Source organism: Anopheles coustani, chromosome X (genome assembly GCF_943734705.1).
Source record: "Anopheles coustani chromosome X, idAnoCousDA_361_x.2, whole genome shotgun sequence".
Taxonomy (NCBI): domain Eukaryota; kingdom Metazoa; phylum Arthropoda; class Insecta; order Diptera; family Culicidae; genus Anopheles; species Anopheles coustani.
In genome coordinates this window covers 1,279,413-1,350,782 of record NC_071290.1, presented here as the reverse complement: position 1 = coordinate 1,350,782, position 71,370 = coordinate 1,279,413, and the positions used below count along the sequence as shown (strand labels likewise).

General features: G+C 48.8%; 1 long non-coding RNA gene and 1 pseudogene across 1 annotated transcript; one reads left to right on the top strand and one right to left on the bottom strand.

Annotated features, from left to right (window-relative positions):
- Positions 1 to 40,423: 40,423 nt before the first annotated feature.
- On the bottom strand, positions 40,424 to 41,809 carry LOC131268783 (ionotropic receptor 25a-like; annotated as a pseudogene).
- Positions 41,810 to 42,370: 561 nt separating this feature from the next.
- On the top strand, positions 42,371 to 43,894 carry LOC131269787 (uncharacterized). The gene is made up of 2 exons (XR_009179017.1): positions 42,371 to 42,599; positions 42,688 to 43,894. It is a non-coding gene; the product is annotated as an uncharacterized LOC131269787 (long non-coding RNA).
- Positions 43,895 to 71,370: the final 27,476 nt, after the last annotated feature.

The following is a 71,370-nucleotide window of genomic DNA, read 5'->3' as shown; positions in this document are numbered from 1 at the left end:
AACACTTGAGTACACCAAAGTGCGGAACGATTGTGATGTCGCGCAGTAAAGTGTCATTTTCCGGAAATAGTTTTGCAATCAGATAAGGAAGATAGTTAATAAGAACATTATACAATCTAACTATAACTATCAAAAGCTGCTAACATAAGATCTATAAAATGGATCTAGAAATGTGAAATAGGAACAACAGAGGCATTTTGACAAGTTTGTTTTGACAAGGCAACGTGCGAACCCTTCTGGTAAATAGGTCAAAGATGATACTTTTTCATCCTTTTGAAGGTAAAATGCTTAAACAATCCTTTTCCCTCCAGTATAGTTTCACAAACTTTACAAACATTACATTATCAATCAAATGTTACTAAGGAGGTTTTCTTTCCTGTTTGTACTTTTCCTATTCACGACACTCCTGTTTGTTGTTGTTTTCCATCATTTATCCCACCATAAGCTTCGAGTTCGAGTTGAAGTTGTTTTTGGAAATTCAATGCACTAATGCAGGGGTCGGCATACTTTCCCTAAAAAGGGCCAGATGTATAAAGGGAACCTTCAACGACGATTTAATGTTTTCAACGTAGTAATAGACCCTTTTGAATTTACTTTCTTCTTTCTACAGTTACATAAAAAAAAATGTTCGCTTACTTCGAGAAGTTTTCAACATTTCGAACTTTGCCGACCCCTGAACTAATGGATTCTTTGCGATTTTATTCGCGATAAAGTTTCGCATAATCTATTTTCACCGCACAATGCGATTGGAGAAAAAATGTGTACCCGTGTGTGGGCGAAAAAGTTTACCACCCCTGGTGAATGGTTTGGAAAAGCTCCCGTTAACCCCGCCCGATTGGTTACCCACTAATCCCGTCGCCGGAAAATCCCTTGGGTCAGCACCGGCTTACACTCTTTCGGTCGGTTTATATGCGACCGTCAATAAAATAGCCTGCGTGTCGCTCGCCGCGGGTTGTCTGCGTCTTGCGGATCAAAAGTGTTTCGTTTATTTCCCACACTCGATGCCTGCCACGCATTCTCCCCTTCACCCTTGCACGCCCTCGCCGCCTTCGAGCGAGTGTGCATATCGCGGAAGACGATCTAAACTCGTGACGTGTGGAATGTTCCCCCCGAGTTGGCGCCGTAATGGAGTTGTGCAAGCCGGGCCGGAAGCCCCCAAAGTGCGCAAGATGGGGGTGAAGATTCACACCCATGCCCCGGCAACAACATCGGCCCCCGGAAAAGCGGGTGAGCCGGTCCCATTTAGCCCTTTTATGGGGCAGAAGGTATCGAACGGAGCCGATGCTGGAACACCTAGCGCAGCGGAATCGCTTTCCCAACCCCGATAGCCCGACTTCTTCGGCACCGGGAGGGAGGGGGGGTGGTGAGAAAATGAACGTTTACAAAATGGAGAGTAATAACAATAACTATAAATCCTTTTTTCCGCTTCTTTGCAGGAAAGCATTCGAGGACTCGGGCTCGGAAGTCTTTGTTGCGGTAACGATGGCTTTCGCTCCGTCGACCGCTGGGTTTCTGGGCACATGCACCCGACTTTTCCCCTCCTTCCCGCAACCCTCCCCACACCGCTCGGTGCAGCGATTATAAATCCCGGATTCCCGATGTCTTCCGCGCCGTGTGTCACGTCTGGCTGCGGCTTTCGGTTGTTGTTTGCTTCCCTTCGCGGCGACGGGGTTTGCGGGAAAAAGGTGTGCCATTTTCCGGGCTTTCGTAAGCGCTCACTTCACTTTATCCCGGGGCACAACCCAGAAACTGCTGTCGCACACTTTTCCGTTGATGATGATGTCAGCATGCGATCGCACAGCCACGTTTCGGGGCTTCGGGACTCGACGACAGGGAAACCGCCGTTGAGAGATCATTATTCTTCCCGCTGCCGGGAGCCATCCCTTCCACACACACACACACACACACACACACCCACATACGGCGGCACGTTTGACCAGCCTGGAAAAACGGCCGGGAAATCAACAGCCATGATTAGGGCGACACTTTGTTACACCTCATTTCTTATGCATGCCTTTTCGCTTTTTGGAGGAAGCGGCGTTAAATCAGAAGCAACGTAAACTTTTCGAACACCTTCTACGATTGGAAGTGGACAAATTTCGCTCTTTTGTGCGCGTTTCCCTTTTACATTTTAAATTCTTGAATTATTAAAAGTGCGTCGAGGCTGACTTAACTAAATCTAAAGGTCTCTGAACACACAATGTTGTTTTAACTTATTTTCCAAATTAATTAGTTGTCCAAGTGGCTTTTTTGACTAACTTGACATACTTAAAACAACCCCTGTTAGCGTTTATTTTTGTATGCTTTACTGTACAATAATATTTTTAAGTTCTAGTGATAATAAGACACTTGGGCAGTTTTTGTTTTGAGTCAATTTCTCCCAACATAAACAACAACAGCAAAACAACAACAAGGCCCAATTTGTTCACCTAATTTCAAACACTCGCCTTCCTCCACAGCCTTTTCTTATACCTCCCCCCGCCCCCCTCCCCTCACCCACCTCCTCCAGCGTTGCAATATCATCCGCTCGAAAATGATGGCGTTGGCTTTTGTTTGCTCATACAAACTCTGGCTTTTCTGCTGACTTCCGTGTCAATAGTTTGCGCAGCGTACCGATGGATTGATTTTCTCCCCCCTCCCCCGAAGGAAGGAGAGGGAGGGGGGAAAGGAGTGGAAGGAAGGGATGGAAAAAGTGCTTGCTCGGGTGGAAGGCCTTTTAATCACGCCACGATGGGTTCGATTCGGTGAAACAAACAGGCCTCGGCCGGAGACCGAGAGGTTTGCCTTCTGGAAGTCACCATCCGGTGTTCCTTGAAACACACACACACACACAAACAACCCGCTCCTTCCCCTATTACTCCTCGTTTTCCTCCCTTGGAATGATATTGTAAAGTATTTTACTGAAAACAGGCGCAAGGATGCGGGAACCCAGCGTCCACCGATGGCATGTGGCAAAGAGGGAAGGGGCATTGAAACACACACACACACACACACACACACACACACACACACACACACACACACACACACACACACATCAGGCACATGGACGCGGGCAGTTTGATTGATGTCGTTTCATTTCGAAAGGGGAATGACAAAAAAAAAGGAAAGAAAGCGGAGCGGAACGCTTGTCCCACTAACCTCCGTTTGTTCTCGGTTGCGTTCCGGGGGGCTTCCGGAGCCGTCAACATCCGGCCCCGGTATGCTGCCATTACCTGACCACCAAACCCCCCCCCCCCTTCCCCCAGCACCCCCACTTGCCTGTAGTAGTTTTCGGAGTTTTCGTGTCGCAAAACAAGCGGGTCTCGAATGAAGAGAGCGAGACATTTGTCCAGTTATCTGGGGTGCATCGACATGCCCGAAATCATCACCATCAACAGCAGCAGCAGCAGCAGCAGCAGCAGCAGCAGCAGCAGCAGCAGCAGGTGCAGAAAGAACAGCGACGGCTTCGTCTTCAGCCAGCATAAAACTGTCCGGTGCTCATCGATCCTTTCGGTGTTTGGTTCGCTCGACGCCGAAAGTCCTGCTGCGTTCGACCGGAACGGGATCCCACAGGAGACCAGAGAATTCTTTCCGTAACCTTTTTCTTGCCACCCTCTCCCCCCCATACCGGTTTGTGTTGCTTTTTTTTCCTTCCTCTTCTGCCTGACCAAGCCACGTTTGCGGACCGGAATCTTCGGCCGTTTGGCAAAACCATTCTCGAACCGGCATCTCCCGGCGATAAGGATCTCGGCTTTCACGTAACCCCCCAACCCTCCCCCAGGAGGAAGGAAGAATACCCGCATTCTGAACTGGACCCCCCCCCCCCCCCCCTTTCGGGCCACTTCGCCCGGGTGGTGATGAATTGCGCCGTGCGTCACCTTTTCCCGGCGATGGAAGAATAGTTTTTGCCCGAAACGTTGATAAACGTTTCCCGACGCACCTTTTGGATGATCTATTTAAATTCATCCCATATATCGACACAGTCTCCGCTATGTGGGGCAGTTTTTGTCCGACTCCCCAGACCGGAGAGCGGGTTGCTATGGCGAAACTATCGCCGGCATGAAGTGTTTTAGCTCGCAGCGTTCAGGTTGCAGCCGGAAAAGCCCAGCACTGCAAACATGTTGAGAGAGGCTGATTTTCATACCGGTTTTCGATTGGAAACCAGTTAAAGAAGATGTCTTCGAAGACGAGGCCTGATAATACTTCACCTTTCCCTAGAGGAAAAGGTTTATCTAAAACCCAACTTCGTAAAGTGTGTCCGTTAAGGTTTTGCTACGCGGATTGTTTGAAACTGAATCTCTGTTTGACAACAGTCAGCTTTAATCAAAGTCAGTATGCTAATGAAAGCAGAAGGTATAATTTTCAATTACAGTACACTTAGTACAGCTTTTTCTTTGTTTTTTAATTCTTTTTTACAAAGGATGCTATTTGATATCTACAAAGATGGTAGAAGAGATGTAAAGAAGAGAAGAAATTTAATGCTACAAAGTGTCTACCGGCATGGACTGCCGTTGTATAGCTTCGAGCGCATACATTGCACCCGACGTTTCTAATACAAAGTTTGGTAAAGTTCAAAGGTAACGCGTATCTTTAAGATCCAAGAACCAAGTGCCAAACAAGATTTACTACATCTAGCTAAGCACACACACAACGTTGTGACCCACACCCAATTAGATGTTTTGCATCGGAGGAGGTTTCGTGATTTAAGAAGCGGAAGCCAGCTTTAGTCGATGTTTGTTTTTTTCTGTTCCGGTTCCAGGCAAAGTATGTTGCTTGCTTTTAAATTTAAAGCATACTAAAAACACAAAATGTCTACGATAAGCAACAAATATTTTAACTTTTTGTTTTGGGGTTCTGCTTTCCCGTTTCCTCCAGCACCCCCCCCCCCCGTCCCTCCTCGTTTCTATCCCTTTCGGCGAAGCATAAATATTAATATAAATGTCATCCGGTGAGTGCCATGCGGTGGAAGCAAGGAATGTTTGATAACCAAAAAAGTATGTTCTGGCGTTTTTTTTCCCTTCGTTTGGCTCCCCTTTTCCTCCCCTTTTCCAGCCGGTGGTAGTGTGATGAGAAGATGAGGGAGTGTGCCTTCTTGTGTGTGTATATTTACCACCGCACCCCTCGCTTCCCACGGCTCAGCCTTTTTATTCGGGCGCGAGTGCGAAGAAGCAAATACTGCCTTTTGGTTCTGACAATATTTATGTGCCACTGCAATTGAAATCCTCTCATGGTTGGAACCACTTTACTTCGCCCAAGGCAAGGATGCTTGTGAAAGAACCAGGGCGAAAAGCAAAGGCGAATGGAAGAAAGAGGCTAAGAGAGCGAGAGAGAAAAAAAGATACGTTTTATGATACACACAAGCGCAACTCGGGGAACTCCATTTGCAGCCGAGTGTAGGCAAGGGCCCGGGTAGTGGCAGGGGGTGTTGTAGGGGGCCGGGGGAAAACTTCACCATCGCCAAGGCACGCCAGAAAGAAAGTTTGGCCCCTAAGTAGCTCATGCTAAGCAAGTACCTCGCCCCAGTACTCCGTGCACGAGCGGCCAAGCGTGCAGATCATAATTGTAAATTTGATAACGAAGCGAACACTGCTCGTTTGTTTGTTCGCCGCCAGGGAACGCCAAAGCGGAGGCGAAAGGCAGCCGGCAGGGGGGTGGGGCGGAGGAGGCAGAAAAGAAAAGCTTAAGTTTGAATCCGCCGAAGAAATGTGGAAGGAAAAAAAACAGCATTAAAGGAAGGGAAGAAACAACCCCACCCCGGAGAAAGTCCTAGTTTCGAGAACGCGAGCCGCAAATGGGAAAGCTCATTCTCCCGAAACGAAAGCAAAGCACACCAAAGCAAGCGAGGCCGAAAAATAAAAGCATACCTGTAATCCCCGTACGAGCGCTAGCGTCAATCTTAGGCAGCCAAACTAAACCTGCACGACGCTCGGTGCCGACCGGGAATCCAACGTACGCCCGGTCCAGTGGTGCCTTCGCGAACCCACTTCTGTCTGTTTGCTGCACCGTTTTTTTTGTTCCTTTTGCAAACAGAAAAGAAAAGCGATCGGAAAATGGCCCATCCCCCGACTGAACGACTCATTCAGCTGGTTGGGGGCTTCCCGGCAGGCAGGTTCATCTTCTGCTTGCCATTTTCACGCGACTTTGTGCCTTGCCAGATTGCACATTTGCGACTGAAAAGTTTTACTTCCGCTCGCGCAGCCCTTTCACTCTCTGTGGGTGATGTTTTTAAAACACAACTTAAATTAAATAATCCTCCCGGTAATCTTACATCTTTGAAAAACTACCAACTGCACGACTTCATAACTTTTGGGCTTAAGAACGAAAAACAAAACAAACAGTTAGCTTAGAAGCACGAATGCAATTTAAAGCGGAAAACATGAGTAGCGAGGATGAGAAAAAAGGAAACCGGTTCATTAACGCTCTATTCTTAAAACGGCCCCAAACTGGTTTTCCTCTCACACCCACTCTGATTAAAATTCTATTGGTGTTTTAGTATGTTGGTGGAGGCGCCTAGTAGTTGACTGTTTGTGGAGGCGCCTAGTAGCTGACTGTTTATGGAGGCGCCTAGTGGCTGACTGTACGCTGCAAAAATTCCATTTTATAGCTGCAAAAGATACTAATTTGTAAGCAGCTGGTCAAAATCAATCGCAATAGTGAACAATGCCATGCAGTTAAATATTCCTATATGGTCCTTTTACAAACGTTTGCATGATAAATATGAATCAATCATACTTAACGTTGGTTTAAAATGCATAAACAATTGCAATGTGTTATTAGGATTCTATCGTTTAGTCATATAAAATGTAGTCAAGGAAAACTAAACTACGGCCTGAGGTTTATACTTTAACGAAAACGGGTACACGTTCCTTTGTAATTTTATGGATGTATCTACTTGCCTTGAAAAATCCTTTTGTTTTTTTGAACCGTTCAATTACAAAACACACACACACACACACATGTGCGTCCATACGCGACGTAGACGGTGGAAAACTGCATCGATTCAAATAGCGATCGACCCGCTCCAGCAAGGAATTCATTTCCCGTACTCGCAAATCTTATCGTGCCGATTGTTTTCGATCGCCCACTTCCCCTTCCTCACTCCTGCCCCTGCGTCCGCCGCTTCGTACGCTGGCACTGCCGGATATCCTTCCCCAGAGGGGGACCACGTTCCGGGGGAATCCCCTTTTGACTGGCGAAGATTTATGTCACCGGGCCATCGATCGGCAGAGAAAAGGGATGGAAGCGGGAAGGGGAGGAGGGGCGAAGCAACTGGAGTGGATATCTCCACCGTCCTAACGAGGAGAAAACAAACTCCCATCGATCCGGCGCTCGGCTCCGCACTGCAACGAGCCGAAAAACGGGCCTCCAGGCTTACTACCTCCCTGGAGCTGGCGATTACCTCGATTTTCCCGATTGCCGCATTAGCGCCGAAAATCGCCCTGCGTTTTGTGTGGGTGTATGTGTATGTGTGTTTGTGTGTGTGTGTGTGTGTGTGTGTGTGTGTGCATGAGGAGAAAGCGGTTGAGTGAGCGAGGGGAACACGAGCCGCCGCCAGCCATCGAATTTCCCGCATGGATTTCAATCGTTTTTCGGCCGGCTTTTCTTTTATCAAGCTGTGTGTGTGGCGGGGGTTTTTCCCCTTTGGTCGCCGCAGGCATGTCCGGACGGGAAAGCAGCAGACGAGCGCGCCGGAACGCGAAAAGGATGGACCTGGCCCTCTTTCCCGAGCCAAAAAGTTACGCCGAAGATGTAAAGTGCCCCGATCTGATTTTCTTTCCTTCGAAGCCCATTCATCCCATGGCACTTTCTGGGCCAGAGGGGGGGGGGGGAAATGCCACCGTCATCATGATAGCCGCTGGGGAGGGGGGGGGGGGGGGGGGAGAGAGAGTCCGGAAAACCCCCCTCTGCCAGGGCAACTTTTTTCCTGCGCCAAGGAAGATATTCATGACCATGTCGAAGCGGGAACACATGTGCGTGCGATTGTTCGATGGGAAAGCCCGCGGGAAGGGATTGATACACGGTGGTGTGCGCCGGGTTGATAGATTGACGATGGGAGGAAAATGATAAGCCCCTTGCTCCCTCCCCCCTTACCCACGTGTTTAGAAGGAAGGTTACAGCAAAAAGGCAACTCCTTACGCGGCTCGCACACTCGAGCGAGGATTCATTGCTTCGCAACCAACGATGGTACAAACAAAAGTCGCCCGTTCGCCTTTCGGAGGTTTCTCGACTCGCTGGAGCCGTGGGGGGGTGGGTGGGGCGACCTCGCCGCGCGGGGGTTCCGCCATGGCTTGAGCGAGAAATTGCCAGATTTAAAGCATATATCTACGGGAATCTGGTGTTTCTTGGTTTTCGGCTCTCTCCCGCTCGCTTCACAGAGCCCGAACTACGGATATATGACACGGAACAATGGGTTAAGGGGAGGCAAATTATCGGGACAAAATGTTTCGTCAAGCATATCGTGCCTTTTCTTTGCAATGATTTAATTTTTCCAACGCTACAGAGAAATAATTTCCCTTTAATTTCATACAATGCAAGATTTTTCTACAATGAAATAATATTTGACACTTCCACCAAAAAATGACAGTCATTGCAATATTTCGATGCTTAACCATCATCAGTTGGATCATTGCAATATTGCAATGGAATATGCTTAGAAATAAAATTACTATCATTTTTCGCTGAAGTGTCATATTTTATTTCGTTCTTTTAGCAGGTAAAGGAAAATATCTCATTGAAATTACGTTACATAATGGAGGCGCCTGGTGGTTGGTGATAAACTTTACAGGACCTTTCCAATGCCCGCTCACTTGTAGCAAAGCTTCTCTTAAATAGTCTCTGAAACAAAACACTAGTTGAAGACACTTATAGAAAATGGTTTTAATTATTACAATGTTTTAGTACACATTCCCAAAACTAAATACTTGTCCCATTCTTAAGTAACTATGATCAAATGCCCTTCAACGTCTCTATCAACGCTGGCAATTGTATCCCTTTTGTGAGAAAAAGGCACCAATCTACCGAGTTAATGAAAAACCGGGTCCGCGCGCTTTACCCAAAAACGCTTTCGTCCCGACATTGTTCCGCTGTGCATTTTGGAACGTGGACGGGAAACAAACACAAAACAAAAGGGGAAAAAAAGAAACACGCGAAAATCCACCAAGCAAATATCGTCAATGGGATCAATAAAAGTTATCCTTTTCATGCCACGCCATGTAAATTGCGCACTCGCCTCCGAAGCACGTCGTCCCGTACACGTGCTGGAGGACCACATCAGAAGAGGTGGGTGGGGAAGGATGGAGAGTGAAAGTTTGTACTCCCCTTTTGCTTCGTTCGTCTTGGTCGGAGGGGGTGGGGAGGGGTGGTTGGTTTCCACGATTGGCAATTTATCGTGACAGCTCGAAAGGCGAACGGGGAGGACAATATTTACCTAACGCGGGCCACAGCTCGTGGTTGGGGAGGGGAGAGGAGGAGGAGGGGATTGGGCGCCAGCGGAGCCATTCACAAACCGGCGCCATTTCATCTTGATCATAAACTCCAGCTTTCTTCCTCTCCCTCTCTCTTTCTCCCACCGTTAAAATGATGATCCCGGAGCACGCGGCGAAACCGTTTGACTTTGGCGTGAAGTTGGCCGCAGTGTTTCGTGACGGACGGTTGTTGGCTTCCCACCATTCCACCTCTCCTCCCCCTCCCCCACTGCTTTGGTTTTAAACATCCCCGCATCCCTCCCCAGAAGTTGCTCTGCATCGAAATGCGAACAGGGATGGCATTCGACATCGATAGCTTTTCGCTAAGATTCCGAATACGCGTTGCATCGGGGAGATTCGGGAATGTAACGAGAGTGCTTCAGTTTAATGAACACGAGCTGTAGGAAATCGCTTCCCTTCTGGAACGATCGAAAAAACGTCGAACCACCACCCCGGGAAGGTCATTTTTCTCTCCTGCTTTCCATTTGAAGTCGCGCTTTCCACTTTGTGGCAATTAAGACGAAGGTAGTAGTGTTGCAGTTTAATCCCATTTCGTTCAACGTTAACCGAAGACTAGAACTGTTTTGCACGTTACAAACCTTAACGTAAACATTTCATTTCAACATATTTTAGCTCGTGTTTTTAGAAAACATTTACGATTAGGTGTTTTGAAATCTCTCCTTCTTGGGAAAAGTTTACAATCGTATTACTGATTGCAAATCGCTTTGTGTTACTTATTTCCAGGTTGAAACTTATAACGATTTCATTAAATTTAGTTGTAATAATCAGCCATTAGAGACCCTCCAAAACCGCTCCAGACTCAAGATACACTTGGACAAGGATGTAAAGAGAGTTTCTTAGGGAAAGATTCGGAGCCTCGAAGTCGGTGTGTGTGGTGGGAAAAGCAAGAAAACGGCGAAACGCACGTGAACAAGCGTGGAAACCGTAGCAGAGCCGCTCGTTATAGCATTTCCACCAACTAAATTTACACTCAGTGCATCCGGTTTCCGCCATTACTGCGAAGGCAACAAATTGGGACCGGGCGTGGTTTCCGGTCACGGTGTGAAGCGTGGGTAGATGGGGGGCGGGGAGGAGGGCCCTTACGGAATCTACGTCGACGGAAGCTCGATTGCAGACATTATTTTCTTTTCATTAAATTGAAAGTAAGTTTCCGTTCCGTGCCGTGAGACGACGGTCCGTTGGAGGAAGGCAGGTTGGGGGCTCGCTGTGTTCGGAAAATTCGCATCCAGACGCCCCGGTCGGACGACGATGAGCGCCATCGTCGTCCGGGAAAGGTTGTTCATAATTAATCTTCCGAGCGAGCGCACCGGGATGGATGGATTGGCTATTCGTCCAGGCTGTCAGTGAGGCTGCAGGCTGCGCGACTGAGTGAGTCTGCGAGTGAGCGATGCCTGTTGCCCTGCACCGTGCCAGGGAGGCTTAGTGCTGTTTTGCTTTTTTCCCCCCCTTCATAGCTAGTGTGTAGTGTGTTCATAGCAGCGAGCTGGAGCGTCAGCTATTGTATCCGCACTTCAGGGGCCGTTCCACTTGGAACTCCCGCAGGAAACACTCCAGGACGCGATAGTGAGTGGGCCGGGGGGGGAGGGGAGGAGAGAAAGAAAACCCACGGCACGTGGAAAACGTGAAGTGCCCGGGCCGAAGACGTTCCCGTTTCGACGTCGGCGTCACGGCTGAGCGTATCACCGTTTTGCTTGCACAGCCCTCGCCGATCGCCGCAAGAAGCGGAATGGCAAACATACACATCAACAAGCACATGGGAAACGAAGAAGAAACAGTTGCTTAGAAGCGAGCGGAAAGGAGGAAGAAAAAACGCCCACCAACGCCGCCGAGTGGTGGGGTTTGTGGTGGATTCGATTGTTTCTTCACCACGGCATTGGCACGGTTATGGGAGGGTAGGCGAGTCAGGGGCACAATGAGCCACCGCTCTTCAATAGAGACATTATCTGTTTGTGGTAAATAAAAACATGTAACCTTGTTACCTTTAGGTTGACATTTCTATGCCGAATATGAATTAGCAAAGATTTAAACATTACGATCATTTTGATGTTTTCATTTTGCTAGATTTTTAAACCACATTTATTCGAGTTTTCTGCATATTAAAACATCAAAGAATCATAATCAAACAATTTATTTAAACAGTTTAATATGTGCATCTGTTTATGCTAAAGACAACATGTAACCTTAGTACCTTTAGGTTGACATTTCGATGACGAAAATGAGTTGGCAAAGGTTTGAAAACTACGATGATAGTTATGTTTAATTTTGATGGGATTTTTAATCACATTTCTTAGAGTTTTCTGCATATTACTCAACTCAAAAAGTTACAACTCAACAATGCAATTGAATTGAACAGTGTAATATGTAACCTTATTACCTTTATGTTGACATTTCAGTGCCGAAAATGAGTTGGCAAAGGTTTAAACATTACGATGATTTGGATGTTTTCATTTTGCAAGATTTTTAAATGTATGAAAACGTCAAACGATGATAATTGAACAACGCCATTTATGTCATATTTGACACGTGAAGGATTTGTGTTTTGTAAACAACATCAGTGGTCATAATAATGTTTGGGAGAATACTTCTAAGGGATGCAATAATGAGGCTTTTACTTTTCCCAAAGAGACGTGCGTAGTTGCAAAATATTAAGGTTTAGGTTAGAGCAGAGTTCAAGAGTTGTTTATCTTTGACTAAATAAGTTAAATATCAGGGCACTATTTGGTTTCGTGAGGAGTTCAACTAAAGTTTAATCCTTCCTGTGACGCTTGCAACTGGTTTTTCTCCACCGATTCACAGTGCCCCACAGTTCCGTAACTTTCTTCACGCCTCTTCGCGGTTGCCCGCGCCCTTGCCATGCACTAATCACCACGGGTTGTACCCGCACCAGGAAATGGAGAACCTGGAGTGAAAGGTAAACATAGTTTAGCTGCCGGGCGGCGGCTCACCGACCGCGCCATAGTTTAGTAACTAAACTAAACGTGGTAAGCACGAGTGTAAAGCACTCGAGCGCTTGTTGAGCGGATGCTGGAGAGGTGTAGGGGTTCTTTTTCGGGTCTTCATCTTGCGCGTTCGGGGTTGCGTTTGTTTTTTTTTCTCCGCCCGCCCGCTCCGCTGTACTTCAGGTTTACTTTTGGATTCAACCCGACCAGTTCCGGTGGTTTGTTTGATGTTCGCTCACGGCCGGGGGTGGGTGGGGCACCCTTCAGCCCCCGGGATCGCTAAGCAATCATGGGGCCCGGGACGGAATAAAAAACGGTGGAATTTAGCTGAAGTGCTTCCCGGGCCCGGATACCGGAACCGCCGGCTGCAGGCATTTCCGGGCATCACTTACACAAATTGTCATCTCGCTGCTGACGCACGTGGGAGTGTAGGGCAAACAGTCGTGTCGCCGAGCGTAAGGCGTGGGTGCCATCGACGTCTTGTGCGAGCGCTCGAGCGAAAGGGGTGGACTGGGTTTTTCCTCCGGGGGGTTTGATTTAATCCGCGAATTTTATCCAACGTGTTGCAATGTATCCTTAAATACACAGCGTTTTTTTTCACAGCATCGTTGGAAAGGTCTTCGGAGAAGGGAAAATTGCGGTGGGAGGAGGGCTCCGTTGTAGCCATTCAATTATTTGCGCGGAGCGGTAGTTAATGCCAATACACGATAATAGGGTGGAAATCAGAATAGATTGATTTGCATGAAGCGCAACTAATTGAATCCGGGATTTTCCGATTTGCAGAAATAGATTTTAACCCTGGCCCCCTCCCCTGCTTGCGGTAATAGTTAATTGGTGGCGCACAAATACCACCCGTGACTTCAACCTTCCTCTCAGTCCCGCTTCCTCCGTTTAGATCGACTCTGCGATAGTTCACCGTGCTTTAGTGGTCGATAATTTATCCCACTAATGCGCTTTCCGAAACCACTCAAAATGAACCGACGCGGGCCTCATTTTTCCTCGAACGGAAAACGCGGACTGGACTGGATTGGACTGTGGGGAGTGAAACACCACACCACACACAACACAACAAAAAAAAAGAAAGACCAAAGCCCAATGCGATCGAAACAGTCGTTAAACACAATCGAAGCCGAGCATAATTACAGGTTTCCCTAGTGGTTTGCGAGACTTTTACTTTTTGCCCTCGCACACTTTTCCGGGGGGGGGGGGGGGGGGGGTGGTTCGAGTTATTACTACTCCGGATTGATATCAGGCGACTCGATTCGCAAATATTCGCATGCACCGGATGATTTATCGATACGAGTGAACATTAATTAAACCCTGAAACTGTTCACTTTTGAAATCCAAAATGAGCCTTTTCACTGCAAAATCACTTGTTGCCAGGTATTTCGTTGATTCCTAGATTTGAAAGATACAAGTTTTACTTAATTTAAAACTAATTAATTTAATCCTCGTGTATGTGTCAGCAAAGCCCACCGTGACATAGGCTTGTTGCGCCCATTGTACGTCGTAGATGTGTGTGGAATAATAACTTTGTTTAAACCCACGCTAAACAAAGGTACAGTAACAACCAAATCTCGATCAGAAAACGGCATTCGTTGTGGTGTGAAGGGCGTGTTTTAGAAGGCAGACGAAACAATCGCCACTCGTGGGTTGTTTGTACGTATTGCGTTGCATTGCGGGAGACGCAATTTGCAATCTAAAACAGGGGAAAAACGCGCCACTCGGTCGAGTGCATTACTTGCGTTCAGCATTTGCATTTGGTGCTGTTCGGTATTCTCTCCTTCACCATTGTGTGCGGTCGTTATTTCCGAGTGTTGGCGGGTGAATTTTCCCCCCCACCAAATAACCGCCGGCGGAACGAACCCGCCCTGGGCTTGCTTCGAAAATGGACGGGATAAAATTGCAACATAAATTTTAAATCGTTAAATTCAATTTGAAGGCAACCAACTCGTCCCGGGGAGGCGGGGGGGGGGGGGGGGGGGGTTTCTTTTTATTCTCAATAAATGGGTTACGGCGCGAGAGACGGTTGAGAGACGATATCGGTGCCACTTAGAACAGTTTATGAGTTGAAAGTCCAAGCGGGTTTCCCGGAAGGTACCTGGCGTTCGTGCTGAAGTTGGGAAACTCCCAGAAGGAACCGCCTGAATTCGTCCTGATTCGAGCCTTTTCCGGGAAAATCGGAGAAGGGAAGCTGACTGCATCACGGGGGTGAGGGCCGAAGCGAAGCCCGACTATTTTATAATGTACATTCATGCATAACCTAGGCATTGGCCCTAACACTGCCGCCAATAACGACTCGCTTCCAGCGACCCGCAGCTGAAGCAAATGATTTACCCCGCTATATGCATATATACAGCGAACGCGCGCGTGTGTGTGTGTGTGTGGGGGGGCGTTGCCCGCCGACGAAAAGCGAACCCCCGGCGGAGTGTCTTCTGAATTATTGCAATTTTGTTGCAATTGTGCTTCCTTCGGCCGGCCGGGCAGGGCCCATTGTTTGTGGCGCAGATTATGCTGCGTCCGTGGCCCACGCGGAGGCACGAGATCCCTTCCGGAGCGTGCAGCAATTCAATTAGCTCCCTCTCGTACGCGTTTACGTACGACCGATGCGGGGAAGGGTTTTGGGTGGGTGCTCGCGGGTGGCAAACGAGGTGAGGTTTAATCGTCCGTTTCCCGGCGTGCCGCCTCGTGAAAAGGGCCGGGGTCGGGTTTATCGTACGCTCGACGACTTCACCGCCTGGGCGGAAGGGCACTCGGCACTCGGCACTCGGCAGACGGCGCCGTCCTCGGATGCGAAGAAATCGAATCCGACTGTGAAACCCGGGGCCGGATGAAAATTGAAACATTAACATCTCGTTTCGGTCGTTTCCGATTAGTTTCGGGGGCGAGCCCTGGTCTGGCCCTGGCGCTGGCCATTGCTTTGGTTGGCCAAAACCCGGGGTAGAAAATCCGACGCCGTTAATTTTCCGCACGCCGTTGGAGGTAAGGGGGAAGTAAGGGGGGAAAAGTGCGCACCGCTTTCGGATCGACCCCGGTTTCGACCCTGGGCTACGTGCGCATTCACTTTAACGCTCGCCGGTTTCCAGTAGGCCCTTTTGTGTGTGTGTGTGTGTGTGTGTGTGTGTGCTCGTTTGAGTCAGCATTTGTGTACTAGATGAGGTTTCATAGTTGATATTAAATTAGGGCCGAACTCTGGCCGAATAGTGCTCGCCCGGCGTTACACACAAATACGCGCGGTCCGGAAGATAACGTTGTCGCAAGCGCTTGGGTCGCAAAACTGGCCAGAACTGGCCACGCTCCCGGATCCGGTACGTGTGCGGGGTGTGTGTGTGTGTGTCGACCGACCGATTAGAGTAGACTGGGGTAACCCGACGCCATAGAGCGAAATGAAAAGAAAAACAAACCTTTTGGAGTGGAGAAATCGACGAACCAGACACTAACACACCTAACAAATGGCATGAAATCTCTTATGAAACACTATGTAGTGGATATCGATAAACAAAGGTCCATGTAAGGATAGTTTTATGACAGGAGAGCGTTATGCGTTACGCTGACAGTCTGTTGTTTACTTTTTGGATTTTGACAGGACGCGTTGAGAAAGGAAACAGATCGCGTCGTTGCCTCATGATATCCTCAGTTATTGGCATTATGCCTACGAATCGAACCCTACTCTACACTTCACCGATATCAACGGTGGATGTCGCCCCAGGCAGAATCATATGACAATGATGATAATAATAATAATAATTGTTGATGCTTTTTTATGTTTTTCGTCCCAAGACCCGGACAGCAAGCACATGATTGAAAGAATATATTTATAGCGGAACGTTTGTTGACGCCCCGTGCAACGGTGCCCGGTCTCGGGGTGCGACCCTCGTTACAGAGGATAATGCTAATGTCTCCTCACCAATCGACGCCGCCGGTCGACGGAACATTCGACCCGCTCCCACGTCCTCGGAGCTGCTGGACGCGAACTGGCGGAAAGCACCTAAGCCCGCCGGAAGCTCGCCAGCCTCGAGCAGAAAACTATCTCCGGGGAACGTTCCTGCCTGCCACCCATCCGAAAGGCGGATGTGATGCGCAGTTGACGTTGAGCGGTTTTATGCCAACGACAACAGAGTACACACAAACACACACACACAAGAGGCACCCGAGCTCCCGCTTGGACCCCGGGGTCCGGAGGTCCCCGATGGCTATACTATTCCGGGCCCCGGAACGAACGTGGACGTATCGTTCGAATTATCATCATCGTCATCAACAACAACGGGCAACGCCATTGCCGTTTTCGTTTCCTGTTTCGTCGGAATGCGAACCGGGTGGGGGGAGGATGAATGTTACTTCTTTGTCTACAACTGGATTAGAGCCGGTCGAATCGGACGGACCGCAGCTGACGAGCGCCCTCGATGAGTGTGTTTGCACACTCGACCGGTTACGTTGTTCCGCCAGCTCGGACGGATCGGTACGTGCGACGAATCGATACGGCATAAGATGTCGTTGCTGCCGTAGTCACCTTCTGGTTCATTGCATCGTGAGCTGAACGTTTGAACTGACTGAACTTCATTCGTTCACTTTCTTTTAAATATTGTACACCGCAAGAGGAAGCTTTTCTGCCTTCTTGTTGAGGTCGGGAGTTCCCCCTGTTACCAACTTCGATCGAATCATTGCCCACGAAATTTGCTGACTTTTTGCTCCCAAATCTGATTGTTCTGATAAGGTGCCTTAAGACTATGATTAAGACCAAATGCCACAGTGTTTTCCTAACTCCTGAACATTACAAGGCATTTGACACAACAAACACGGACCAAAAAACTGGTTTACATGCTCGGTACCACTTCACTTATAGCTGGGACTTGTTTTGATTGCTTGGATTTCCTTTGAGTTGACACATCCATCCAGATTTAGTAAAAAATGTCCTTACCTTAAGCGTGTTAGATTCATCTCTGTTTATAATCGTCATTCCTACTACCTTTACCTCAGCACTTTCGTCAAATTCCTCCATATTTATGGACAACAGTTCCGCGACTGCCGTTAAGAGTTAATATAATAAACGAAGCAATGTGGAATGTGCTTATGGCTCCTAGCGAAATAAGCTAGCACGCCGGGATTAACTTACCGGCATCGCATTCCTTGTAATTAAAACTTCATTTTATTAGCGCAGAAGAAACACGCAGCCGCGACAGCCGACAAGCCTGTTTTCCGGCACAACAGGTGTAAGTGTGTCCTCTGCCAGTTCGGTTCGGTTCGGGTTTGGGAAAAAAAACTAGCAAATTACCGAAATCGGGCTTGAAATGTCGGGCACAGTGTCGGCTAATATTTTCCATTATGAAACCCACCAACAAACCCAAACCACGAGGTGTGTAGGTTTGGAAAAGGGATTGTCGCCCGTCCCTCTAACGTCACACAGTCCCTTTTCTCCCGGTTTGTTCCCAACCCCCCCCCCCCCCCCCCCGCATTCAGTACCGTTCCGAAAAACGCAACTTCCGTGTTGATGATGATGACGAGGATTATTGGTTGATGTAATTAAACTTTTCCGGCGCTCACGCTGTGGCTTAACTTTTTCCCCCCCATGATGGTTCGTTACAACTTACGAGCATGACACCGCGTGAAGGCTGCTGTGGTCGAAAGTTGTCTTCGCCGTCCCCTGATTGTGTTTGTGTTGTGTGTGGGTGTATGTGTCTGCTACACACTGACAGGAAGTTGTACCCTGCTAGCCACTGCTTCCGTCATGCAGTCGAAACAGTTTTCGGTTGTAGTGTGTTTGTTCGTGTTGTTTTTTTTTCTGTGTGTTCCCTTTGTCACTCACTCTTTCTCACTGCCTTGTTGTGCTTTTCGCTTCATCTTCTTATCGCATAATGATCCCCGCCGCTCCCCGGTACAGGGAAACTTCGGGGACGGCTCTTAAGGCACTCATAGTTGTACTGATGAGTACACTCCGCCCGCCCGGGAACGCCTTTTCCGGGGGGGGAGGGGGAAGCGACGGGACCAAACGGACACGGGATGCTGCCGCTGGACGGCGAGCAAACTTTCTCTGACACTGACAGTGACAACTGGGCAATCGGCCGGAGCCCACCAGGCTCCTCCAGGCAGCAAAACAGCTCCACACTCAACACGTGTGGAAAGTTGATGAAGTCACATCGCTTGCTGGAGGTGGGAGGAGAAGGGGAGGACAGGAATGTGCCGCTCTCCCTCGCTTGTGTTTCATCACATTTGTCAGCGGCCCCCGCAGAACGTCAGCCCTGTCAGGGTGTTCGGCTGAAATGATGTACCCTTTGCCCCTGGCTTTATGGTCGGCCCTGGAAAAAGAGAGGTTTGCTGGAAAATGAGCACACATGACAACACATACACACACACGCACACACATCCGAAAACTACCCGCTACACCGCACTAATCCACTGGCAGCAATCTGTGTGACAATCGTGGGAACTTCTTCGAATGATTTATAGCTTATTTATCAACGCATCCGGCGTTCTGAGGCTATCTATTAAGCCGTCCAGGGAAAGCCCGGAAGGGCTCTCGCTCTCTCGCGGCATGCGAGGCGAGCGGAACGGGATGATGAACATGCTGAGTTGGCTTGATGGAGATACTCGCAGTTATTTATGTTGCGCTTAAAACTCGAACTTGCGTTTAGGAACGCTTCTCGCTCCGTGTACTAGCCGGATGCCTGTGGGAGGGAAGCCGGTTGTTGCATTGCTTTGTTTTGCATGTATGCAGCCGTACGTTTTGATCGTACATTTTCTGGGAACAAAAATGCGCTTCGGGTAAAGCGTTGCTGTTGGACACAATTTTACTCGGAAAAATTCTCTTTGAAGCGTACAATGCGAGCCATTTCGCAAGAAATAACCCACTTGTATCAGTTGTTTTATTTACATCGCCTCCCTGCAGCTCAAATTCCAATTGGTTTACTTATGGAGGCGCCTGGTGCTTCACACCGCATGAAACACTGGGCGCCTCCATTTGTTCAAACGGGCCCGTCATCAACGGTGTTTGCCGGTGGCGGGGTTTATCATTTCTGGTTTGCTCACTTTTTTCGGAAAATATGTCCAATCAGGTGGTGGTGCGATAGATATCCACAGATGTGAGTCCCCTTTTAAAAGCTCACCCAACTCGTTCGGTGGAATTGAACCCGAGCTGGGATTGGAAGCAGAGGTTGGCTCACGGACAAACTTACACAATGCTTCTCTAAATGTGATTGTACCCATCAGTTGTGGAAGGTTGAGTGAAGGGCACAAACGATACCACAGTGAGGTTATTGCCAAGCATTTGAATCTGATAATAGTTTGCATAGTTCATCGGAGATGTGTGTTTGATTATATGAATCACTTCATACCTGCGTCATTGGGGGAGCATTTGTAGGCAAGCAAAGTAAATTGAATTGTTCGCATAATACAACTCTATTAGGTTGATTTACCCTGGGAGGAAGAATGTTTCCGATAGAAGCCGTATCGTTTCGTTCCGTGCCAACATTGATGTCTTGATGGTTTTAGGTCGAGGCATTATCTTCACCCCTTTCTTAGCCTGATTTGTTTAGATGACGTGTTTGCCTCGAGTAGGATGTGTGTCTTTTTATAAAAAAAATAGTACAGGCTCGTTGGATGGACGAGTTCTTTCATGCGTAATTTTAAGCTAGAAGATTTCGGTCGAAGGATCAGCTTGAGAAGTTCAACTGTTTGTCATCCAGAAAAAATAAGATATTCTTGAGCCATGACGATGTCCTTCAGACGTGTTTGCCTTCCCAAAAAGCTTTGTAATAACTTGTGAAGTAAAAACGAGCTAATGAAAAACGATTCCGTCTCCATTTTTAGCCACTAAGCTCTGTAGAAAATGGCGAATCGTACCGAAACGCGTCGGAACACGGTTGAAAGCGGTGCACTGATTGTCCGATTTCTGCCAATTAAAGCGATTGCATAACTTCAGGCTCGCTCATCGACGACTGGCTCACTAAAGCGAATGGCGACACACCCTGTCTTGTGTGTGTGTGTGTTCCACCCTCCCTTTGGAGTCCGGGGGGGAAAAAATGGCCATTTGTGACACGGAAAAACGCTAACGAAGATAAAAGCATCAGTCCCGATCCATCCCGTCGCCGTTCAATCCTTCCCCCCCTCCAGCTCCCCTTCCTCCGGGCCGGTGGATGTGCATTTTATTATCTGGGACACCTCTCGAAAAAGGCTGGCGCCCGTCGCTCCAGTGCAAAAAAAAAAAGTAAAAACCCCCCCTCCCGGTTCACTCGGTTGGCCCACCGCGGGCTAATAAGACAATGGGATTGTCGGCTCCGACTGACATCGTTAATATCAATTATGGGACGCTTCTCTGCAGCTTCGAGCACGATTGAGCGCGCACCTAATTGCGGGATTTGTGGAGCGAGACGGCGAGACAAAGAGCTGCAGCTAGATGGAAAGAAAGAAAGAAACAGAGAGAGAGAGAGAGAGAGAGAGGCAAAAGAAAAGCGCTGGTGGAAAAGGGGAAGAAAGTGGAAAATGTAAATCAAACAACGGGACCGGACGATGAAGAAAAACGTCCAGCGTTGAACACTCTCAACAAAGGATGGGTTGTTCCAGTGCTTGGTGAAACCATTTTTCCAGCAAACGAACGAACCAAGACGATGTAACGGTCTCGAGCTAGGAGAATGTAAAACTTTCTGCAACTTGCCTGTTTACGGTAATATAACAAAATAAAACATGGGGGAGGGGAGGGGAAAGCAAACGCTGCTTCGCAAATCAATCATGAAAAAGCACCGAAATTTAATCTAAAACATCTCCAACGCAATTCCAAACGGGCGAAGCTTTCCGATTGATTTGATACTCGGTTGCGCCCTCCCGCCCGCCCGCACGTCCGCGTTCTTTTGCGAACTGTCAAATCAAAAGTCGCCACTTCAAAACCAGCGTCCGTGCTGTCTGCAACGTCGTTCAACATCCGCCCAGCTCGAAACATCGGAGGAAGTGAAAACGCGAATGGTGAAAACATCGTGCAAGTGAAGAATTACGAGCAGCATCGGAGCCGGGGGGGGGTGGGGGGGGGGGGGGGGTGGGGCCGTTATTTGGCTGCCTTTTCCAATAAACAGCCAGACGGATGGGCGAGGCGAGCCGAAAGCGCAAAATGCAAAACCCGAAAAACCCGGTTGCATTCGGCAGATCAAGCTTTCCTCTGCGCGGTTGTTTCGTGTTTGTGTTACGCTGGTTTCTTTCTGGCAGCATATCTATGCATGATGTTTACGGCGGTTCGGGTGGAAAACCTTTCCCCAACCTTGCGGTAGTTGCGGAACGAAGGGCCGGGAAGGGGGTCTTTAACGGGGTCTTTATGGAATTATTGCGCCTTCCGCATCCGGCCCGATTCCCGGACCGATAATCGCGTTATCGTTGTCGATAAACTAATTACCCAACTATGGCTATGGCAAATCATGATAGAGCTGAAGAAGAGGAAAAGTGACGAAGAGGGAGAGAGAGAGGGAAAGAGAGAGAGAAAACGCCACACCTTGACAGGTAGCAACACTCGAACCTCCGTGCACGAAAGGATCAACTTTCGCCCTACCGGAAAGCGGAAGCATCAACCCATAAGATCTTAAACTAGGAGCTTACGAAACGAGTGTTTTCCTTGACCTTTCCCTTTCCCCCTGCGAACCTGATACCAAACACGGTGTATCAAAACAGTTTGTGACATAAGTGCATCGATCAATCGAGATGATTTTGGGGTTTTACTGTACGTACGTCCTGTGAGGTTTGTTTACATTCCATTTGATGTTTGTTTACATCCAGTAGCGTTGACAGCGTTGACAGCACACCCAAATGATGTGATCGGATGAAAACCGAAACGGCTGTTGGACCCCACATGGGGCCTCCGGATGGCAAAGTGTTTGTGTAGTGTTTAAAATTTGTATAGCATTTTATTTGGAAAAAGTTCAATCAAAGAATCACACTGATGTAAACGGAATCGGAATGTTCCGAGAGATGTATTTATCGGTAAATGATTAGTGCGTACTTTGGCCCCAGCTTCCACTAACTAATTTAGCGCTGATTGTGTCCTCGTTCTCCTGCGCGTCTTACACACACACACACACACACACACACACTATTATTAGAACACATGGCTAACGGTCTATCGGGACTTTTATAAATACTCTCCTAATGGTCGCCCGCACGCAGTCGCGTTCCAGCTCGGTAAGGGGTGTCGATAAGCTTAACCCTGATTTCATGCCGACAGCCCCCGACGCCGCCAATTATTTCCCTCGCCCCTTCCCACCCCCGGCAACCTCCCAGGACCCGTCCTCCGGTTGGCAACAGTTTTGGTCGGAAAAAGTTCAGTTCATTAGATCTCGAGTAAAAGTTGCTACTTTGCCCTCATTCCCCCCCCCCCCCCCCCTCCAACCCCCACCACCATCCGGGGGTTTGGGAGCAGACTTTACCCTCCCCGGGGCGAAAATAAACAGATTGTCAACAAAGGTGAGTACATCGAAAGTTTTGCCCGCCTTTGCCGAAGCTGTGTGCAGACACAAACACTTTTCCTCCGCCCGCGTGCCAGTAATGAACATGGACAAACTTTGCGCTGGCAAGCACCCACCCGGCCGCCCGCTCCGTTCCCCGCAGCCTCCCCCCTCCCGTTGGCGATTGTAGACTTTTCGAAAACCATCGCCACCTTTTAAGAAGGGGAACAGGATAAGAGAGTCACATATGGAACCCGCAGGAAACTTCTCCACCATGGAGGGGAAGGGGAGGGGGTAAGCAAGGAGCTGATTCCGAGGATCAAGGATCAAGTTTTGTCCTTGACTTGTGCTTTCTTTCTCGAACAGTCTTTTTTGTTTACGGGCGATGGAGCGCGTTCGCACCAATATTGAATCAAAGAGTGAAACAAATCACCTGTAGCTGTTAATCGGTGTGTCTTTGTGTATGTGTGTGTGTTTATGTGTGTGAGAGAGAGTTTAGCAATTCGATGCCATCACTTGGGGACGCAAACGCGACTAACGATGGTGGTGTTCCAGTCTATTTTCCCGGCGAGAAAAAGTTTCCTCTCTACCCCCTTTCTAGCGAACGCTAGGGAAAATTAGTTACGAAAACCAACCGCATACGAACCCGATCCCTTCCCCTCCCCCCCCCCCCCACACCCCCTTCATCCCTCCCCGCTCGCTGGGAAAAAAGGGTTGGGAAATGGTTTCGATGCAAAACTTTGCCGGTGTGAGTTGGTCCGCCCCGGTCCGGTTTTTGGGGCGAGAGAGTGTCGGCGTGGGAAATATTAAAATCACTTTTTCCAAGACAACCTTCCCCTTCCCCCGCTTCGACCCTCGCCGACGAAAAAGCGAACTGGGCACCGGTTTGATTGTTACACGATTGCCTGCCACTGGGAGGGCCCCCTCCCACCCCCTTGCTTCCCAGAGCAATCACCGTGCGGTTTGTGGGGAATTTTCCTTCTCCTTCTCCTTCTCCCGGAAGCCCCTTCGATGGTGGTGAAGGGCTATGGGCTCGAAGCCCGTAGCGTAACTTCCGCCGAACCCGAAGGCGCACGCCCCGGCATGCGGCTGGTGGGATTGTATAATGTATTGCTATTGTTAATTGTTCAAACAACGGGGGCGCCCTGAATGCTTCACGCTTTTATTATGCTTCACGTTTGTGCGCGGGCTCTTGAAATAGAACCCATCGAACTTGTCAGAAGCAGCAGCGGGCCCCAAAGGTTGCAAATTGAATTGAAAATTGAACGCAAAGGGCAGTCAGTTCGAATGAAAAAAGCAAGTTTCGCGTTGAAAACGGGCCAACGCAGAGCAAAGGCAAACAATAATCAAACAGTGCACGTGAGTCCTTTGAAAAGAACACCTAATTGGTAATCAAATCCAATGGTTTTGTTTCGTTATTTGCCCGTGCGCGTTTTGGTTTGAAAGTATAGTTTCATGTTTCACTCGAAGCGGTGCAAATTGTTACCTCATTTTGTGAATTGGCAGCGGCGTGGGTATGTTGGTAGAAAAAATTACCTAAAGTCAATAACACAAGGCTTTGTTTCACCGAGGGCTTTAAAGCTGACAAAAATAGATTGCACTACGTTTAAAGTTAACAAATACAACAACACAAATGAACTAATAATATCGTCAGTGAAAAGCAGAGAAGGCTAATGGAAAAGGAAGTAATTATAACATTTCTTTTGGTTTCAAGTGTGCTATGAAGAAATGTAAGTGTTGTTTTGAAACTGCTCTGTGTTTTTACTTTTAGTGTTCACACACAGTTACTACACTTCCAACAGTAGTATTTTCATCAATCATTCATTCATTTATTATTTGTTACTCTTTATTTTGGTTTCCAAGGAGGCACAGAAGTGTATTTAACGCTTTATATTTCCTTTTGAGCATATTTAAAACGCTTTAAAACAATGTTTGATTCTATTTGTGTTGAAATTCCTGTTGTGTTCCCAAAGGTTTGCTGAGCAATGTTGGTTAATTTCACTCAAGTACACCCACACACACACACACCCACCCTTTTTCGTTGAGAATTCGAGCTGCCCAAGCCATCGGGAACATTCATTCAATCGCCTCGTTTGAGGTTTGCCGTAATTTTATTTTATTTTCTTGCTGCAACCGGCTGCAAGTCGGCTGCAGTTTCGTTCCATTCGCCGCAACATTCTCGTTACAACCTCGCCGTGCCTCTCTTGACCCCCCTCCATGGACCGCAGCCTCGTCCGCAAACCGTTCGGCATGGGACCGAACCTTAAGGAATGCTCGTCGTGCCATTTTCCCCGTATCGGGTCGGGAAAACCCAGTTCCGTTTGGTCCGAAACGCTTCGTCCGGCGCTCGAAGTGCATTCGTGCATTCCCCCGCCTGCAGCGTTCGGCCCGTATCAGTTGGCCGGTTGTTTGTTCTAATGAAGAAAATTAGAATTCATGCACTGTTTACGGTACAGATTGCTGGAGTAATTTAATTAAAACTAAATAACTATATCAAACCCACCCTTCCCACTCGGTGTTGGTGTTGTTCGCCCGCCTGTGCGCTACCCCCCCACCTCCCTTCCTCTCGCAGTGTTCCTTACGGCCATAGGAGCCACATTTGGTTGCTGCCCGTTGGGGTTGACCGAGTCAGCTCTTAATTTACTTACCCCCGAAAAAAAAACCACCCTCCCCAACATTGCACAGCTGGTGGCGAACCTGGATGACAGAATCAACAAACGTCGCCCATCGCGCGTCGCCAGCATTCGTCCTGGGACGTGGAAAGGGTTCCGAATGTGTTCGTAAGGATGTTGCACAAATGTCTCGCATGCTGCTTTTCGGCTGCGATGCATTTTCATGTGACTTTTGATAGGTAACGGAAGAAAACAAGGGTGGATCCATTACTACCCCCCCGGAACACGTTAATCGTGGTTGAAGTGGCATTTGGAAATGAAAAAGAAAAACACTCATAAATGAATGCAAAACAAAAAAGCAAAAAACCAACGTGCAAAAACATTCCAATGATCAACTAATCTTGCGACAAACAAGTCGTTTACTAACCGTTGGTTTAAGCCATTTTCCATGATCCAAGATGGATGGGATCATTAAAAGGTAGGAGAGTGATTCATCTTCTCTTCCCTTAGCAAACATTTCTGTTACTATTTAGCATCTAGGATGCGTGCAGATGCAGCCTCAAGCCTATAAGCTTCCTTTTGAACTGCAGCTCACTATCGCTCCTACCGTCAACTGTGGTCGCATTCCCATCGACATAACGCAATTACACTTGACGGCAAACACCATAATGACAACTCTGGTAGATATTGCAACTGTCCCAGGTTATGGAGAAAAGGTAACAGAATTCAATCGACTGCCTCCAAATGAAAATTGTAGTTTGTTTGATTTGTTTATGAGTTTGATAACCAAACACTCGGTTATCGTTACTTACTTAAACGTGGTATTTATTACGGAGCAACTGTAAATTAAACCGGGAAAAGCCATACTGAAAACCAATGGTAATATTACGTAGAATATTAATAAGCTATCGACCAGAGGTTTATAATATGATTGCAAAATCGAACTAAACTAACTCTGCCTACCTTGTAGATTAAATCTAAATCAATTTTAACTGTTTGTTTCTTCTCGAGCGCGATGAAAATTCCGTCAAACTCTAGAAACACCCAACGATCGCCATTACACATTGGGAAGAAGTTCGTCCCGTTTCGAAGAAACATTGTCGTGACAGGAGCTTCTAGCTTCAATCGTGTCAAACCGTCTTGACAGCGCTGGCGGCGTGTAAAACCTTCCAAACCCGATTGGTTCGGGTCCAGGTGCGTGTACCGGTCGCTCCAATGAGTTAAGGTTTCGTTACCACATTCACATCCATCCGATCCATCCGATCCGATCCATCCATCCAACTGTCCGGTCGGTCGAAAACTTCAGCCATCCCAATTCTAATCTGTTGGTGCATAAACGTTGGCGGCACGGTGGGGGGGGGGGGGGAGGGGGGGGAGAAAAGTTTATCCCCGAAGCTGTCAGAACATCGCTGGCTTTTTCGGGACGACCCTTCCGGGTATCCAGAGGGGGTGAGGGGGATGGGAAAAACATCTCTCTCCTCTCGTCAGCTTCGGGTGCGGGATTAGTTTCAATTTTTAAGTGCGCGAACCACGAACGCCAGCACCCGAATCTCACCACCCCACCCCTGAGGGTGGAAAAACTCCTTGTTTCGACGTTCTTCGGACGGCACCCCCATATCCATTCCGAAGGGAAAACCCACGACATCATCGGCGAGCTAATGAACTGCCAGCTTTCGCGCGTGGCGTTGGCTTATGATGAGGGTTCCGTGACTGTCACGTTTTTACGATACCACCAACCCCCGTGCCCCCGTGCCCTCTCCACGAACCGAAAGGTTTTCCCATCAAATATTGAATTACCTCGGAGTGGGGAATGGGGGGAGGGCTTTCCTTTTCGCTAGTTTGGAAATCACTACACACAGTCCTCAATCTCAATCCATCGCAAAACCATAAAACCATTCGTTTACTCGTCACCCCTCAGCCCCACGGTGGGTGTGTGTGTGTGTGTGAGGGGTGGGGGGGGGGGGGGGGTGGAAAGAATTTACAGCATTAAACCGTGAACGTGCAAAAGCCACAAAACTGAACCCATGATCCGTTCGGCCCTCCGTCGGATGCCGGCTTTTCCAATTTCCAACCGTCTATTGAAGTGGATTGTCAAGCAAGGGGGAGGTGGGGTGGGGGGGGAGGGGAGAGAAAAGCATGATTCAAAAACCTCCACACACAGCCACATACACACACACAGGCAGACGTGCTCCTAGAGCGGACTCAACTCCCACTCGAAAACGAGGCAAGTGGAAGGAACGATACTTAGAGCTCAGGGTGAATCAATGCTGGGTATGTGTGTGTATGTGTAGTGGTAGTAGTAGTAGAGACCAGAGGGAAGGACAAAGAGTGAGTCATTTTGTTCGCCTATTTTCAGTTCTGTTTTTCGTGTCGATTGTCGCACGAGAGTGAAAAAAAAAATGGCGGCGGACGGTGAGAAAGTAAGGCACACGTCGATCGTTGAAGTGATTTTATTTTTGTTTCTTTTTTTTCATATATTTTCCAGTCCGCAGTTTCATTTCGAAAACGGATTCGTGCGGAAAGAATGCGGTAGCCCGAAGCCACCGCCTTTTCCGAGGGGAAAAGCTACGATCGTAAGGCGAGCAGGATCGAACCGGGCCGATGTGCTTCATGTTTGATTGATTGCTCGCAGGATCCGTCAGCGGTAAGTAGAGAGGAGGGTGGTAGGGGGAGGACCATCCCTATAAGCCGTACCCTGATCCGGTGTGATTTTTCTAACACTCGTTTCTAAAACGTGTCTTCGACGTCGACATTCTCCGGTTTTGGTGGGAGGTTTCCCTAACTCTTTTGAGGGGAAGGCGGGGGACTTTGAAACATAAAATGGATCCCTTCTCCCTCCCCACCCAAAAGACGTCTGGAGGAATCGACTGGCCACCGCTTACGAGCAACCCAAGGATGGGGTGATGTGGGATAAGCCATCCGAAGTGTTAATTAGTTTCACATCGTTTCTCCGACGTTTTGATTCGAAACTTCCCAACACCGCTGCTTTGTGTCATGGCGTCGTGGGGTTTAGACATTTTTCCCAACACACACATACACACACACACTCGTTGGATTCCACATCACCACCACCCCACCAGGGAGCCTTCCACAATCGGTTCGATTCAATCAGAACGGCTTTTAAATTGTACACGTCTCGAAGCTTATCGACTGATGCGACTCTCTCTCTCTCTCTCTCTCGTGTTGTTCCGAGAAAACACCAGCTCTGTTTTTTTTTGCACCCTCCGCATTCGGAAACATTTTGCTTCGGTCCTACCCAACCCCTGGGGTGGTGCCTGGGTTTTTTTTTTTTTGTGGAAGGCAAGTGTGGCTCCGAACTGAAACTGCATCATTTTGAACGCTGCGTGTTATTAATTCAACGGGCCGAAAACGAGAAACTACCGAAGAAAACTAATGAACGATAATGAAGCAGAAACCGGAATGGTCCACTCGGTCCTCGTGAGTTTTTTCAAACACCTCTAAAATGTCTTTCGTTTGACTTTTAACTCCGAAGTCAACTACAATCCAGTGTTTATTTCCCTTTATCAGTTTCCGTTTTTAGTCATTTCCCTTATTCGTTGTTAGTGACTTATAGATGCTTGTTCTTGGTTCTACTTTATTCTCTCTAGTGAGTTGGGTATGTTTCCCTTTACAATACTTTTTTATTAGTTGATGTTCGCATTACGATTGGAGCCTGATTTTCCTCTGCATTTTAAAGTAGTGTTGATCTTGCTTTTCAGCTGATATAGCTGAACTCATTTTCACATCCGATACGTACAATAAAACTGTTCGAGCCGATATTTTAACGTTTCAACCCATTGCACCGACTCGAACAGGTCGAGCTGTAGTCCTTCAGAGTCGAACTACGCTCAAACGCACACACCAAGGCATAAAATGGTGAAATTAAAATTCGGAAACGATGGATTGAAACGTGAAGCAGGCCCGGTTTGGTCTCGGAACTGGTGATGGTGGCAACTACACGAGTGACCTGAACCGCATCGGTGCTAATATTCTGGATGAAATCTGGATGGTTGATGCTACATTTCGCTCCCTATCATCGCCGCTTCCTCCGGCTTTCCCGAACCGATCACGGAACTTTAACTCCAAAATTGCTTCCATCGATGTTGCGATGCTAGTGGTTGTGGTTGTTTTTTTCCAACACTAATATGGAACTCCACACGGGGAGGGTGGTCGTGTACTCAGAACCTTTTTAATATAATGGTTGCGATATTTTGTTTCCTTCCGGTTTGCGTTTTTACGCCATTACGCCACGGAACCGGAACGGAACGAACCCAACCCCGTTCTCGGACCCAGTTTGATGCTTCGGAAGACAAATGTGGGTGCATTAGTCAAGGGTTGAAAGATTTACTTGCGCCTTTCAGCGGGCAGCATAGGCGTGCCTGCGTTGCTTCTGATGCACACCACACAAACTGGCGCACAGGTGGAGCTGGCCGGAGCGGGAGCGGGAGCGGGAGCGGGAGCGGGAGCGGGAGCGGAAGCGGGAGCGCGAATCCTGACCGGATCCATTTCATTAGGAAAAAGGTAGAATTAATTAATAGCGATGCGATGTTCGCATGTACAAAACCGTATCCGACATGCACCGAGACGAGAGCCACCCCAGGAGCACTCTCATCAATTTAACAATTTCACCGCTGTGCAATGTATTTCCCTACCCAGGGTTCATTGCTTTTCTTGTTCATTTCTGTTTCCTTTTTGTTCGCTCGACTCAATTTTTCTTCCCGAGGAAGAAGCTCGGCTGCAGGTGAATCGCAACAGCCGCCGGGTTACACTAACTCCCGTACAATGTTCGATAAATCTCATCAGTTTATGGGAACAGCACTGGTAAACCGAACATCAACACCTTCCCTTTGCGAACAAGCTCTCAAAACAACTCTTGGAACTCCTGAACCCCGTTCTCCGGCGCGCCGGGTCCGCTCGAAGTCGTAATAAAATAAACTAAATTAAAGCATTGGCCTCGCATCTCGGGGTTTTTGCGGAGCTGGCGAATCGAAGAGCGATTCCCTCGGCGTCGTTCCACACTCGCACATCGGATCTAGGAGGTGGGTTCGATGGGGGTATTTGCATAAACATACCGACCCTGGGCCTTGAATCTGAGGGCCCATGGGGCGAGAGCTAGTGCTAATAAGACCACAGCGCCACATACACACAACACACACCGCTTAGCCCGAACCACCTCCTTGGGGATCGCTCCTCAGGGATTTACTCCTCGGGGGGGAAATGGAGGAACAGTACGACGGGGCAATTTATTAGAATAAAAAGGGACGCCTTAGTAAATAAAGCCGCAGATAATAGGGAAAGCGTCTTCCTCCTCTCCCCGCTTCCGCTGGCTCTAGGCTCCGGAGTTCTGGGGAAGTTCGAAGTTCTAAAACAACTATCCAAGCTCAGAAAAGAGAGAGAGAGAGAGAGGGTTGTTGCGCTACTACGGGTTGTAAGGGAAGGTGGTAAGAACCCAGAATTGGAGGCCGGATGTTGGTTTGGGAAGGAAAAATGCTCTCCAATCGGTTGGTAAATATTTGAAGAGGATAAGGTTTCCCGTAAGTGGTTATTTTTCAGAAACGGTCACTTGATACTACCATGTGGAAGCAAGGCGACGTGGAAGACCGGAACCCACCGAGGAGGGGTGCTGGAGATGAGCATAAAAATCTTCTGAGAGTACCAGGGAAGGTGTAGGAAAGGATGGGGGGGGAGGGGGATGGGCAAGGACACTGGAAGGACGACACTGGCTGTTGTGTACCTCCATAGGACGGTGTGGCGAAATAGTGTTGCCACCGGGATCCATATGTTACGTTCGATGGTGCTTACCGAAATGAAGTGAACTTCTAAAGGGCTTGGTTTGCCTCTAACCGCACCCTCCCCCACACACACATCTTCCACTTTCAGATCCTGGCCGGGATTCCACCCTTGCTCAAAAACAAGCTTTTGTGGATTTACCCCCGTTCTCTGCCCTTGTCCCAACCCCTTTTCGCGCGAGCCGTGGCGGAGGAAAGTTTACATATTCCAAAGCGACAGGCGCTGGAAATGGTTGAGTGGTGTTGGCTTGTTGTTTGAAGCAGTTTTCTTCAAACCCGGAGTGAAGTGGGGGGGGGAAGGGAGATATCCTTCTGATTTGCCCGGGAAAAGGGCACAAGCAAAAGGGAATGTTTTACAGGTGTCCGGTGTGCGATAAATGTGAAGCATATTATTTCTGGCAATAGCAGTAGACCGCACTGAAGCGCCTTTTCGTCGTCTCCAGTTTGGGGAGTTTTTGCGTTACGTCACTCTCGTGTCTCCCGTTCCCCGGACCGCCGGAAAAACCGATAGACTCCAGCTGGATTGGCGGTTTCGACGCTTCCCAGCCACCACGTTCCCTAAGTGCCTCTTCGTACCGCCCTGGTCACGAAGACGTGTGGAGTGGTACTCGAGCCCAGCGTTCCCGCTCGCAAACGAAACCGGCACCATTCGAAAGCACTTCTCAATCCGGAAAACCGACAAGTCGTAATCGGAGTCGGCGGCAGCAAATCCGCACGCGGACACAAAGTAAACAAATTGTGACGCTAGGTCGACATCCTGGGGGAGTCAATGAGTCTCTATTTCTGAAGGGCGCAGCGCGAAGTACCGTTGAGATATAGCGAGTCTCCGGTGGCCATGCGCTCGTGGGTCGTAACGGGTAGGATGAGGGATGTTCTTCGGCGTCGTTCCGTGTCTTCCTCGGGACCGCAAACCTGGAGGAAGTGATTCGCATACCTGCCAACTCTGTCAAATGGTAGAAACTACTTCATCCATCCCTCCACCGAACCTAACCAGTCCCAACTCCAACATTAGCCTACAACAATAAACCCACCGCTCATCAGCTGGCGCTCCGGCATTAGGGGACCTCGCACCCAGATATTAATTAACTCACCGAGCATTGATGTCTTCATTGGCGCAGAGTTCCCCTGTCGGGCGTCGGGTGAGATAATAAATGCAAAGAGTTACGTAACAAACACCCGGCCCTCCTCCCCTCGACATCGCGCGCGGAATGCGGCACCGAAATGAAATACTGCTGGAGAGAGAAGCTGGCTACACTAATTTCTCGCCGTTCCCCGTGCGTTCTGAGCCGCGCGTTGGATAAATGTATATTCCTGAGCTGGGGTTCCACGATTTGCCGGTCCCTGTGCCGTAGTTTTGGCGTGGTACTAACACAGAATTTAATATGCGTACGCCGAGCAGCTGGAGGAAGGGACGCACGATGTGAGGACGCCCACGTTGATGTGGACGAGCATGGGACATACCGTATAACCATACCGTACTCATCAGGGCCCGAGGTTCTGAACACTATCGTCCCGAGCGCAAAAGGTTTTCGCAGGATAGTTGTGGGGGGAAAGGGTTTTCGGCCTGACGTTCCGCGTCGGCATTCCGATGTTCGACTGCTGCCGAATGTTGGGTGCCTGTGGAAGAGTGTGTTCGGTGAACTCCGGCTCGGCATGTCGCAGCACATCACAGAACCTCTCTGTCGCGTGCTCTGTTTTTCCATCGTCGAACCGCGTGGATTATTTTGACAAGCACCCTTTTCCATCACAAACACACACACACACACACACACACACACACACAGCCTGCTGGCTTATCATGTAGCGCTCGCACTTCCTCCCCCCCCTGGTCCCACACACTGAGGAAATGGTTTTCCAGAAGGTGATCCACGCGACGACCAGACCGCGACGTTCTCGACGTGGAGTCGGTCGAATTAAGATGATTTCGCCAGCCCGGACGATGACAGGTCACGAACGCGCCGGGAACCGGAAGCTATAGTGTATACCACCCTCCCCCCTCCCCTCTTCGTGGCGTGTGTCTGGCCGTGGGTTGAGGGGGGGGGGGGGGGGGGGGTGGAAAATTTAATATTTAAATGTGTGTTGGAAAACATTTTAAATGATAAACGGTACGGGCGAAGAGAGGCGGTGACGAGCGTGAAATTCTTCCGCTAGGTCGTGCGTGACTGTGACTCTTGCCCCGGCCCGCGCTTGGAAAAACAGACACCGCTCTCCCCTCACCTCCCTCCCACACGGCGCGCCGGTACGTGTTGATATGCAAACGTGTGCGTGACGCGTCAAGGGTTTTCCTTCCCAGCGCCGAAAGTGAGCAGTTGGCATCGCCTTGCGTCATTGATACGCGCGGGGGGGCAAACCCGGGTACCTTCTTATCTACAGCGATGGACGTGGCGTTGCGTTGAAAGGTTTTAAAGCACACTAAAGTGTCTCCTGTTACGGGTTCTGCTTTGCGTTTGTTTTGGTTTCCTAACCAAAAGGGGAAAACCGGGGTTCTTTAGCGATGTAGAGTAGGTATAGAAAAGAACATTCCATTTCTTTTTTTTTTTTAGGTTATGTTAAGTTTTCGTACAACTGTTATAAATTTCCTGTCACATTTTTTGTTGCTGATTTGGCTCTGTTGATTTCTATTGATGCTTCTTCTCTGTATTTGATATTTTAAATATTCTTTTGAATAATGTAATGTTTTGTTTACTTTAATGTTCTTTTACTTATTGAATGATTTGAGTTGGGAATGTTTTCCTTTTGCTCTGAGCTGGTGAGATTCACAGCTATTGATGATGTGTGGGTGGGTGATTAAAGTATCTATATTTACAATAATTCGGTAATTCCAAAATCACGATGGTAACGCTAAAAAAAAGTAAACAAGACACTGAAACAGCCGCGGCCGAGAAACTCCCACTTTCGGCGTCCGCGAATGTTAGCACAAAGCAGAAGACAAAACAACGGGAGAAAAGAAAACTTCCTCCTCCCGTGGGTGGGCGGAAAGGGGGGCGGTGTTCGCGAATTATTATCAATATTCAAAACCGGCGCCCGGGTTTTTGGGAAAGTTGGGCGCACCGGAGCAGGCTCATTAACACACTTTGGCGCAAGATTTACGATTCGTGATAAAAACCCGGCGCACCCCCGAAGAACAAACTAGCAAACAAGAGCAATAAAGACGATGGCGACGACGACGACGACGACGACGAGGACGAGAATGGAGAGGAGTCTGGTGTGGGAAACTGTAAAAAACACATTAAATTTATCGACAAAAATCATCATCGCAATATGCTTCGGCACACTTACGCTCCCTCCTCCTTCCTTCCCCCTTTTTCGTTCGCCTTACTTTGTCTTCTCTTAGCTTTCTCAGCGTTTCTCAGCTGTCGGTGTTCCGGTTGCGGCGTCGGGTATTGATTTTGGGACCGCTTTCCATTTAAGGAGCAGGGGGGCTGCAATTTTCCGATCGGCGTGATTTCCACCAGCCACCAGCTTACATTTACTGCGCCCCCCCCTCACCAGCAGCATCCCTTTCCGGTGTTGGTGGATCCTCAAGCAAGTGGCCCGATTCGGTGTATCATTCCCCATCGTTGTTTTGTTTTCTTTCGCTTATCTATTAATGGGGAAAATGGATAGATTTATACGCGGGCTAAGCGTGTTCAATTGCAAAGCGGTCTTAAAGATTGCTTAATTTACCATTTTCCGGTTTTCCACAAAATTGCCGTATGACGTTTAGAGCACTCAAGCCTAAACTTGTGTGATTTTCGCGTGCTTCCAAGATGCAGATGCGCTTCGGTCGGCAATCTCGAGCGCGTGCTGCAAATTGTGGTGCCGGTTCAATTATGTAGATTTAAGCCGCGAAAACCCCGGTGGTGGTTGGGGAAAAACCGAAGCGGCGCTGCTTAAAATTAGCCATCCACGGTAAATTGATCTCGAGCCCGAAAGAGAGAGAGAGAGAGAGAGTGAAGCGGGGACCGCAAAGTACGTAATGGACATGCACGCCCCGGAATGTAATGGAAAAGCAAAAAAAAAAATGAAATGAAAGTGCGAAAACAAAACAAGTGGAGCAGCGAGCGAACAACGCAGCCTGCGAGAGAGAGAGAGAGAGAGAGAGAGGAACTGTGGGGGAAAAGAACTTTTTTCGTATTTTAAATCCTTTTAGCCACCCGGAGCGAGCGCCGGCCCGATGGAAAAGCGGAGAAAAAAAAGACGCGGCTGGAAAAACTGACGCGTGTACACGGGGAGGGGGGGGGGAGAGGGATGAAAATGAACGCTGCAACGATTTAAACGGACAATGAAACGTGTTCGGAATAGCGATCAGGACGCCGGAGCGTCGGAAAACTGCGTGAGCCGGACTATATTACCTCGGTTTCGCCCGTGCGTTTTTCCCCCCGCGCCGTGCCTTTTTGTTCCGGTCTCTCGGTGGTCTCCTCCGCACACTTTGCTCATCTTTATTAGAATATTATTTTTTTCTGCTCTCCCTCTTTTTCGCCCACAGTTTTCCGTTTTTCGACATCGCTCAGGCTCGTTTTTCTAGCACGTGTTATTTAGTTTTTTTGCTTGTCAGACATCCGATTTTTTCGGCTTCGACGTTTTTTTTCGTAAAATGCGCGTTGCATTTATTTTCACTCGCTACTTTTTGTTTACTTTCTTCCTTTTTGTTCCCACCACTTCGTTCCTTCGTGCACATTTTCGCAGCAAGCGTAAAGCGTGTGCATCTCCTCTTCAGCCATTGCTCATCGGTCCCATCTGCTCCACCTCCCTTCCTCCCCCCCACCTACTCCCTGGGCCAGTTTTCCGCTTACTTTTAATGTCTCCTTCCGATAGCGGCCACTCGACACGAGCGTGCACCGACAGCTTACACAAATTTTCCCCACCCCCCCACGCTTTCCCACACACGCGGTGTTCGTGTTTCCCCACACTTGCAGCGCGTTCGGTTTTTTTTTCTTCTCTTCTTCCTACAAGCAACTTCATTTCGTCCCACGGCACACCGGGGGATGCTGTTTTTATATACATTTTCGTATTGTTGCCCGCCTAATTGCCTCGTTCATTTTACCTTCTTTTATGGTCGCAGCAGCATGCGGACAGTTTGCCTGTGTTCCCGTCCCCCGGGGTGGGTGGGGAGGGGAGGGAAGGCGTTCCGTCACCCAGGGACGGTTGCACAAAAAAAAAAGAAAACCGGTGAAGCTTTAACGTCACGGGACGACTTGTCCCGGGCTCAAACCGGGGCGCGTATGCGGTGTATTGGTTTGAAATCTTTCATTTTTCCATCCTTCTCCCCCTCCCCCACCCCCATTATAACGTATAACGTCACTTTTATAGCCCGAACGCCCAGCGTGGAGGAACCGGGGCTTTACGTGACACCGATTGCTGGGGGTTTATGGAAATGAAATGTGCCATGGTCCGGATGTGCTCGCACCATCCAAAACCTGAACCGAACGGCGTCCGTTTAAGCTCCCATGGCCATGGTTTGCGGCGAAGGATTGGCCACAGGACCAAACAAACACGTTCGGAAGAAATGTTGCGCTTGATCCCTACATCACACCTACCCGGGTTTTAGAAAAGAAGGTACACACTCTTTTTAAGCATATGAAATCATGAAAGACGCTAGAAAACAACAGGGAAATCACAAAAAGATACAAAATAATTGCAAGAAAATAACCAAATCAATCACAATACTTACACAATAGGATAACATGTTTGATTTCCTTCCAACTGTAAAGTTGGTAGTTCGATTGTCCAAAAGTGTTGAAAGAAAAAACAAAACAGACCTAAACAAGTAGCAAACATTCAAAAGTCGCTCAAAAATTGCACAAATTAGCGAAAAGGAACACTAGGAAAAAGATACATTTTGCCGCTTTTCGGATTCGATTTCGGATCTAGGAAGAAACAGGTCTAACTCGGTTCGTTTGTGATGGATGATAGGAGAGCTCATTTTATTTCCAAAATAATTATGTCACCCGTTTAGGAGCGTGGGTTGAGTGATACTATTATGAACACTAAACTATTCGTCCGTGAAGCGTGTTAAAAGTAAATGAAAACATTGCCAGAATCGAGGTTGTTTTGCGTAGAACCGGTTTGAAATAGGAAGAAGCGAGCAAATGTCCTTTTATGAAACGCGCCAGATGTGCCAAAAAAAAAAAAAAGTGAGTCCACACAAGATTAAATGCAAAAAGGTAATGCCATGTCGGGAAGACTCGTGCCATACGATCCTAATTGGCGCTTCACTTTAATTTAGTCGAGCTGGCGTTTTGATGATACGCCTTTGCTAATCCGGTGCAATTGCGAGCACGTTTAAAGTGTGGCTTCCGGGGGGGCGAGAGGGAGCAGCATATGGTCCCGAGCGGCAAATTACATGCAGCCGGGGCCGCGTCCGTGGCTGCGCTGTTCATATTTCAAGATAATCATCCGTCGGCGTACTACATCCGGTTCGTTTCCGGCGTGCTCCGGATTGTTTGGTGTGAACATATTAAACGGAAACGGGACACCCAACAAAAAGGGACGCGAACCGGCTTTCGGATTTAACACACACACACACACACCGACGCCCGCGTTGTGGCCGGGTCGTTTTTTGGGGGTTTTATTTTCCCCTCATCCCCCCCCACCCCCCTCCCCCGCCCGCCCATTTCCCATGCAGAAGACATTTGTTTGGCGAAAGGACAAGGATTTTGACTGGATGATCATGAATTTTAAATTATTTCATTTTTCCGATAGCAACCAAAGAGGGAGGGGGTGGGGGGGGGGAGGGAGGAGTGGAATGGGGAGAGGGAAAAACAAAGTGCCGAAACATTGCTGCCCCGGATCCGATCCATCGGCATCAGCCATCGGAAAGGCGTGCTTTTATCGGATATCGGCATTATGTAAGTGGAGAGCTAAACAAATTTATTTTGGCTAGCGGTTGTGCTCCCCCCCCCCCCCCACCCCCACCCCCTCCTCCCCCGCCCTCGCACGGTGACGAACATTGGGAGAAGCGTAGCGAAAAGCGGCGAAGAAAAAATCAACAAAATCAAAATCCACCCACTTACTCCACCCTCCCTCCCCGCTGGCGTCGCCAAGTTTTCCCATTCCGTCAAGTTTTATGCTCCAACCGCCCCTCCCCCCCCCCCCCCCCCCCCCTCCTCATGTTGCCTATCAAAACTTCATCTTTCTCCTCTAGGACGTGCTCGGTGTGTTTTTTTTCTTCTTTCAGTTCCCTCCTCCGCCGGAGGAGTTCCGGGCGGGAAAATAAATATTCAACACACGGATACAACTTAGGGAAAATTTTCGGGCTATTCCACCTCGTCCCCCCCGAATGCGCCCATCAGTATCGCAGATCGTTTGCAGAAATAATCCACCCGGGGAAAGCTGTGAACAAACACGCACACACACACACGCACGCACGCACGCACGCACACACAAGCACGTACACCAAGTGGAAAAGAATAGAAGGAAACCATGAGAGGTAGGGAATGAAGAAAAAAAAATTCTAAACCAAAACTAAACGAAAAACTCAACATTTTTCCTTCAAAGAAAGGGAACGGAAAATATGCAAACTATGGCAGTTCCCTTTCTTCCGGGGGCGCCCTGAGCTGAGGGGGACGGGGGGGGGGGGGGGGGGGGGGTTTCCCTTTCGACAGGTATGTTCGCGAAGGGTGGAGTAGGAGGGTTTGGTTTCCTTTGTTTTGGGCATGTGTAAAGCGCGCTTGCATCAAACGCAAAACTCTCGCGCGGGGAGGGACAGGGACCGGGAAAACCGTGTACCGCTGTTTGGAGCGAATGTGCTAGACAAGGGGGAGAAGGGTGGCGAGAGGGCCGGGGATAATTCTAGGCCATTTTCTAGCGGCGCAGGGGCCCTACGGAAAATTGTGGGGGGAAAATAAAACACCGAAACGGGAAACAACACCGAAATTCAGCAATCCGATAGCAATCACATCACACCAGCACACACACACACACACGGGCACGCACACAATGCGCCTTCTGGTGGAAAGTTTGCTCACAATCACGGTAATTGCATTGTAATGTATAGGAAAACAATTGATTTGATGTGTAGACAAGAAAAGGCCGTGCAATATCAGCGTGTTCCGTCGCAAAAAAAAACCCGAGCGCGATTCGATTTCCACCGGTGAACGAATGGGGGAAGGGGGGGGGGGGTTGGGGGTGGAGGTTACGAACAATCACGAGATGAAAGGCGATACGAGGCAAGATTAAACACGAGAGCCTTCGGGAATGAAGTTTTCAAATTTCTACCGATCAAACAAGTTACAAAAGCTGATTTGCGTTTAACTTTTCTGTCAACCCAAGCTTCCATCGGATTGTGTTGACAGTTTGTTCGAAGGTAAGCACAAAGTCCCTGAAAATTCAAGCATGCAATAACACTCTTTCATTCCCTATGTAGCTGAACAACTTTCCCCCCCATTTGTTTATGTACCTCCATTCAAAGACAAGTTTATGCTTTACGGAACGAAATAAAAACACGATAAGCCACCGAGGATGATCCAACTTTTTTTCGTAAAATCTAGGTTTACTTTACGGAGAGACAAATGATCAAACTGTCGGGTTAATAGAAGATCGATCATTACACTGTGAAAAACAGGTGGCAGGAAACATATTTTTTGTGAATGTGAAATCAGCTTTTCAAACAAGCCACACAACAATATAAGATGTAAGTAGAAGGATAAAAATATCCTTGAGTTTACTATACCCTAAGTTCGGGTATATTTAATGAGATGCTTTGGAGAAATATTATTGTAAAACAATCCTCAAGCTGAATTTACATTGTTAGTTTCACAGCTACTTGCAGTATCGTTCGATCCTATTTATATCTAACGAAAACACCACCAAAATGTAACAGCGATTGCAACATTGTCCGTCCTAGTGTGATAACGGTTTGATTTGAACGCCTGTCACTACGCCATCTCACCTGTCACTAAGCCTTCTCACCTCTCACTACGCCATCTCACCTGTCACTAAGCCTACTCACCTGTCACCGCCACTCTGTCAAAGTGACTTCCTCTGAAACCATGTGCTTTTACTAACCTACAAAGCTACTAACTTCTCACGTAAGTTTTACGTTCTTTTTATGTCTATCACGTCATTTTTACTTGCCGGAAGGACGTAATTGCCCCCTACCGTGTCCTGTTCATCAAATATTAAGGTATGTTACAAAAATACCCCAAGAGACCTACATGATTGAGTACACCTAACCTTCCTACACCTAATCCTCGCTTGATCTTCCTTTTTTTGGCATTCTTAGATGGTTCTGGCCCGCTCTTTGCGCCGATAGCACCTTTGCACATCGCCGAACAGCGTGATCATGGCCAGCGCCAGCCCGACCAGCGTCCAGATGAACACCCCACCGAGGCTCTTCGCATCGGGAAAGTCCGCATCGAGCCGCTCGTTTACTCGCCGGAAGCCGTCCGCCGCACTCGCCACCGGCTCGGCCGACTCGATGACGGCGAGAATGTTGATGTACTGCTCCTTGATCAGATAGTCCCAGAACTGCGCCTGATCGTTGCCGCTCGAGAAAGTCAGATTGCGCCACATCTGGTATAGCACGTCCTCGGCGTTCTTCATGTTCCGGAAGTAGTCATGTCAAGGGACTGGATGAGGTCAACGCAAACCAGCAGCTATCCTTCATCGTAAAGTTCCTGCGTGTGGGAAAGTCAGTGGAGTAATCGGAAACGAACACAGTGGAGGAGTTACAATAACTTAGGGAACCTGATCTCTTACCTTCTTGCATTGTAGGGCGAGAACTTGTCCAGCAACCGATGCGAAAGCGAGCCCCAAAGCTACAGCCAGTGGTCCATACAAATAGACGTACTTGCTGATGTTTTGCCGGTGATCATAAGATATCAATCTGGCCGATACCGATCGGTTTATGGCTTGCCGGAAGGTCTATGCAGATCAGCAGCTGGGATCCTTTGCGATGGTCCACAAATTTGACCGCCCGGATCTGGACAACAACGGCAGCAACACGTCCTTGGTACCCGTCACAAACGCTCCGCTGCGTGGAAAGCGAAACCGCCAGGCTCTTGACGTCGTCCGTGTGACTAAGTTTGCTGGACCTAAATGGTTACTTCAATCATTCTCGCCTCCTCCCGATCAACCTTCACTTCCTGAGTGCATGATGACAGACCGGTTGTTCTGTGACCTCTCCAATCTTCGATTTCCAGAGTGTGAACACCCCACCGAGGCTCTCCAGCGTGGTGCCCTCGCTGTCGTCCGTGTTCGGGCACTGGCCGCGCGCCGAGTTATTCCAGAACTTTGTCGTGAGCGACTCGAGGAAGTGCTCCTGCAGCTCCAGTATGAAGTAGCTCAGAGCTTCCTGCAGATGGCTGCCCTACTATCCCGTACGGTTGCTCGGCAAACACCTCGCCCACCTCGGTGAAGTTGCAGTTGCGCAGAATCTCGTACTTGATCTCGGCCGAATCGTGGATGAAGGCAAAGTCCGCATCGAGCCGCTCGTTTACTCGCCGGAAGCCGTCCGCCGCACTCGATGGCGAGAATGTTGATGTACTGCTCCTTGATCAGATAGTCCCAGGACTGCGCCTGATCGTTGCCGCTCGAGAACGTCAGATTGCGCCATATCTGGTATAGCACGTCCTCGGCGTTCTTCATGTTCCGGAAGTAGTCATGTCAAGGGACTGGATGAGGTCAACGCGAACCAGCAGCTTTCCTTCAGGGCGTACTGTAGGGCGAGAACTTGTCCAGCAACCGATGCGAAAGCGAGCCCTACAACTACAGCCAGTGGTCCATACAAATAGACGTACTTGCTGATGTGTTGCAGGTGACCACAGGATATCAGTGTGGCCGATACCGATCGGTTTATGGCTGGCCGGCAAGTCGATGCAGATCAACAGCTGGGATCCTTTGCGATGGGCTACAAATTTGACCGCCCGGATCTGGATCACCTTCAAGCGGAGAGCGTCGTCAAAGAGAAACAACGGCAGCAACTCGTCCTTGGTTTGGGGCCCGTCACAAACGCTCCGCTGCGTGGCAAGCGAAACCGCCAGCCTCGTGACGTCGTCCGTGTGACTAAGTTTGCTGGACCTAAATGGTTACTTCAATCATCCTCGCCTCCTTCCGATCAACCTCCACTTCCTGAGTGCATGATGACAGACCGGTTTTTCTGTGACCTCTCCAACAGAGCCTCGTTGATCCCGCGCCTCTTCTCGGTCTTCAGGAGGCCAAAGATTCCTTAGAAAACTAGCTATTTTCCTTCGGAAATGTGGGGCCGCAAACTTCCGGATTAGCTTGTGGTGCTACGCGTGTGTTAGTTCAGTGTAGACGACGTAAGATGTTATTGGGAAAGGATTCCTATGTCCTTTCGATCGCCGTCGTCCTCCAAACAGCCAAATTGACTTGCGAGTGCGACGTCGGCGAAGTAAACTACATCGAAAATCGGCACTGTTCAACAAATATTAAGGTACGTAAGAAAAAATACCACTAAAGACATCTATGATTGTATACACCTAATCTTCTGACATTAATCCTTGCTCGATCTTCCTTTTTAGGCGGTCTAAGGTGGTTCGAATGTCAAAGCGAGTCCCAAAACTACAGCCGGTGGTCCGTGCCATTGGTGACAAATACGCGTACTTGCTGGTGCGTTGCCGGTAACCACAGGATATCAGTGTGGCCGATACCGATCGGTTTATGGCCAACCGGAAAGTCCATGCAGATCAACAGCTGGAATCCTTTGCGATGGGTCACAAATTTGACCGCCCGGATCTGGACCACCTTCAAGCGGAGAGCGTCGTCAATGAGAAACAACGGCAGCAACACGTCCTTGGTGCCCGTCACAAACGCTCCGCTGCGTGGCAAGCGAAACCGCCAGGCTCTTGACGTCGTCCGTGTGACCAAGTTCGCTGGATCTAAATAGTTACTTCAATCATCCTCGCCTCCTTCCGATCAACCACCACTTCCTGAGTGCATGATGACAGACCGGTTTTTCTGTGACCTCTCCAATCTTCGATTTCTAGTGTGTGTGTGTGTAGTTCGAGGCTTAATGGAACAGAGCCCCGTTGATCCCGCGCCTCTTCTCGCCAAAGGGGGCCAAAGATTCCTTAGGAAACAAGCTATTTTCCTTCCGAAATGTGTGCCAGCAAACTTCCGGATTAGCTTGTGGTGCTACGCGTGTATTAGTTCAGTGTAGACGACGTAAGATGTTGTCGGGAAGGGATACCAATGTCCTTTCGATCCCCGTCGTCCTCCAAACAGCCAAAGGTGACTTGCGAGTGCGACGTCGGTGAGGTAAAACACGTCGAAAATCGGTACGGCGCGTGTGCAGCCGTTTTACGTACGATTATTACCACGCGCGGTCAAAACCAATTGTTTTAGAATAGTAGATTTACTTGTCCTAACTTTAATCTTCGCGAAAGAAAAGAAAATTGCTATCAGCTTCGTTTGCATTTCGTTTCCTGTGAGTAAAGTGTAGTTTAAGTGTGTTGCGAGTAAATTAACGGGTTCCAATTGTATTTAGACATGTTCTATTGCGGATTTTAGTACTGTAAGAACTGCATTTTGTACGTGCGGACAAGAACATGCAGTTTTACTAGTTGTCTATAAACAAATGTTATCAAAACCGATTATATAGGCCATAAGAAGGCGAATCGCAAGACTGTAGAGGCTAAATGCAGTAGTTCTTACACATTTTTGTATGTTTACACGCTCGTGATTGATTTGAAGAATAAATAAAGTCTTAAATAAGGTTATACTAAAGAATTTTAACCCTTTTTGTCGACTTATTATTGCGTATTATCCGAAAATATCTGTAAACCAACTTTAAATTATCCGAAAAGCGTTATTTTGGTAAGTAAAACAACTTTTAGTAATCCGAAAATATTGCATTTTATGCAAAAAGATTTATTTAGGTAAGTTTAACAGTTTTTAATTATCCGAAAACAGTATAAAAAGCTTCAATTTATCCGAAAAGAATGAGTTAGGTAAGTTAAACTACTTTAAATCCATCACTTTTGGTAAAAAAATGGAAATTTGCATCCCCAAAAATCGGCCCAAAAGTACCAGTTTATGCTGAAAAATCGATAAAAATTTTGCTCCTGTTACCTCCTGAAAATCCTGCGCTCCTGTTAAAAAAGTTGAAATTTTCATCCTCAAAAACCGGCCCAAAAGTACCAGGCTAGGTCGAAAAATCGATAAAAATTTTGCTCCTGCTACCTCCTGAAAATCCTGCGCTCCTGTTACAAAAGTTGAAATTTTCATCCTCAAAAACCGGCCCAAAAGTACCAGGCTAGGTCGAAAAATCGATAAAAATTTTGCTCCTGCTACCTCCTGAAAATCCTGCGCTCCTGTTACAAAAGTTGAAATTTTCAGGTCGAAAATTGTCGGGCCCGGTCGGGTTTGGGCCCCAAAAACCGTCAAAAACCGGCTTTTTGGCCGAAAAGTAACAGGAGCGAAGGATTACCAGTTTCGTAGGAGGTAGCACAAAATTTAAACCGGTTCGGCCGAACCGGTTGGCGGGAAACAGGTGACAGTTGGCGGTTCGGCCGAAACGGTTGACCGGTTATCCTAAGCGGTTGACAGGTGACAGCTGTCAGCTGACAGTTGTCAATTGAACCGGAGAGACGGTTTTCGCGCTAAAAAATGCAATTTTGGACCAAAAAATCTGATTTTTTCAGGATTTTGTCGGAAAAAAAGCCTGAAATTTGTGGTAATATTTTAGTTTAATTAAAAGTTATTTAACTTACTTAAAAATAACTCTTTTTAAGGTGATTAAAAGTTGTTTTACTTACCAAAATAACGCTTTTCGGACAATTAAAAGCTTACTTACCTCATTTCCAGACATTTTCGGATAATACGCAATAAAAAGTCGACAAAAAGGGTTAAAATTCTTTAGTATAACCTTATTTAAGACTTTATTTATTCTTCAAATCAATCACGAGCGTGTAAACATACAAAAATGTGGAATAACAACTGCATTTAGCCTCTAAAACCTTGTAATTGGTCTTCTTATGGCCTATATAATCGGTTTTGATAACATTTGTTTATAAACAACTAGTAAAACTGCATGTTCTTGTCCGCACGTACAAAATGCAGTTCTTACAGTACTAAAATTCGCAATAGAACATGTCTAAATTCAATTGGAACCCGTTAATTTACTCGCAACACACTTAAACTACACTTTACTCACAGGAAACGACATGCAAACGAAGCTGATAGCTGTTTTCTTTTCTTTCGCGAAGAGTACAGTAAGGATAAGTAACTTTATTATTCTAAAACAATTGGTTTTGACCGCGTGTGGTAATAATCGTACGTAAAACGTCTGCACACGCGCCGTACCGATGTTTGACGTGTTTTACCTCACCGACGTCGCACTCGCAAGTCACCCTTGGCTGTTTGGAGGACAACGGCGATCGAAAGGACATTGGTATCCCTTCCCGACAACATCTTACGTCGTCTACACTGAACTAACACACGCGTAGCACCACAAGCTAATCCGGAAGTTTGCGGCCCCACATTTCCGAAGGAAAATAGCTTGTTTCCTAAGGAATCTTTGGCCCCCTTTGGCGAGAAGAGGCGCGGGATCAACGGGGCTCTGTTCCATTAAGCCTCGAACTACACACACACACTAGAAATCGAAGATTGGAGAGGTCACAGAACAACCGGTCTGTCATCATGCACTCAGGAAGTGGTGGTTGATCGGAAGGAGGCGAGGATGATTGAAGTAACTATTTGGATCCAGCGAACTTTGTCACACGGACGACGTCAAGAGCCTGGCGGTTTTGCTTGCCACGCAGCGGAGCGTTTGTGACGGGCACCAAGGACGTGTTGCTGTCGTTGTTTCTTATTGACGACGCTCTCCGCTCGTAGGTGGTCCAGATCCGGGCGGTCAAATTTGTGACCCATCGCTGTTTTCTTTTCTTTCGCGAAGAGTAAAGCTAGGACAAGTAACTTTATTATTCTAAATTGGTTTTGACCGCGCGTGGTAATAATCGTACGTAAAACGTCTGCACACGCGCCGTACCGATGTTTGATGTGTTTTACCTCACCGACGTCGCACTCGCAAGTCACCCTTGGCTGTTTGGAGGACAACGGCGATCGAAAGGACATTGGTATCCCTTCCCGACAACATCTTACGTCGTCTACACTGAACTAACACACGCGTAGCACCACAAGCTAATCCGGAAGTTTGCTGGCACACATTTCCGAAGGAAAATAGTTAGTTTCCTAAAGAATCTTTGGCCCCCTTTGGCGAGAAGAGGCGCGGGATCAACGGGGCTCTGTTCCATTAAGCCTCGAACTACACACACACACTAGAAATCGAAGATTGGAGAGGTCACAGAACAACCGGTCTGTCATCATGCACTCAGGAAGTGAAGGTTGATCGGAAGGAGGCGAGGATGATTGAAGTAACTATTTGGATCCAGCGAACTTTGTCACACGGACGACGTCAAGAGCCTGGCGGTTTCGCTTGCCACGCAGCGGAGCGTTTGTGACGGGCACCAAGGACGTGTTGCTGCCGTTGTTTCTCATTGACGACGCTCTCCGCTTGAAGGTGATCCAGATCCGGGCGGTCACATTTATAGCCCATCGCAAAGGATTCCAGCTGTTGATCTGCATGGACTTTCCGGCTAGCCATAAACCGATCGGTATCGGCCACACTGATATCCTGTGATCACCGGCAACACATCAGCAAGTACGTCTATTTGTATGGACCACTGGCTGTAGTTGTGGGGCTCGCTTTCGCATCGGTTGCTGGACAAGTTCTCGCCCTACAGTGCAAGAATCAACAAGGCCGCCTATCCGTACGAGTGTCGGTAAGAGATCAGGTTCCCTAAGATGTAACTTCTCCACTGTGTTCATTTCCGATTACTCCACTGACTTTCCCACACGCAGGAACTTTACGATGAAGGAAAGCTGCTGGTTCGCGTTGACCTCGTCCAGTCCCTTGACATGACTACTTCCGGAACATGAAGAACGCCGAGGACGTGCTGTACCAGGCGCAATCTGACGTTCTGGAGCGGCAACGATCAGGCGCAGTTCTGGGACTATCTGATCAAGGAGCAGTACATCAACATTCTCGCCGCCATCGAGTGCGGCGGACGGCTTCCGGCGGGTACACGAGCGTCTCTTTGCCTTCATCCACGATTCGGCCGAGATCAAGTACGAGATTCTGCGTGGTGATGATGCTCCGAAGGCACTCCCCGGGCGAACTCTGGTCGCTGCCTACTGGTTGTTCGTGGTGTTCATGCTCGCGACGTTTACCGTAAACCTGGACGCGTTCCTCACGGTGGAGCGCATGCAAACACCGGTCAAGTCCCTTGAGCTACTGTCGCGCCAGAACCGCATCAAGTACACGGTCGTGCAGAACTCGGACACACATGAATACTTACGCAACATGAAGAACGACGAGGACGTGCTGTACCAGATATGGCGCAATCTGACGTTCTCGAGCGGCAACGATCAGGCGCAGTTCTGATCATTCTCGCCGCCATCGAGTGCGGCGGACGGCTTCCGGCGAGTAAACGAGCGTCTCAATGCGGACTTCGCCTTCATCCACGATTCGGCCGAGATCAAGTACGAGATTCTGCGTGGTGATGAAGCTCCGCAGGCACTCCCCGGGCGAACTCTGGTCGCTGCCTACTGGCTGTTCGTGGTGCTCATGCTCGCGACGTTTACCGCAAACCTGGCCGCGTTCCTCACGGTGGAGCGCATGCAAACACCGGTCCAGTACCGCATCAAGTACACGGTCGTGCAGAACTCGGACACACATGAATACTTCCGCAACATGAAGAACGCCGAGGACGTGCTGTACCAGATATGGCGCAATCTGACGCTCTCGAGCGGCAACGATCAGGTGCAGTTCTGGAACTATCTGATCAAGGAGCAGTACATCAACATTCTCGCCGCCATCGAGTGCGGCGGACGGCTTCCGGCGAGTAAACGAGCGTCTCTTTGCCTTCATTCACGATTCGGCCGAGATCAAGTACGAGATTCTGCGTGGTGATGAAGCTCCGAAGGCACTCTCCGGGCGAACTCTGGTCGCTGCCTACTGGCTGTTCGTGGTGCTCATGCTCGCGACGTTTACCGTAAACCTGGCCGCGTTCCTCACGGTGGAGCGCATGCAAACACCGGTCAAGTCCCTAGAGCAACTGTCGCGCCAGAACCGCATCAAGTACACGGTCGTGCAGAACTCGGACACACATGAATACTTACGCAACATGAAGAACGACGAGGACGTGCTGTACCAGATGTGGCGCAATCTGACGCTCTCGAGCGGCAACGATCCGGCGCAGTACCGCGTCTGGGACTATCTGATCAAGGAGCAGAACATCAACATTCTCACCGTCATCGAGTCGGCCGAGCCGGTGGCAAGTGCGGCGGACGGCTTCCGGCGGGTAAACGAGCGGCTCGATGCGGACTTTCCCGATGCGGAGAGCCTCGGTGGGGCGTTCATCGCGACGCTGGTCGGGCTGGCGCTGGCCATGATCACGCTGTTCGGCGATGTGCAAAGGTGCTATAGGCGCAAAGAGCGGGTCAGAACCATCTAAGAATGCCAAAAAAGGAAGATCGAGCGAGGATTAGGTGTAGGAAGGTTAGGTGTACTCAATCATGTAGGTCTCTTGGGGTATTTTTGTAACATACCTTAATATTTGATGAACAGGACACGGTAGGGGGCAATAACGTCCTTCCGGCAAGTAAAAATGACGTGATAGACATAAAAAGAACGTAAAACTTACGTGAGAAGTTAGTAGCTTTGTAGGTTAGTAAAAGCACATGGTTTCAGAGGAAGTCACTTTGACAGAGTGGCGGTGACAGGTGAGTAGGCTTAGTGACAGGTGAGATGGCGTAGTGAGAGGTGAGAAGGCTTAGTGACAGGTGAGATGGCGTAGTGACAGGTGTTCAAATCAAACCGTTATCACACTAGGACGGACAATGTTGCAATCGCTGTTACATTTTGGTGGTGTTTTCGTTAGATATAAATAGGATCGAACGATACTGCAAGTAGCTGTGAAACTAACAATGTAAACTCAGCTTTTGGATTGTTTTACAATAATATTTCTCCGAAGCATCTCATTAAATATACCCAAACTTAGGGTATAGTAAACTCAAGGATATTTTTATCCTTCTACTAACATCTTATATTGTTGTGAGGCTTGTTTGAAAAGCTGATTTCACATTCACTTTGCGCAAGTGTTACGAGCTTCCGAGCGCCGCAGGTATTAATTAGGGAAATAATTGTACAAGTACGGTCGATTTAAGAGGCACTAACGGAGCAAATCCTTGTGTTACATAGGTAATTAAATAAAAACTTTACTTGGAGTATGCCTTGGTGATTCCCCTTTGCTTCCTCGTCGGAGTTGTGACCCCAAGCTTAGGGAAAATTGTTAAGGATCATTGCCTAGTCAAGCGTGGATGGATTTCAATTGATTTGGATAACGTGTATGCTTTTTAAAGTAACTGGAACTGTGTAGATAACCGCTGGTTGAAAGAAAGTTTGCTTTTGTTGATGTTTGTGAAGTGTTATTTGGATTTGGTCTCGAGAGGTTGGCAGCTTGCTAGTGAATGTATGTCTACACGGTAGTAAAACTTTAGTAGCTTCAACTCTTGTGGCCAAGAAAAGAATAAACCTGTTTGAACAATAAAATAATATTCATACAAACACACACAAATAGTGTCGCAGCGCGTCGAAGGTTTGCAAACGAGCTGAGGGGCCGCAAAACAAATGGCAAACGGCACGAACCGCCGGACCGGAATAGGAATGTCCAGGGCGAAAAAAAAAAATAGAGAAAACCCGATTGCATGTTGAATGGAACAAAACCACCCATTCCGAACCCGACCGGACCACTGACCACGCGCTCCTCCTTTCGGAAAACCCGTTTCCGTCTCTAAACTATCATAAATTGCGGTATCTGCCACTGCCGCCACCCCCTGTTTCCGCCACCCTTTTCCTCGGGCAGTTGCACCGCAATGGAGAATAAAATCAAACCGTGATCGTGTTACGGTTACGGACGGAGATGTTCGGGTTGGGGGATTTTTTGTTTGTTTCGGTTTGGGGCGATGTGCAACAGCAATTCCCCGGGACTCGGAGCCAACGGGAATGACCGCAGAGGGGTGAGGGGGGCGGGCTTACCCTATTGGAACGCACAATTAAAACGAGGGCACCGCCCACATTTTCCACCCATCGCGTCCCACGCGCGTCGGCGTTAATGAGCGGAAAAGCGCCATCAAACTCCCTCCCTCTCTCTCTCTCTCTCCTTCCTCTCGAGTGTCGTATCAATTAAACAAACTGGATGTACCTGCGACGGGTTTTTTCCGCTTCTTCTTTGTGTTTCGGTTGATTTGTGCAGCGGGCCTCGGCATTTTCACCTTCCACAAAACACGCACACACGCTTCATCGCAATCGAATCGTCATTCGACGAGGACGAGAGCACGCCTAAAACTGACCACCGCGGTACAAAGCCCGTTAAGGGCTGAACGTCGTTCGTCATTGCAAACACCATCCGGACGCACGCCCGGCTCAAAGTCACCTATTTTAAACTGATTCTGCACGAGCGTGTGGTTGTGTGTGCATTAACCGAACAGAAAGAAGAAAAAAAAGAAACATCGGCCCCGGGGGGACAAGGTTAAGCTCTCTGCTCCTCCCCTCGTCGACTTGCCCGTCCGGAATTGGATGAGTGAGCAAATTGGATGCCAAATTAATAGCCCGGAAAATGGGGGGAAAAAGCTAACTAAATCTGGCTCAGCGTGTCCCGCGCGTGCCCGGTGGAAACATTCGTCTGCCGTCTCTGACAAAAGCCACTAGCAAAACAAAATAAAAAGAAAACTGAAACGAAAAGAAACAAACTGCAGTGAGTCCCGTGGAGTTCGAACGTTTTAAAAGGTTTTCACGTACGACAAGCCATCAAATGCACATCAGGCGACGCACGGTGATGGAAGTTTCGCTTGGCGAACGAATGAATTAAAATACCTCACCTGATGGTCGCAGGGACGATGATGAAGATGACGATAATGATGGTTATGACGATGGCCGGCTGACTTGTCTCGGTCCTATCGGGAATAAATCTTTACGCGCAGCCGAACAACACCACACACCAAGGGCTCTGATTACAAGTTGAGGTGTGGGGGTGTGTAAGAAAGAGAGAGAAAGAGAGAGAGGGGGTGTCCTTGATGAAGCGGGAGTGTCAACAAACATCGCCAAATCACGCCATCGCGAAAGAGAAAGCCATTACGCCAAGTCGTTAGGTTTTCGGTGGTTACCGACGGACGAAGGAGGGAAGAAGGGAAAGGGATCCATTGCGTCGTTGCGCTGACGATCGCTCACCAGCCAACCGCAACCCCTACCTCCCATCCCATCCACCTTCCTTCCTTTTCCAACACCTTTTCGTTTCGTTTCGTTCCCAGAAAAAAAAAACAGCCTGGAAAGACAGAGGTTCACCAACGCCGAAATTGTTCTGAGAAAGATGAAAATAGCAAAGGAAAACTTCAATCCTGCTGTTTATCACAAACCGTTTGAACAACTGAGAATTACAATTACCTGCTTTATTGTATTGAAACATGGTTTTTAGTCTTGCTGCATTAGGACATGATTGGTTTCAATCAATCGATGCTGTCACGAAGGGATACTAGGTAGGATTGACACCGTTGACATTTGTCAACACGCCGTTACGCCGTTACGCCGATTAGGACCAAAGGTAGGCTCCTATTCAAGTTGTAAATTGGTGAAATAAAGTACTAAATTTGTGACGCATCCACAAGCGACCAAAATTTACCGCTTTTTTTCTAAACCCATTTACAACAGATGCCATTTTACGAAAAGTGTATAAAATAAAGTGTTAAATGAACCAAAAAGGGGAAACATAGCACAACACTTTGATGTACGTACGAATGAGACGCGCATTTTCGCGGTTGAGCTCCACTGGCCGTATGGAAAATCGTGTGAGTTTTGGGTGGAGAAAACAGAGGGAAAACTGTACCACAGGCTACCGTCGAAATGCCCTGCATATTCGAAAGCGCCACCATTCATTAAAACTGCCGAAAAACGGACGACGGCCCGCCAACGCCAAGGCTTCTGAGTCCGGGTTTTTTTTTCCCCGTTCAGCGTGCGTTTTCATCTCCCCCTGCGCCATGCCCCCTCTTCCCTCCGCAGGTGGGTAAGAAAATGGCCAGCAAAAATAAAAATCAAACCCACGTCGGTAAACAACGGTTGCGAAAACGGCACGTTTTCGGCGGCGAAAGGAGCGACAAGGAAAGTGAAGTGACGGCTAAAAAAAAATGAAAAAATGAGAACCGACCGAAAACAGCTGAAAACAATCAAAGAGCGGAAAATAAAACGGAGCATGTTTTTTGGTTTTGTTTTTAAGGCTTTTGGCTCGCCCTTCTGTGTTGCCTGGTGCTGACCTTCCGCCTTCGGGGCGAAAAGAAGTGTCCTCTTGGAGAGATTGGGCACAGGGCTTAGTAGCGGTGTGTGCTGGCATTTTTTTACTACCGGTGGTTGGCTGTTCTTTCGTATATACATGTATAAATTTAAGTGAGTTTTTCGTCGCGTGAGTAAACCCATCTCGGGGCGACGCAAAGAGGGAGAAAAACGCGAAAATCACATTGTCCTTCTCCGCCGACCCGTAACAGTAACGGGGGCGGAAGCCACAACGGAACGGCTGGGCGGCGCAGGTGGCGGTGATTGGGGGGGGGGGGGGGGGGAAATAAAATTAAAGGAAAAACAGCCGAAAAATCTCTCGCGCGAGCGTAAACCGTGGGAATATCGCTTCGGTGGCATTTTAGACTGGAGTACCATAAAGTAATTAACGTGGTGATAATTAAGTTTTGCCCTCCAGGCTCCACCGGTAACACCGCCAACATCCTCCCCCCCCCCCCCCCCCTCTCTCCGTTTACCGCAAACAGCGTCGGACGCGGCCGGAAGGAAGGGAAAACCAAAAACACAAAAAAAAGATATATAGAGCGAGAGCACGCCATCCAGGCTCGTCAACCGGCACGGGACCGGCTGGATCGGCCATTAAGTTAGGAATCACACCGTCAAAGTCCCCCCCCCTCCCCCCGTGTTGACTGTTGATCGATGAAAAGGATACCGGGAAAAAAAACCCGGCCCCCTCCAGCCCGCGGGGGTTTTCCGCTTGCACGGACATTACGCTTTTATCGCCCACACACACCCATACACACTTTTTGCTCTCCTTTTTCCCAATTTGTCGCCTAGGGCGTCCGGGTGCCAACACCTGCTCGACGTCGACAACGACGACGACTATTACCGATCGCAACCAAGTTGGGGCCTCCATTCGAGTGGAGAGGGGGTGGGAAATTCGGAACGAGTCGATCATTGATGCGTTGGTGCTTTGATGTCATTATACTTTTTTTTTTCATCGCAGGTAAATAGGGCACATTGTGGTTCGTACTCTGACCCCAAAAAAAGCGTGCTACTGTGGAGAGCGAATACGAAACGGTTCAACATCACTGATGAACTCATTTACAAGTCGATATTTTCATCTCCAACCGCAATTAAATATTTCGAAACGCACTCAGACGGTCGTTGCTTTCTGTCTCAGTTTGACAGTTGCATATGCGTTACGCTTGTTAAGCGCAAGGACGCGTTCCCGTTGTTGCAAAACTTTGCATTCAAAATTGTTAAAATGCATATTCTTGCAATTTTTCCCCTTTTTCCAACAAAAGGACGATGATCGATTCCAACAGAAGGACTCGTTCTGTTGGACGTACCGTTAGCGATCCTTGTAATCTAACACCGGACTTATTGTCACCTGTTACGTTTGCAAAACAAACTGCATCACTGTTAGTAAACAAAGCTTGTTTACACCTACAATGGATGAAATTGTGTCCCGGATTTTTCCTACTGCATTGTATTGTTGCTCTTCCTGTGATCTGTAGTGGAAAACTGTGGAAAATGAGATTCTGCAAACGAAAAGAAATGAAATCCCTTTTAACGAACGAAACTTTCTGTTCCACATAAAGCACTCCTTATCTTAAAGCCGTACTTGTTCGAATGCCTCGCGAAGACGGTACGACCACACGGAGGGGGAGAAGTTTCTTAAAAGGCCGCCCAACGCAATAGACGAAAATGGCTTGGAAATGCGCGGCGAGGCTGGCTGGTTGTGAGCTTAGCGGTAGCAATTAAAATTAGTTCATCAAACAGCTTCATTCATTCATCGTCGAACGGCAGCAAGAAGGTGCATCCGTTGCACCTTCGACGCGCTCCAGAAGCGGTTCGCAGAAAGGAAAACTTTTCCCCAGCCCTGGACTGCCGCGACCCCCCCTATCCTCCCTTCCCTTTCGCTCGGTCGCACTCTGTTTTTCTTTGCCCGAGGTGCAAGCGACTTTAGTACCAATTTTCCCGCTTTTACATTTCGCTGCAGCTATATTAATCATCACCGTGCCCGTCATAAGCCTCCGGTCCAACCTCCCTACCTTCCTTCCCTACCCCCTCATCGCCTCCCTTTTGCACTGTCCGTCTTCGAGAGCGTCAAAGTTTTCGGAAAACTGATTAACGTCGCACGACATAATTATGAAAATAACCGTCTTTTCATTGCTGACGAGTGCAAGTGAATATTCTCTACGTCAAACGCTATCATCCGCCCCATGCCTGGCTAGCGGGGCACCCTCCCAGGGTCACAAACCCTCCCCCATCGTTTCCCGTCTGGCCGTCGGTCCTACCGTTGACTGCTACGATTGATCATAACTGAATCCGGGTCCGAGTAGCTCCGGACATAATTCCACCCTTCTGCTGGTGGTGGGTGCGTTAGCAACTCTTGAAAGACATTCAATTTAAATTTGCCAGCTGAGCAAAACGCTGCGTCGCGTTGCGTCGCGCCACTTTTCCGCCCGCTGCCCCAACCCATTCCAACGAGCCACCGCGGGTTCAGTCAATAATAACGACGGGGTATGAATAAAGCCAATTACTCAGCCGAGTTCGCGGGTTGGATGGGGTGATGGACTCGCTGGAGAGAACTGTTAACCGGTTGGACCACCGGAAGCTGCGACTTCAAGCTCGCTGCACGGCCGGATAAAAGGTAAGCTGACCTACGGCGACTCGAGTTGAGTAATGCCAACCGGATGTTTGCCTTCCATCGAGCCCGTCACTTTTTGACGGCTTCGAGCTTTCCTCAACATGTCCACCTTAGTATATTTTCTGTCTTCTTTTTCACTCTCTTTTCGTTTTCAGACACACCATCCCTTTGGTTGTGAAAATAACGAGGAGAACAACGTTCAATCAAGCTCAAATTTAAAGAACTGAGAAATGAAATATAAAAATTCGAGCTCCCGAGGAAACGCTTCATCAATTCTGTAAAAAAAAACTGAAGCATAACGTCGCTTGCGTGCTAAAAGATTATTTCGAACCAACCCATCCCATCCACATCCGGCTCTGAGGAAAAGGGAACATTTTTGTGCTGGAATACTGCCAGTCCCCCCCCCCAGGCACCGGAAGTAACCGAACACCGCCCTCGGTCTGAGAGGAGCATAAAGCACTTAAAGCAAACAAAAAAAAACACAAGCACAAGTTTGTCCGTCGCCAAGCGCTGACGAGCGCCGCATTCGCTTATCGGGGCTCAATGTTTCCTCCCATCGTCCGTGTCCGTGACAGGATTATCGCGAGGGCCGCATCTCTCCGTCGCCTTTGATCTGACACTGATTGTGGCACGATTTAAATGGATGTCATAAGCTGACACGACCTTCTCCGGGCGGGCTGGTGGGGCCGGTTTTTCGTAGTTTTAATGGAGACGGAAAGTTGTTTAATGGGGTAGGGGAAAGGAAGTGAATTAAAAAGTGGAGCCTGAATAGATTTATTGGCGGCTGGCGATTCGTTCGTTGCGGCAAGCAAGGATTACACCTCGCCTGTGGTGGTGGTAATGTTTAGTTTGATTTGTTTTACATGTTTTAGCCCCATTTGAGAAACACTGGGCGCCTCCATTCGGACCAGTTTTGATAACGACCAGGCGCCTCCATTTGGGTTGATTTTTTTTGGTTTTCATTATAGAACTTTTGCTGCCGCTTTCGCCACCAGTTGAGACAGGCTTTCCTTGGCCTCGGGTCGCCCTCCCATTGAGGTAGGCTAGAAGCGGGGAGGTTTTTCTTATCGGAGGTGATTCATTCGTTTCACGGATCTGTTGAAATGGCGGAGAAGAAAAAAAATACCGGACCATGGGATGGTTTGCGGCACATTAGGCTATCGTCCCAGTCACCATGAGAACGCCGCGACGCCCACCATCGGGAGGCAATGTCTGACTGGTTGGCCTGGTGAATGGTATACATATTGTTCACGAAGACGAACCCTAGCTAGAAGGGGGGAAAACGACGAAACCGAGCCCTCAAATGTGGACGCAGCAAGATAATGGACATAAATTGAATCGCATATCGGGGGGCTCGGTGATGGGAAAAAAGTGGAACGAAATGCTCCCGGGCCCCCCAAAACACAACGCCAGCAAACAGTATCGGGCGGAGAAACACATTCGGAAAACTCGAATGTGGCGGGAAACGGAACGGAACGGGAACAGACGGTTGGAAAACGGACGGACTCCGCCCAAGATGACATCGTTGATCTTCTCACCAGCGATTTTGATCTCGTCGCTTGCTCCTTGACAGAGGTGCCTTGCCAAGTGGTGCAGTGAAAACTCCCCGAAACCCGGAACAAAAAGAAGAAGAAAAAACGAAGAACGAAGAAAAATCAAAATGATGTTCCAAACAAGCTGGAAAAGAAAACAAAAACAAAACGGTAGAACCCAAACGACGGGGACACAATAACGGTGGCCCTTGATGGGGAGAAACCGTGCACGAAAGGAGAACGGGAGGAAAAAGCAGAAAAGGGCGAAGAGGGTGGGCCCCAATGCTCTCGATGCTCGAAATTTTCCCCAGCGCCCGTTAGTTTCACTCGCACGGGGGACCATTTTCGAGGCTTGCGAGATTTCCTACCGGCCATGTTGTGTTTTTCATCACCATCATCATCAGCGGCAGCAGCACCATCACATCATAATTATCATCATAAGGCTCATCGCCGTTTCGCCGTTTTGCCATTTCGGTTCCGTTGTCATCGCCCGTCCGAAAGTTTTCTTTTTTATTTCCTCCCTCCTTCCCCCCCCTCTGTGTGTGCGTGTGTGTGTCTTTGGGACGGAGCACGGAGCGAGAGTGTGACGCAAAAGAAAAACGTCGGGGATCCCGGCGCGCGTCGAACCGAGCGACCCAAACGGGGCCCCGGTTAGATTGGTCAATCGCTTTGGACGGCGGAAAAATCGCCATTTTCCGTGATGCCTTCATTTGGCCGCCCGGTTTCGGAACGGGTCTCATCTGCGGCTGATGTCCCATCGTCGCCATCATGATTATGATGATGAAAAACTCAGCTGTTCCCCCGGGCGTGGGGGCGACAAAGATCACTGGCAAATGTCACTGGCGCGGCGAGCACGACGCCGCGGAAAAAGGCTTGTGAGTTTCCCCTTTTCGAACGGCCGGCGAACGGTAATCTTTTCGAATAGGTTTGGTTCGCTGTAGCTTTTTTTGTTTTCAATTATTTCAGCACACTTCAGAGTAATATGCATCGAAAAATTCATTCCATTTCACGACCTCCATACATTGAAGCAAATAAAACGCGGGCTAATGAAAACCTAATGTTAGTCTGTTCATCGTTGATAGGCAGGGATTATTGTGCAGCTTGTCAAAACTTTCCTAATCCATTCGGTTTCTGCGTATTCCTGCAGTTCAACAGTTATTGTTTAACCATGTTGCATGTATCTCGCTTGCTCTTCGTAAGAATCTGTTCCCGATGGACGCTTTATGGCAACATTAGTTAATTAGTAAGGCCCAATAATTTCATATAATTATTTATAATTTACAATAGTTTTACGACCACTGAAGAGGAGTTTTCCAATTAGTTTCCTACGAAATTTGTAAGATTGCTTTTTTCGATGATTATTTTCGTCAGTAAAAATGCTTTAAACACACTGTAAAATAGTTTTCAAAAAATCCCGACTACTTAAAACCGCTCTGTAGGAATATTTGAGAAAACCTTCGTACGGCTTAATGGGTGCGGCATCAAATGCAGCCGCTTCCTCGCATGAGTTACCTCTCGCTGGATGTTTGGACAGATTAAACAATAGTCCATCCCGTTGCATAATAGTTCGCAGAAGGCAAGCGGGGTTGGGTTAATGAAGCGGAAGATCGAGATGCTTAAAGGGGGGCGGAATAGCATAAAATTTCCCTCCCCCTTGCCCGAGAATGCATATGCGTCCGCATCGCGCGAGTAGTACGCAGCGCAAGGCCTTTTGCACAGGCTTTCCAGGCAGCAGAGATGCATCGACCACCACCACCACCGGGCAAAACAATAGGGGCGGGGAGGCGTCCTAGCCTTTTGTTTTCCCAAACGCCACCGCAGTTTCACGCCGGGAAAATTGGCTGAGCAAAGCCAGCGAAGCGTGGGAAAGTGTAGTAAGCGGACGTATCAACAAGCCAAATGAAACAATAAAACACCGGGCGCTACGGTTGGGGGAAAACAAAAGCGAACCCGAGGGCCAAGGAAAAAGAGAAGAAACAAAAAACCGAAGTGGCTGCAAACCGACAACAGAGCGGAGCAAAACATCCTTCTCAAGTGCTGTTGTTGCTGTTTAAGAGGAGAGAGATGAAGAAAGCGGACTACTTAAAGGGGTGAGAAGCGCAGGGCGGGGGAGGACGAAACGGGGGGCAGAAGGTAAATATAAATTATCAAAATAGTAGCGGGAGGTGAGAAAAAGATGGGAGAGGGAGGGAAGTGAGTCGGGCAAAAAAGAAAAATTAGAACTCCCGTCACGGAGTCAGCAATGTCAGCCACTTAATCCGCCCTTGAGTAAACTTTAGCCGCCCCCCCCCCCCCTCGTGCCCCGTGCCCCGTGCCTTGCTTCCCGAACTATCTCTCCCACTCCTGGTTCCCGGAAAAACCCACCCCGTCGAGCGAGGGGGTGTGGGGGTGGGAGCGCGAAGTCCACCGTTGTATTTGTGGATCTTAATGCCACTCGAGTGGTTGTATAAATTTTGGCTTAGCCTTTGCATAAATACCCTCGACCCCATCGACCCCCCCCGCCTTCCCTTCCGTGTCCTTGCGGTGCGAAGTGGTCCGGTGGTTGCAATCCTTTTTTCACCCCCCCCCCCCCCCCCCCCCTCCCCTTCTCCTCACCAAACCGCGTGGGTGGCGTGAACTTTCGCTCGCCGGCTTTTGCTACAATCTTGCGGTTCTGCCAAAACTCATCTCGTGGCAACCATAACACCGCGCTTCCTACGAACTGTGCGTGTGTGTGTGGGTGTGTGGGTGTATTTCTGGTCAGTTGGTCGTAGTTCAGCCGTCCCACGTGCTGGTACGTTTCCAACAGGGGGAATCTTTTGCTAGCTCAAGTTGAAACCGGGATAGGGTCATGGGTGTGTTGATCTATTTTCTCACGTCGAGAAAATGCCTCAACCAGTGCGTGTGGTGGATGTGCTGCTGATGCACGATACACAGTTCAGGATTACATGCGTTACCTGAAACTAGGGCTGCAGAGAGATTGGATTTGTTTACTGAAGATTAAATAGATCAAAGTAAAAGGAAGAAATGGTCTTTGTGCTACAAAGTTCAGCATCTTTTTTCCATCAGGATGATCGGTTTTAAAGCTTTTGTAATTAGGAACCATCTCTTTGGAGATGGCAAATGCAATAGGTAAAGGTCTGTGTTAAAACCAAAAGTAATTGAACTGCAATAAACCGGGAAAGGAAATGGTTAGTGATTTATACAAATGTCCATGGGCTATAAATGTGTGATGGATGGAGCAAAGTGTCGTCATGGACGTGCGAGAAAGGACGCGAGTGGGCTGCAGTTGATTGCAAACGAGAAGTTTCTACTTTCTTTGCCTCCCCCTGTGCCTCCACTCAAACCCCCTTGTCCTTGGGATTGATTTTCCCTGCTCCTTTTTCTATCGAGCCACAATTTATCCTCCTTCGGTGTGGTGCCTTCGGTTTCTTCTCATTCCTCTTCGTTTGGTAGCTCGACAGGAGAAGATTAATTATTTTCCAAAGCCTTGGCCGGGGGAAGGAGAAACGGCCGAAACTTTCCGCATTTTTAATGCGCTGTAACGAACCGAACGGGCACACAGTTTTCCACCGGCCCCGGGTGGCGAATTATCCGGGGCTTTCTTTTTAACGAATTTATTTCCATTCACATGACGCCTCCCGTTCCCGTTTTCTTCCTCCTTCCCACACACACATACACTAAATAATTCCGTTTGGCTGAGATTGTCTTCGCGCCTCCATTTCCGAGCGATTAACATGTCGAATTCGATGCGGAAACTCGCCAGCAAAACCGGGCCGCGTTTTCGGTTCGTTGAACATGGGTCGGCAAAGACAAGAAAAAAGCAAACAAACCCTGCACCTTGTACAAAAAAAAAAAAACCGAGAAGCAAAACAAAGAGGAAATGAAAAACTACCGAAACCAAAACGGTGGCGATGATGGGAAGTCGGGAAAATGCGTGAGAAATGAAGATAAGTGGTTGGAAAGCTGGAACCCCACAACCCGGTTGTTGGGTGGGAAGGGGGGGAGAATGGAAAACGGAACGCCCCGGCCAACGATGATACACAGAACAAAAGAGATTCTTTCCGTTTCTTCGAGTGTCATTTATAACGAAAAATGCGAACCACGAACCAAACCCCGCCATCAGGGGAAACCCGGTGTGCGGGGTGGGTGGGGGTAGATTTTCGTTTTTATTATCCTGCCGAATGATTACCGGCACACAGAGCGGCCGCCACTCGGCCGGGCGCTCGTTATTTGCAGTATTACTCTCATTATTTTTCGCCAGTTGCCTTGATGATGATCCATTCGCGTTCGAATTGACTGTCGGTTTGGATTGATCGAAGCACTGGAAGAGGGGGATGGGGGAAGGGCGCTGGTGACATGACCACAGGGGGCGAGGGGACCCGCGCAGACCCCGGCCCGGGTTTCGCTCCAGAGAAATTGTCCAAAAAGGTCAAAGTAATTTAAATAAATGCCCGTCAAGATGTTACCGTCCGTTTCGTTTCGTTTCGTTTTGTTTTTTTCATCCCTCCCCCACCACAACCTTCATCTCCCCTTCGCCACCGTTGTTTTGTTTCAATTTTCTCTCACTCCTTAGAAGCGCCCGACGGACCCCGACGAAGCCCAATGTCCAGCTAAAACGCTCCCATCATTTTGTTCTTCCGGTATTTTTCTTTCGCTAATGGCCGACGACGTCGTCGGAGACATTTCCGACCCATTCGGGAAGGTTGGGAGTTTGGGGCGGTGTACAGCTTTCAGCACCTTATCAACGTCATCTTATCGTATCGTTTTTTATCGCTCTCACCCCGCCCCTAGTCTCCTCTTTCCCGGGACTAATTCACTCATCATCCCTTTTGATAGCCCATTCCGTCCATTCCGATGTGTTTCCGAGACCTTTCCGTTTCTATTCCGAGTTTTTTTTTCTCGCTCCGTTTTGTTTTCCTTACCCTGCCCCGCGGCGAGGGTGGGCTTTTATTGTGTGTGTATGTGTGTTTTTTTTGCTTTCTCTTCCTTTATTTTGCTCGTACCGATGTGATGACTCTCTTTCTTGAAATGGCATTTTACTTCAGGGGAGGTAAGGAGGAGTGGACGCTTTTCCTCACCCCCCACCCACAAACCGCAACGATCGCGTAATCGTTGGGACCGGGATTCCTACCCCCCCACACCCGCCCTCCCTTCCCCACAACCGCTACGGGTTGGTTTTATGATGTAGTTTCCACCGTTCGGTTTGGGTGAGGTTTACATATTTTCCAACCTTCGTCCGACCCGAGGGGGCTGACACACAACTACCGGCTATCCATCATGTGCGTACGCGGAAAGGTGTTTGCTGGGTGACTTGTGAATCAGTTTTCCTTCCCTTTCCTCTTACATGAAAAACAAATCACAAAAATTACGTTAGACAATGCCAGGTGTTACAAAAGAAGAGCTAAAATGGTCAAATGTCACATTCGAAACGTAAACAAACCAACAGTTGGACAAAACATAAACAAACCGAAACACAAGCGATTACAAAACGAGCAAAAAATGGGCTACTTTTGAAGCGGGACGTCGCGCTTCAATGAAGAACTAGACTAGTTACAGACTTTCCCTGTCGTCTTAGTACAACTTTCGACTAGAGTTACGTAGCACGTCGTGAATCTGAATGAATGAATCTAGAAGGAGTCGTGTAAACTTGTTCTTTTCAAGTGGGCAGGACCTACTTCCCAAGTGATTCGTGAACTGTTGGCGAATACATGTTTGGAGGATCAATGAATGGATCACATCCTTTGAAACACGTAAGACTTCAAGCACTACGAAGGCTTCGTCCAAATGAAGAGAGGTATAACACGGATCAGTCCTCCTAACTAAGTCGGATATATTGGAACGGGTGTCAAACGGGAAAGTCATTGAAACATTCCTTTGGGGTTAGCAAAGGAAGACACCTTAGGAAGAATTAGCCACGTTTTCCCACACGCGAAAAAGCCCAATAAATTGCCCACCGAATGCGAAGGCTAAATGTGGGCGCAGTCCAAAAATAAAAGGAACAAGTGGGTTCGTTCCCCTTGAACCCAGTCAAAGCCCTTTCCGTTCCGTTTCCGTCGGGGAATCGTTCTTTGAAGCTGGTCGCTGCCGGTGCCAGCCGGCTTTTGTCTTTCCCATTTCCCGCAAGCAGCTTTCCCGACTGCATCGACGCGCCACGGTGTGTGTGTAACGGTGTGAGTAAATTGCATAATGGACGGCAAGAAGCGAGTCGGGAGGAAATAAAGCTTCGCGACGGATGGTACAACCGCTTTCGCGTTGATCGTGTGTTGATTCTTTCGCAAGCATTTTCCAAAGCCCCGCCATTCCTTCCCTCCCGTTGCCGTTCCTCCTCCCGCTGGTGTTTCTTTCTAATTCGTTGCTTTGTTTTGGTGCTCGTGTCTCTCGTTCGGCTTCCCTGCACCCACCCGCGAAAGGACAATTGCTGCTTTCGGTTGGCTTTCGTTTTCCCGCCCGGAGGAAATTCGGCTACCGAAACTGGCCAAGCTGGGTGGGGGGTGGTGGTGGTGGTGGGGAAAAAGGTGGAAATATAACAATAACAATAAATAATTTTAAGTGCTCATTCGGCTCCGTGCGGCTCGGTTCCGTGGCTCGCGGCAGGAAGCTTTTAGCCTCACCGGCCCCATCCTTCCCCCCGAACCCGTCCACCCGACGTGGTACAACAATGTGGGTGGTGTGTATGGAAGCGTTTGCTGGGAGGTGTCAAGGATTTGTGATTGCAGAAACGGTTGGAACACAAAACGCTACCCGGGAAGGGAAAAATGGGAACCCAAAACGCACACTGCTTGGGATCACCTTATGAATAGAAAATTCACCGGGCGGGGGAGAGACAGAGAGGAGGGGAGAGAGAGGATCATACCAATGTTGAAACGTGAGCGTGCTTTTACGAAAGGCAAACGTGTTCCTGTTCATGTCATCTTCAAAATTGGGTGCGGTTTGCATGGCCAGCTTGCATTTGGTGGTGGGGAAGGCTGAAGCCGGCGGTGAATGCACTTCAAAAAATATACACACACAAACCGACACACGCATGCACATAACCGTAAAGGTGATAGCATAACGATGCCACGTTGCACTTTTGCAAACACTAAACAATGTTCGCCTCCTCGAGAGCTCGGAGGGAGGTGTGTGGTGGGAAAGCGGCGGGCAAAAGGGGGGCAAAAATTATCAGTAAAGAGTCAAGTACGTTCTTTTTCCCTCCCCCGGGCCGCTTCCTCACCCTCCCCCGCACCCTTACGGCTTATGTAAATCGTGCGGCTCTGAAGTGGATTGTTAGGTCCTAAATTTTCCGACGAAATGGATGCGGTTTTTATTTGGTTTATGTACTCTCTCCCGACCCCCCCCCCCCGGGGGGTGCACAATTTTCCTTGCAGTGCCCACCCCCGCACCCCCTTCAGCTCCGTAACCCCAAACGGAGCCGAAAATGGCCTCCGCTTTAGGGCTTTCCCCCAAAAAACAAAGCCAAAGTCGTTTACCATTTTGTAGCCTTGCTGTTCAAAACCTGATCCCTTCGTCGTCATCCTCTAACACTTCACAACCCCCCCCCCCCCCTTCCCCCCCTCCTCAACCGGCTCGATATTTATTGTTTCGTTTTATTCTGCTTTTCACTTTCACCTAATTTGGAAAACCCCTCTCGACCTCGATGGCTGCGGAGGAAGGGGGGAGGGGTGGGGAGGAAGGGGAGAAGAAAACGCACGTTTCCGTTCCGTGTTCGAGCGGCTCAATAAAATTGGACCATCATTTCGAGCCGAGGCGAGGGCCAACTATGGTCATGGATCGACGACATTTTATGCTCCTCGTCATGAATGTGTGTGTGTTTGTGTGTGTTGGTGCGTGGGGCTATTTTTGTACGTGACCTTCCGTAATCTCATGCCGCACGAGCGCGAGAGAGAAGTGGGGGAAAAGTTGGAACGGAGCTGAAGCTCTATTGGCACGATTAGCTAAATTGTGTAGGCTCAAGGAAACTCCATAGCCTAGGTTTGGTGGATTTTTCCACCGTTTTTCCGCTCTCCGTGCGACGGCGAAAGGTTGGGAAAAACCGCTCTACCGAGCTAAGTTTCAAAACATCATTGCCACAACAACTTAACACACAACAGACATGACATTTTCAATTTCAAAGAAAGGATGTGTCGCAAATATAATCGGTTTTTCCAACCCATCCCCATACTTCCATTTGAAGTTTGCAGTAATGTATTTCGTTCGCCAGTCAAGTGAAAACAACTGTTCTAAGAAGTGAACACACAGTGGCACGGAAAACATCGCTTCGTATCGCTTCGTATCCTTTTCTAGTTCGTGCCGGGGTTCGGCGAATCTAAAAACGCACTTCTCCATCCTCTGTTTCACGCGCTCACCCGCGACCGGATGGATGGATGGATGGACGGATAAACTATTGATTAATTCAATTTCCCACATGACTCATGCATTTCGCCGCGGGGAAAAGCGGGCTTCCAAAATGCCCTTTCGAGGATGATCCATCGTGCGCGACGTTCCGCTATCCACGTCTCCGCGTGTATGTGTGTGAGAAAAATGTAAAACCTTTGCCGGGGCGAACCACCTCCTTGTCTCCTTCCCCCCCACCCACCCCTTTACTTCTTTCTGGGAACGAGATCGAGATGATATCGGTTGAAATATTGAACCATGTACCGAAGCGCCCTGTCCTTTACCTTTTCCCTGCTCTTCTTCTTCTGTTTTTTTTTCTTTTCTTTATCTTCCCCAGATTCCTCTTTCACCGGTGCCTTGTGTATGTGTCACCCAGCACCACACCAGAGCCGGGGTCGGGAACGATTTGAACGATTTTGGTGCTTTTCCTCTTCGTTCGCTTTTCCTCCTTCGAAATTGTAATGCAGAAACACTCGACGGTACCATGTGTGGCAAAGGATCCTTTCCTCGTGTGTGTATGTGTGTGAGAGAGCGAGGAGACTTTATAGGAAGATGCTCACGCAAACGGTTCCCCCGGTTTTCCCACCCTTCAAACGCCCAATCGGCCCCCAAAATCGGCGCACCGCTCGATCACGTGATTTATGTCCTCCAAGAAAACCATTTATCACCGCAAGCGCCCGGTGAAACGATGAACGATAGGACATCATTGAAAAGTGCTTTACAACAAAACGGTACCGCGCTCCCTTCCTTCCTTCCTTCCTTCCCGCCCGTCGCAGCGTCCGAAGCGGGTCGAAGGGAAAACGGGAAGGGGGAACACCTCAAAATGGGGACTCTCTCACCCCACTCGGACACATGTACCCTTTGATGTGCCCGTGTTTTCCACCTCAACAAGCACGCACACACACACACACTCTTATTCTTTTTTATCGTGCATTCACCTGGTTTGCATACGGGAGGGAAATGTGTGAGGTTGGCGATTTTTCGCCCGGCTCCGCTTGGCGATCAATTGCAGGCGAATGGAGGAAAACATGCTTCCAAAATGAAGTGAAAAAACGCACGACTGCTAGTAAAACATCTTCGCTTACGGCGTTGCGCAAGAACGCGTCCGGGGGGGGGTTCACATCTTCAAGATACGGAAAAATCGTGCCGGGTGCAGGCCGGAGTTGTGCCGCATTGGGCCACAGCTGGTGGCACGGGGCTGTTCGTTTCCAGCCTAAGAGGAAAAAGAACCCCTCCCTCCCCCATCCCTTCCATTCTCCTCCCTTAGTGGGGTGGGGAGCATAAACGCTCCGTGTGTCAAACACGCGGCTCGGAAAAAGGGCGTCCTGCACTGCACACAGTTTCGGACCGGTTTTTTTCCAACCCTCCCTCCCTCCCTCCCTTTTTCCCCTTCTAACGGGGGAAATCTGTTCCGCAAGCGAAGCCCCGTTCGGCGTTGGATGACAGATTGGCGCAACGAGGTGCATTTGCAAGGATATCGGAGATAAAGGGCTTTTTTCGACGGGGGTTCGCATTCGGCAACACGAAAGCTGACGGCGAAGGAGGGAAGAAAGCGGGGACCAATGATGCATATAGCCTTGCAGAAGAGAGTCACAAAAATGGACGCGATGATTAACAACTAGAGAGAAAAATAACACGAAGACGGAATGTTTCGCAGAGTTTAAACCATATATGTGTACAGAGGAAAACCCATTCCAAACGAAACAAATCGAATCAACAAATGTAGAAGTATTTAATACCCTCACGACAAATGCATGCATGCTGCTTTAAAAACTTCTTCAACTAGAATAAAACACTCGTTTACATCAATCACAAATGTGAGCCCAAAAGCTACAAGTAAATACAGCGCCGGTGGGAAAGTGTCCCAAAACCAATTGCTGGCGGCTGGTTGTTTTCCTCTCATTTCCCTCTCCCCCCCCCCCCCCCCCATTTGTTTTCGAATGCAATTTATGCATTCCCTCCGGCGCGGTCGTGTTTTGCGGGCTCTTCTTCCCGAACGAAACATTTTCGAAACGAAAGAAGTTTAATTCCTCCCGGGGGCTCGGTGGTTGTCTGTGTGCGCGGGCGCCCGGACACTTTCATATTCTCCACATGCCCACATTCATCACCACTCAATTACCGCCCGGCTCCCAGCAGGAAGGGGAGGGGGGGGGGGCGGTCTCTCTGCAGCACAAGTTGCACAAATTGAAGAGTAATAGTTTTCAATTTACGTGGGAAAAGTTAAATGGAAAAGAATTTTCTTTTGCCCCAACAACCAACCCAAAGTGCTGCGAAAGGAAGAAAGAGGGAGAGAGAAAGGCAAGGATGTTAAAAAATGTCGCAAAACAACAAACGCCTGTGCATGTCTTGCACGCATTCACTTCTTCGCCAAAGTGGCAAATGCAGAAATGGAAAAGGATGGACGGAGAAATAGAGTAGACGAGAAGAGTTAAATCTGATTCTGGCGACTTTTGCATCCTTTCAAACATCCTTCGCCCGGTGCTTTCGCTGGCTTAACCGTTTTCCTCACCACCCCCCCTTCTCTTTCCGTTTCGTCTTGATTTCCGTTCTACTTCGTTCTAGGCGTTTTCGTGCTTCGGTTTTATTCCATTTTCCCTGGACGGCGCACTTCCCCGGGAGATGGGAGCGGGAGGGGAAAATGCACTGCATCGAAATATTTTTCGCTTTCGCATTCTGTTTGTTTGTTGTTGTTTCATCAAAGAAGGCGGGCACGTAAAAAAAAAGCAAAATGTGCACAAAGTATAACATCAACCATATTCTTTCGTCTTCGAGGACTTCGTTGCAGTTTCCGGCAGTTTTCTTCCCCAACCCACCGAACGGGCGGGAACTTTGGGCCGGGGAGAGGGAGGGGAGATTGAATAAAATTTGCAAGTTGTTTTTCTGTCGTTGTTTCTTGTTGGCGGTGGGCAGGAATTTTTACCCATCCTTACCTACTCCGGCAGCGTGTGCAGGTGGCAAAGAGAAAGTTGCTTACCTTTTCCACATCCGTCCGCCATCCATTCGGTGTTGCTTTTTCTATTTGTTTTCTACTCTTCTCCATTTCCACCTTCTTACGGTGCACCGTTCTTTTTGCATCTTTCTCTCCTCGCTTTCGCTTCTGCTCAATCATTTGCTGGTTTCGTTCCCATGTTTGCGGTACCACTTCCCAGTTTTATTTTCCTATTTCACGACTTCAGGAGCGCACTCTCAGTCGATTGCAACTCTGGCAGAAGGGAAGGCAGAGGGGGACTGCATATTTAAGGACCCGGGGGGGTGCGGAAACCCTTCGGGAGCTAAGAAGTTTCGGGCGCGACCGTAGACGGACTTCTTGCCGTACAAATGTTAGTGTTTTGCTGTTTCGCCCTTTCACTCGTCTTGTCTGTCCCGGTTTGTGTTTTTTAGTGTGTGTGTACCTCTTTTTCTTCCTCTCACTTCGGGTGCTGCTTCTTTTAAGTCCACTTCTTGCGCGAGGAAAATTGTGTACATGCCCGGGAAACCCCGGCACAACCCTGTAGCAGTTTTATTGCTGTTTGGTTGGAAAAGTGTAACCTTTTTTTTTGTCGGACACCAACTTCTTGCGCACAGTGGACCATTTTACCTTTCCCATCCACGGTGCAAGCTTTATAATTTCAATAAACCAAATAACTTTAAAATGTCCCCCCCTTCACCCTCCTGCTCGCTCCGAGTTGGGCAAGTAATGGTAGGAAAAGTTAAATCATGCCAGATACCGCCGGCGCGACACCGGGACGTTCGGTTTAATGCGCCGCTAATTATTGTCCCATCCGATTTTGGTTTTTCCTTCCCATTTTCGCGTGATGGGTAACCCCCCCCCCTCCCTTTCCTTTGGCCACCGATTTATTGCCGACCTTTGATGGCCTCGCGCGGGACGATTTATGGGACCGGTTTTCCGAATCGAATTTGTTTATTTTAATGTTTGCCTGCCGCTTTGCGTTCGAGCGGCTTTTTTTTTCTTCTTGTTACTGGCCTTTTCCGCTGGATGTTTCCCAAAACTTCTGACGGTGCGCCTTCGATAAGCGCTCCAGCCACGGACTTCCTGCTATCGGCCGCACAAGAAATTACTTTATTTCCCTTCCCTTCTCTCTCGCTCCCTCGCTGAGCAAATATTAACTGTATACGATAATTTCAAATAAAAACAGAAGCACAAGATTGCGGGGAAACCGGGAAAAACCCCGGAGTGGGGGAAGTGTCGAAGCGCGCCACATTTGACGCCAACCACTAATCGTTCCCCGGAACACACACGCACGGATGCTCATCCGCTTGCTTTTCTTTCAACGCCAAGGAACAACAACTCCATATACTGGCTTGGTTTTCCAGCTCCGATGGCAATTGATGGTTTCCTTTGCCTCAGCGCTTGCTTCGGCGGGTGGAAATGGCGACTTCCTTCCTTCCTCCTTTCCCTCGGACTCTGGGCATGGGAATGGCGCGTCGAGAGCGCGAATGAAAAATGACGGCTCGTAAGTAAGTGAAAATTGATAATAAAAGCAAAATTATTTTATATTTTCAGCAATTCGATCCATTTGTTATTTTTATTATCGACCTCGCCCGCCCAACTTCCTCCCACCGAACTCCCCCAGCACTCTGCACGGGAGCTCACTCCCATCCCCCCCCCTCGTTTTTTCCGCCCATCCGGTGTGCGCTTCGGAGGGTGGAAAATTTCACGCTCCGTGCCGGGGCTCTAATCATTTCCCAGATTTACGCCCCGGGCGGCACCCATGATGTGGGTACACGTACGTTACGGATCGACACACACTTACACGCTTACAGCCATGCAGGCAAGTAGAGGAATCCACAGGCCACAAAGTATTTTGCTTCCCGAGGTGCTGCTGCCGAGAGCACATCAGTTAACTTCGTGACCCATTTGGAAAAATTCCTCTGCCACACACCACTCCGTTTGAAGAGCTCCTTGAGCTCCCCACCTCCTCCATGTGCCTTTTTTTTTTTTTTGATGCCGAAAAGAACGCCGCTCCCTCGCTCGTTGTGTTGAGGTGTTGAATAAAAAAGGGGCAACCGTTGCAAGGCGAGATGTAAAAAAAAAGCCGGGGGTGTCAAAGAAGAATGGGGAACGCGGTGGGGGTGAAGGGAACCGCTTCTCGATTAAACCTCCACCCCGGCCATTGCTTGTGGGGCCACGACAAAGGGGGCTAGGGGAAAAGCGGTTGGGGAATTTGAAATTTTATTAACAGCACCGAACAGAAGCCTTTTCACGTCGTTCGCCACGCCCGGGGTTTCGTTTCTTTTTCTCCCCCACCCCCCTCCACGCTCTTGATGGGGGTGCAGAGAGCAGCCATTGAAAAAGGATCCACGGGTGAAGGAAAAACACACACACAACGAACTCCAAAAGGCACACTTCTTCCATGTAAGGACGCGGCTCTCTCCTCTGATCGTTAGGCGCTTTTTTATGATTTCTTTCTTTCATTATTTAACACTTCACCCCTCGAACGGGGGGAGGGAAAAAGGGGGGAGCCGTGGGGGTGGGGGTAGGCGTGCTGTAATGCGAGGATCATGATGATGGAGTGCTTCCCGTTTGTTTGATATTTTCACCGCTTTGTTACGCGCTCGGTCTCTTCTTCCCTCCGAGTCCCAAAAGGTCCAAAGGCTTAAAATGGGAAAGAGAAGAGGTTGTGTGTGTGTGTGTGTGAAAGAGGGAAAAGAGAAGGAGGAGGTTGCTGTGCGTTGGGGTGTGGGCTTACAACTGTTCCGGTTGCGGCGACCCGACAAATGTTTTTCTCCCGAGCAAGATGAATGTTCGATGATAGTTGTCAACCGCGAACCGCGTTGTTCCCGGTTCCACGGTTACGCCCCACGGGGGTCCGAGTGGGGGGAGGGGAGGACACTCGTTGCAATCAAGTGTCAAGAGCCAAACGGAAAAGGGGGGAAAACCCAACGGCCACCAAACACACTCAAGACATCATCTATTTACACAACCTTCCGGCACGCGATGGAACTTTTCCCGTGTTTTTTTCTTCTCTTCGGTGCGTTTTGCAAATCGTCCTCCGATGCAGCCGACCTTTCCCACAGTGCCAACGCCCCGTGTCGCAAGCAAGTGGAGCGGGGGTATTCAACCAAACTATACTGCCCCATCGCCGCGAGTGCAGCACCGTTTCGCCATTAATTGGGCACGAGGTTTGTGTGTTGCTTACTCCGGCGCTACGATTTGATTAAATCAACATCGCGGTCGAGGTGCATTGAGGGGGGCGGAAGGGCGGGTTGGTTCAGGGCTAGAAGCGCTAAACTCGTTAACTCCGGGCCCGCAGGGAAACTACGGCAAGTTGCAAACGTGCAGCGTGCTTCCGAACCGATCGTAGCGAACATCTGCGACAGCGAC